Source organism: Rattus norvegicus, chromosome 14, assembly GCF_021556685.1.
Source record: "Rattus norvegicus strain SHRSP/BbbUtx chromosome 14, alternate assembly SHRSP_T2T, whole genome shotgun sequence".
In the NCBI taxonomy this organism is placed as follows: Eukaryota; Metazoa; Chordata; class Mammalia; order Rodentia; family Muridae; genus Rattus; species Rattus norvegicus.
In genome coordinates this window covers 72930838-73002926 of record NC_141547.1, presented here as the reverse complement: position 1 = coordinate 73002926, position 72089 = coordinate 72930838, and the positions used below count along the sequence as shown (strand labels likewise).

The 72089-nt window shown below is 37.5% G+C and overlaps 1 long non-coding RNA gene across 1 annotated transcript; it reads right to left on the bottom strand.

Annotated features, from left to right (window-relative positions):
• Nucleotides 1-18542: 18542 nt before the first annotated feature.
• LOC134481762 (uncharacterized) lies at nucleotides 18543-43563 on the bottom strand. Its single transcript, XR_015637064.1, has 3 exons — nucleotides 43149-43563; nucleotides 19418-20849; nucleotides 18543-19106 (listed from the first exon to the last, which is right to left on the bottom strand). It is a non-coding gene; the product is annotated as an uncharacterized LOC134481762 (long non-coding RNA).
• Between the last annotated feature and the right edge of the window lie 28526 nt (nucleotides 43564-72089).

Here is a 72089-nt window from a genome sequence, read left to right as displayed (position 1 = left end):
ATAGCCAATTCCAAGCTACTATCAAAGAGTGGCAGGATAAGAGAAGAGCATTTGACTGCTAGTCTGTGTTGCTTTGAGTTTATTTCAGCACAGAGGCCTGGACTGGTCTCGTTTTCCTATTGTTTGTTTCTTTGATTAATATTCAGACAGAACTGAACTCTTCCAATTCCTTTTCAGACCTTCACTTAGCTGAAGCAGCTAGTTTCCATCCTTCGTTGATAACACTGTTTGGAATGTTCAGGGTTGTCCTGTTTTAGCCACAGCAAGACATCATGAAATGACAGCAAAGACAGTCAGAACAAACGTTAAAGTCAGAGAGGGAAAGAAACCTTAACACATTAGTCATGTGGGTGGACGCGAAAGAGGGAAGAATTTAGGTTTTATTATTCTTAGGTGACTTTGGATTTATGAATTTGAAGCAAAAAGGAGAGTATGGTAATTGTGGAAAGGACACTGGATGCCACAATGGCTTAAGCAGAGACACTTCCAGCCCAGTGACATTGTAGGCATGAGGAGGAAACAAGGGAGAAGAGAGGGCAGAAGCTGTAGCTGGAAAATCTAGAAGCTCTCATGTCATTCAACTGACCCTTCTTTATAAGACTCGGCACTTCACGAACTATCTTACTTTTTTGATTGGTCCTACCCATCATATATTAAGAACTACCTTCCTTAAGGAAATGTGTGGTGGGAGACTTTCCTAGGCTCCAGACTTTAGTTCTTATTTACTACAGGGTTGCCAACAAACATATCAGTTTTATCACACCGGAAATCCAATTGATCACACACATCACTTGCTGTATAATTGCCCACTTACGAATTTTGTAAAACAAACACATTTATCGAAAATTATCTCATCTCCTATATTTTGATTGCATTCTTTTCTTCCACCACTCTTTCCTTAGATTTTTGAGAGGATTTTAAAAAAAAGTTTATTCTATGGACATTGGTGCCTACGTGCCTGTCTGTGTGCAGGTGTCAGATTTTCTGGAACTGGAGTTACAGACAGTTATGGACTATCATGAGGGGTTGGGAATAGAACTTGGGTCCTTTGAGAGCATAAACCGTGGTCTTAACCACTGAGCCATCTCTCCAGCCCCAAGAGGATACTTTTAACTAACACATTTCCCTGCCAGGAAACTGCATTTGAAAAGTGAATAATGGGGCTGGGTATTTGGCATAAGCCTTTATGCAAATATTCAGGCGTCAAAGGCAGGTGACTCTCTATCGACCAGAGAGCAACCTGACCTATGTAGTAAGATTTAGGACAGACAGAGTTACATAGTGAGACCATGTCTGAAAAAAATGTGGTAAATAATTATGGAAAAAAATCCAACAGGCACTTATATAATTTTGCCATTTTCTTATAAGTCTGTTCCTCTATATACCTTTTTTCCTACTATATCATTTGATCCAAGTAAGGGCTGAGAATAGTGTAATCTGTTTTCATTTCTTATCCTCTTTATAAAAACAGCCCTACTGAGTAGTTACTGGTGAGAAAAATAAATAATTAGCATACCCCCTTCTTGCTTCCTCTGTCCTCAACTCTGTCAATTAAGGACTTGAATGCATGTTAGTGCAAGATGTCAGAATATTTAATTCCTTAATTTGAGCTCATGAGAAGGTATGTGGGTTGGAGAGCTCTCTGGGAAATGAGAGCAGACCTTTTTGTTTGTTTAATAACTGGATGATGTGGAGTTACCTCATTAGGCCCATGCAGGTTTAATGATGCTTTACAAAGGCTGCATTTGAAGGTCCCCGCAGAGGGCAAAAAAATTATTTTCCTTGAAATTTCTGAGGCATTTGTAACTTTTCCATAATTGCCTCAGTTGCCTTTTGCTTTTGTCTAAATGTGGAAGAATTTCCTTATGCCTTTGCAAGTTTTTTTTTTTTTTATTCTTTCCAACAATCTGCAGTGAATTCTTACTCCAGGGCCATGACCAGTTCTTCCTGAACTTACTGAATGAGTCATGAGAATATTATGATTTTACCCCTTGAAACATCTATTACAGAGGCTGATATGGCATTTAGCATACTAAGGACTTAGGGATCGCTCTGGTTTGTTCTAAAGCATTAGCATTGTACATTGTCTCACTAACGGGAAGGAAGTAGCAGCCCATTCTATTCAGTGTGAACAACGAGGAGAATCCTGAGTTCTCCAACACTGCTGATTAATAAGACTATTTTATCATTATGACACTCTTTTATTTCTCATTTTAAATTAATTCTTTGAGAATTTTATAAAGTATGTTTTGATCAAATTCATTCACCTTCTTCAATTCCTCTTGAATCAGCCCCCACTTCCCTATGCCCAACTACATGACCTCTTTTTATTTTTACTGTTTCTAAACCTACCAACTTCAGTGTATACTGCCCACTTATTCTTGGATATGTGAGCTATTCTTAAATTCCTGTAATAAGCTGTGCTTAGTTGTACTGCATTGTCTAAAGATCTCCTGCTCAATTCAATATTGCAAATAGGGTCTGCTCATCTCCACCCACTTCTTTTCCTCACTACGCACCACATTACGTCTGTAGTTTGGAAACAAAGAAAGATGGATACTGGTGCTCAATTCACCTTACTTTCTTCTTTTGCACCAGGATCTCAATGTACTGGATAATGTCATCCATGTCAGGGAGAATCTTATTTCCCCCAGTTAGTCTTTTCTGAACTACTCTCAGAGGGATAATTCCATGGTGACTGTAAATCTAGTTAAATCAATAATCTGAATTAACCATCACAACTACCATTCTTGTCTTCTGTTAACAGGCTATACATTCTCTTCTCAATATGTTTATCCAAGAGGATCCATTAGATGAGCTCAGTGTCTTGTCCTGGAATGCAATCCAACACAGGGAACTCTATACATCCATTTCTTGTAGAGTGTTCTAGATGACTGCCTTGATTACTGTTTTATTTCAGAAAAGATACTGTGATCTAGACAGCTCATAAAAAAGCATTTGATCTGGAGCTTGACTACAGATTCAGAGAGTTACTCTATTAGTTAGCATCATGGTAGAGAGTACAGTAGCTCTCCAGCAGGCATGTTGTTAGAGAAGTAGCTGAGAGCTTTATATATTGATCCACAGACAGTAGGCAGAGAAAGAAAGAAAGGAAGAGGGGTGGAGGGGCAGAGGGGGAGGGGGAGGGAGAGAGAGAGACAGAGAGAGAGAGAGAGAGAGAGAGAGAGAGAGAGAGAGAGAGAGAGATTGAATGATTGATTGATTCTGGTCCTGGTGCCTGGTGTGAGCTTTTGAAATCCAAAGTCCCACACCCACAGCCACATCTACAACAGTGCCACACCTCCTCGAAATCTCATTTAGAAATCTCTGAATCGCTCATGTTTTCTATAGCTCCTAATCTTTCCAAATAATTCATCAACTGGGGACTAAACATAAAACTATATGAGCATATCTTGGAGAAAGCTCTCATTCAAAGCGCCACAGTGACATTCCTAGTTTTGACTTAGAAAACAAGAATAAGAACAAGAACAACAACAACACAACAACAGCAACAACAAACTGGACTTCTGTCTCCACTGTTCACAGTCCTTTATATGGGCTTCATTCTCTTCCTAAATATTGCTATTGGACAGTGTATCAGATATTGGCGTGTCAACATATCATTTTTATAGTCTATATGGCTCAAATGGTCATATCTAAGAGGAAGGGTACTTCCAATCACATTTCTATCAAAAAGCACAAACAAAAAATTATTTTTCAGTGATCAAGTGAGATCTTCAGACTTCCTCCTCCAGTTCTATGTGCTGACAGCAACCAGGCATGCTGTTAACATAGCAAGACTGGAATGAATCGAGATAGAAAATGACTGTGATGCTGTCTTCATGCACAAATGAACCTGTTTGCAGATAACTGTACATCAGATTCCCTTTGAAATGAGATAGGCATACTCTGTAAGGAAGCCATCCCCACCCCTAATATTCTACTCTTTTATCAATAAAAAATACAAGAAATCATTAGTGCAAACTGTATGTCAGGGTGAATAGAGTGGGTTGAGGAACAGAGGGTTATTGTTGATAATTCAGTGTGTTACAATTTCTCTTCATCTGAACCTCCTGATATTCACAGTCAGTTAAGAGTAAATGTAGACTTTAAAATGTAGTTCTACTGTTCTACCTTCTACCCAGGACTTCAGTGTCTGTCCCATATAACCCTACCATGAGTTTGAAGAATGCTTAGCTGAACTGAGTTGAATGAAAAGTTTCAATGCAAGGGGAGATTTGAACCTTCATTTTCAATAACGATAATTTCCCTACGCTCATATTCTCAACATTCTGGTTCTGTCTGAGTTCATTTGTTAGAAGACTTGATTTGAGCTTGTTTTAGCAGATCAGCTAAGTTAATATTTATTTTGAGAAAGAAGGATTAGTGAATATAGGGTCAGAATAAATTATACATCCTGTGAGCAATTGAAGGTCGTTAAGAAAACATGAAAGAGTCAGAGATTTCTAAATGAGTTTTACATTGTGAGACCTAAGGGCAATTTCCAAGTGTTATGCTTTCGGCATATTGGAGTCACTTGGAACAGATAGAATGGGACAATTAAGCTACCAATACAAATAAGAGGGAGAAAGGGGAAGGAGTAGGGAAGGAGGGAAAAAGTAAGGAGGGAAGGAGACAAGGAGGGAAGAAAAAAGATCTGAAATTATGTAATTATAAGGTTGGCAAACAGTGGGTGTAGGCAATGCAGAAGAGAGAATTAAAAGATTTGAGTATTTTGTTGTGTCCGTGTGAGTATGTGATAGGACAAGGAGGCACAGTGTATTCTTACTGAGGCCATTTTACGTTTAACCAGAATTTAACCACCTTGATAGGAATGTGAGGTCAAGATGCTCCAGATAACTTATCTTAGCTTCTATTAAACTGCTGTTTCCGGTCAAGTGCTACACAAGAATGCAGCTTTGCTTTAAAAACCACTTTATATATAAACACTTGGTGCTACACCCGACCACCTGCGGTGATTTGAATGAACATGAATGAACGTGGTCCCCATAGGAGCAAGGGAATTGGCATTGTTTGAAAGGATTAAGATCTGTGGCCTTGTTGAAGTAGATACAGACTTGGTGGAAGTGAGTCACTGAGGAGGGGAGTGAAGCTCAAGACAGGCCCAGTAGCAATCTCTCTCTCTCTCTCTCTCTCTCTCTCTCTCTCTCTCTCTCTTTCTCTGTCTCTCTCTCTTTCTCTCTCTCTCTCTCTGTGTCTCTCTGTGTCTCTCTCTGTCTGTCTCTGTCTCTGTCTCTGTCTCTGTCTCTCTCTCTCTCTCTCACACACACACACACACACACACACACACACACACACACACACACACACACCACATATTCTCTTCCTGCTACCCATGGTTCAGATGTAAATCTCTCAGCCATCTGTCCAGCATCATGTTTGCCTGTGTGCTACCATAATTCCTGTCATGATGGCAATGAACTAAACCTCTGAACTACAAGCTAGCCCCAATTGAATGCTTTTCTTCATGAGAGTTGTTGTGGTCATGGTTTCTCTTTACAGCAATACAAACCCTAAAACAGTCCTGAATACCTGAGTGTAGCCCTACCTGGCTGGAATAAAGATTTCAAATTGCTATATACTGTATCTCGATGGACTTCCTATAACAAAAAACAAACCAGAGAGAGGGTGACAAACCAGCCTGTTTTAATTTTAGACATGGATACCATCTTATAGAAAAGAAAAAGTAGATTTAATCCTGTTTATGAATAAATATGTTTTCCAAGGATTTTGGACTATGTCCCACCTATAACCTAACTACAGATCATTCTGTATTGCCTATTCTAAATAAAAGCAACTATACCTTTGTTTGAAAAGGTAGAGTTATCTGTTATGACCACCTTCTTATGACTACCTTTTTATGACCACCTTGCAGCCATGTCTCTATTTCAGAAGGTTATTTTGACCAATTTGTTGTCTGAAGCTCTGCTTCTAGAATCTTGCCTATTTGCCTGCCCAATCTGTCATTTCAAAACTTCATGTTCGTGATCTATAAAACCCAATTGTGCCCTTGTTCAATGCTGATATCTTGAACCCTACCTTTAAATAAAAAAGAAAAATAAATATGCTTTAATTAGTTGCTCACTTTAATTGATTTGAGCATGATCTGGGTCCATGGTCTTTCTCCTTGCATCTGTTGGAGCAGAAACAAAGCAAAACATGTCAACTAGCCAAACAGAGCAGGCATGGTAGACATTTGAATGTAGAGTTCAAAAATATATGCAACTTGGAAATCATTTAGAAGAGTACAGAACTCCGAAATTTTCTTTCTAGAGAAGCCAATCTGTTCTCATAGAGTAAAATGAAAATGGTGTCTGAGCAAGGCGAATAGCTCTGAGATCACCACTGCTCATTCTCATGCCCTGCTTTGCAAGCATTGTGTGAAGCACTTTGCATGAATTAACATATTAAAATTTCACAGCAGCTCCATGTGTTAGATAAAATCATGCACAATTTACAGATGGTAGAATATCCTAAAAGTTTGATTGTTTTGCTGAAATTTATGCACACAATGTAGAAGGCTAAAATACTAGTTCAGACCTCTCTGCTGTCAACAGCTCCGGTGGTTATCATGTCTGAGAATACTTCACAGCATGTGTTAAATGGGGCTGTATGATGCAGAGCCAGAGGGGGCTCCATGAGTGCCCTTTGGAGTCTCACACAGGAGAGATGGACATGAAACACTAAAATTTGGGGAGTAGGGGATGGCTCATGGGATTTTAGAGTCTTTTTTTTAATAGCTTAGAGAAAATGTCATCTTCTAGAGAAAAAAGTCCATCTCTCATCAGAGAAAACCTTTTCATTGAGAATCTGGTAATTAAGATAGACAGACTCAGAAATTGAATAAAAGTGGAGGAAGGTTGGCCAGTTATTCCAATATGAGGAAGGCTGTAAAGAAAGACAAGAGAATAAAGGTTCATTGAGATCAAGCAGGAAGTAAAGATAGTTGCTATTCAGCCTCAGAACCTGAGTTTGATTCCCAGGACCAACATGTTGGATATTAACGTCTCCCATAAGTTGTTCTTTGACCTTCACCCTTGTACCATGGCATGGGTGTGCCTGATACAGCACCCCTAACTCTGGCCCTGACAACAAGTAGATACATGAAATGCAATTTTACAGGTAAGAGAATGAATGTTTTGGCTGGTAAACATTACCCATTCAACTGTTTTTGAGTGCTTACTGTTGGCCAGTCAATGTCCTAGACACTAAAGCACAGGATAGACAACCAGCAAAGAGGGCAAACAAAGACAATAAGCCTAGAGCATCGTGATAGGCTTTTTCTAGCCTTGAAACTAAGTAGCTTCATGGCCCAGGCCATACTGTTTACCACCTCTGAGTCTCAGCTTCTTTACCTAATATGAATTCTAAGCATCCCTGAAGGAGCAGGTAAGGGAGTATTTAGAAGATGTCTGAATCATAGAAAATGCCCACTTACATAGCAATGTGATTTGTATTTAACATTACAAATTGAATTCCTCTCAAAAGTCACTGGCATCCTTAAAGGTTAATAAGTAGAACTGGATTTCCAGGGCATTAAATTTACATTTCTTGCATCTACCCATCCTATTTCTTACATGGTATGGTAGGTGTCCTCATTAATTCTGTGTCCACCTGACTGGTCACAGGGTTCTCAGATATTCATTCACATATCAATGTGTGTGTTTCTGTGGGAAAGCTTCATTAGGAATTTGATATTTGTTTCAGTAGGCTGGATAACCCAGATGGTTCTTGTGCCTTGGCCTCATCCAGTCAGTAGACCCTCAGCATGAAAGAAGCATCTTGATACTCCTGAAACTAAGAGAGGGTGTTGATCTGTCTTTTCTTCCCGTTACATTTGAAGGGAAGCAATGACAGTTCCTGAGTCTGGAGTCGGACATTCAGGATCAGACTTACACAGTTGGCTCTTCTAAGTCTACCACATACTCAATGCTATCATGGGACATATCAGCCTTTAAGAAATGGATGAGCCAGGGTTGGGGATTTAGCTCAGTGGTAGAGCACTTGCCTAGCAAGCGCAAGGCCCTGGGTTCAGTCCCCAGCTCCGGAAGAAAAGAGAAAAAAAAGAAAGAAAGAAATGGATGAGCCAATTCTTTGATGTGCTCTCCCTCCCTCCCTCTTTCTTTCTCTCTCTCTTCCCTCTTCCTCTACCTCAATTCTGTTCTCTAGAGAAAACAAACACAGTTGGTAACATTTAAATCAAGAGATGAGACTGTTCTAGTATCTAGAGAGAGAAAAGTACTCCCGCTATATAATTCCTCTCCTCTTGCTTGTACTATAACACTTTCTGCTGAGATTGAAGCATTCTGTCCTGCAAGAAGCTTCTTAAACAGGAAGGTTAAAAAAAACCTCAAAGGAGCTTCAGGAAGTCCCTAAATCTGACAAAATTCACTAAGTCCTTCTCAGTCAGAGTAAACAATAAAAACCTTAAGTCTCTCTCAGAACAAAGAAAACTAAGAAGCAAGGAAGACTCTCAGTCAAGCCAATCTGCAAAGAAGATTATGAGACCAGACCAGCTGATTAGAAGATGCAGAAACCAGCCAAGTTACCTGGAAGAGGTTTAGAACAGATACTTGGAAAGGAAACTCTCCAATGTGTTGAGCTGCCTGAGAGTTTTTGTGAGCCATCACACACACACACACACACACACACACACACACACACACACACACACACACACACACACACACTGGGGTAGTCTTTGGTTTCTGTGAGTCATTTCTTTTCCCGTAAGTAATGCCTCATCCATAATCCCATAAGGAACTTCAGTATAACTCATTAGTTCACAAAGTTGGAATTTGATGGAATCTGGACTGTGGTCTGTCATAGGCTTCCTATCTGGATTGAGTAAATACATGCTGTGTCTACCTAGGAGACGTTTTGTTACACAACACTGCTATATCACAGCAAGTTCATGATTACAATAAAAGAGAGAGAGAGAAAAAAAAACACAAGTCAGATAACCTTTTTACAAAGTGGGAAAAAAAAGTCTAGTTGGGAAAACATGATCCCACCAGGATAGAGAATCAGAGGCCCTACTAATACCCAAGACAAGAGCTAGCTGGCCATCTACTCAGCATATACTGTGACCAAATGTTCTCCCATAGTTACATATGTTATCACTGAATTCTAACGCCTTTAGAGAAAAAGAAGGAAGCTCAAGAAAACAGGTCAAAGACCCATAAGCAATGGGTCTAAATGTCAGAACTCCCCTTTTCATTTTCATGAGAGATTCTACATGTTGATTATCTTATTCTTAAAAACAGGCCAAGGGAAGCAAATATTGCACTACAATGTCACTCTCTGAGGCCCTAGTAAGAGAGAGCCTGAGGGCCCTGAGGTTGAGTGAGACAACTAAGTGTCCTTGGATCCTAATTCCCACCACCACCTCTCCAGTGGTCTGTCTTTCTTTATCACAATCTCCATATGCCTGGGTAGTGCACATGAATCTGGGGAGATGCCAGGCCTGGCAGGTAATGCTTGTTTTACAGCCAAGCACACCTGCTTCCTAGAGCCTGCCAACTCCTTTAGCTGCTGACTGTTGGCAGGATCACCATCTGGCTTCAGACCCCTTGTCTGAATCCTACATTCCCTTTCCATTAAAGAACATTCTCTTGTTCTTCTCTTCCCCCTATTTCTGTCTCCCTCTCCCTTCTGCTGAAGAAAACTTCTGTATTTCTCTCACATAGCTTTCCTTTTAGTGTACATGTAGGGCTTACAGTACAAAGAGTAAGAAAGCAAAAGTAAGGCCTGTTTATAATGCTTCTTGTAGAAGCCAACATGCAAGGCTGCTGTTAGTCAGCTCTTTCCCTCTGTTCCTATTTCTTCATGCAGAGTCTTCACCAAGTCCCTTACATCAATGTTTGCTCTGATGTTCTGATGTTTGCCATGCAAACAGGATTTCCCTAGAACATGATTATAATTTGAAGAAGGTGCTAGGACTTTGTCATGCAAGCAAGTTCCCTCTGCCATAACACCTTTCAGTCAACCTTAGCAACTTCTCATATTGCCATAGTTACCTTAACTGCTTAATCAGGTTATCTCAGGAGTTGGGAGATATTAAGCCACCTTTGGTTATAGTCATTTCGTTAGTTTTCTATAACTTTTATACAAACAATTTTAAGTGAAAATTTAGAATAATTTTTGAGATTATAACATACTTACATTGTTTTCTTCTTTCCTCCCTTCCCCGAAACCCCTTCATGTAAATGTAACCCTCGTTGCTCTCTTTCAGATTCATGGCATTATTTCTTGCTAATTGTTAATAGTCTCTCTCTCTCTCTCTCTCTCTCTCTCTCTCTCTCTTTCTCTCACACACACACACACACACACACATACACACACACATTTTAAGCATATAAATGTAGATATATTTTCAAAATACATAAATGCAACCATGCTCAATACATATTATTTTTATGTATATATTTTCAAAGCTGATGATTTGGTATTATATAACTGATTGGTGTGCTCTTCCCTGAGTAAGATGATTTCACTGGATCTCAGCTTCCTTAGTTGCCTATTGATTTTTGTCTGGGGTTGAGGTCTTGTGAGCTCCTACCATCCATATTAGCTTGCCTACAGGTGATATTCTCATTCAGGTCCCATTTAGGAAGCCATGTTACTGAGATATCATGGGTGTAACTTCTGACATTCCTATGAAACACAATAGTACAACAAATTCCCTCTTCCTCTGGTATCTTTCCATTCTCCTTCTTAAATAGAGGTGTTGTCTGATGCTGCCTCTCTCACAAGCCATAGACTGTCTAATAGAAACCCCATCACCAGACATTAGAAACCATCTTTTGAGTTATTGGTCAATGTGTGTGTGAGTGTGAGTGTGTGTGTGTGTGTGTGTGTGTGTGTGTGTGTGTGTGTGTGCTGTATCCATAAAGTGCTTAGTTTCTGATACGTTTCCTATGCTTACCAACATATCAATAAAAATGGCAAGGCTTTGCTAGAATGCTATGTGTCTGGGTAGAAAGATGATTGAACTCAGAGGTGGAGACCACGAGCATGCGGTGTTGAGCCAGAGATGCAAGAAAAATAGAGGTTCACTTTGAAGATATAAGTAATTCCGAGGAATCTGGAGAGAAGCCTCATGAACTCAGATAATTAATACTGAATCAAGGCCAATTAAAATGAGACCATGAAAATGAGGACATGATTTGGGAGCAGAGATTTTGAGACAACGTACGATAAATAAAAGTAAGGATCATAGAACGTTCCCCTTGCCTTCTGCTTAATTGGAATTACATTTGTATTCATGAACTGTTTCATAGAATGCACAAATCTGGGCTGAGTAAACACCATTGTTTTGGAGATGGGAAAATATTTTTGTTATTCATGTATGAAATATAGATAAAATATCCTTCTTTTCTCAAAATTTTTAGGCAATTAAAGAAAGTTTTATTCCCAGAAGTACTTAGTAATTTGCTGAGTTTCTCAATATCACTATATTTCTGAATTAACTCCTTCTCTCTCCCAGATCTCCAAGTATTTGGGAAAAAAGTATTTTCTCTTTTACAATTGTTTTGTATTATAGTCTCTAAAGTGACTATATGAGAGGTACATTTTGAATTCCTAAACTTCATTGTACATCTAAAGAAGATTCTAATATGGCCAGGGTGGAGACCAATGGCACAAAAATATTCATGTGGTAAGTGACCTACTTTATGCTCAATTGTTTGTTAGTAATCTTTTTATTATATATGCTTTTTAAAGAAGTGGTCTAGCAATTATAGCATTATATATAATGATATATATATGCATATATATGTATGTATATATATATATATATAGAGAGAGAGAGAGAGAAGCATGCCTCATTTAATTAACAGTTATGACAGGGATTGCTTTCATTATGTATTTGAAGCAAGAGAGATATGAGTATTTGAAATTAGAGATAAAAAGGAAAAAAATCAGAAATCAGATAGTCAGGAAAAATGGATTATTTCTCAGGGCTAATGTGATGTCAACCTTTGTGGACATGACTCCTCCTGGGATTAATGCAGAGGAGAATGCAACTGAGAGGGTGATCATATGTACGTTGAGAATCCCTTACTCCAAATCCCTAATCTAAAATGCCCCAATTAGAAGCATTTGGAGCAGGGATAGAACACAGGACAAAAATACCAAATCTGATCCCACATTAAAACTGAGTCTTAGCTACAACACTACAAATATTGTCCAAAATTACTTCAGGCTCTGCGAATAATCTGTGCTTAAAGTATATATATATATATATATATATATATATATATATATATATATATATATATGTGTGTGTGTGTGTGTGTGTGTGTGTGTGTGTTTAAACATGGATCATAAACTATCTCACTATAAATAAAAATATTCCAAAATCTGAAAAGAAGCCCGAAATACAAATGTTTCTTCTCAAAAGCCCTTCAGGTAAAGTTTGCTTAAACTACTATAGATTAGATCACACAAAGGAACACTCAGTTCAAAATTACCAAAACTCACCAGAATCCTTACACTTGCTAGTCCTCAGGTGTACACCATCCCAGGAAGCATGCATGTTATCCATTTAAGCAGTTGCTGCTTCTCAGCTGAGACAGTTCCTAGAGGAACTGAAAGGTAAGCCTTTGGGGGGGGGGATACCCAAACACCTTATTAGGAAATGAACCCCATCAGGAGTTCCACTGTAGAATGAATTCCTACCTGATGCAGTATTGAGACAGAACTCCTAGATGCTGTAATAAATATCAGACTGTACATTTAAAGCTACTGTAACATCATACACATCTATGCCAATGTTGTTACCATATGCTAACAATGCCATGGAAGATTCAAGCTACAGTGGATGCAGATTGGAAGGAAGTTAGGACGATAATGATGGAATAAAGAAGAAATATAAAATCCTAATATACATATTCTTTCTAAGCATCAAATATTTTTTAAATGTTCTGGTTTTACACAGAAAAATAAAAAGCAAACCATGTTTGCCCAGATTCCATATATAGGAGGCAACAGAGGCAGGGTATTGAAAACCTTCCGACTCTGAATCCTGGGTTATCCTGATACATCAAATGTCCAGCCCCAGAGAATGACACTCATCAGAAGAGGACATTATTTCTGGGGCTCAGGGAGTATTGCAGTGTCAGCACTTAGGAATACAGACCAAGGTTCTTCTTTCCTACTAAATGCATGCCATTGTGTGTGCTGGTTACAGGCAGCAGTGAAAAGTCAAGGGACTGGCTTGATATAATTATGAAAGCTTTGGTCTAGTTCTCTTTGGCTCTGCTAATTTCATTGATAATTGGATCAGTCTCCAGTTAGAAGAGAAAATAAAGACAACTGTCCGAGTAGAGCTGTCTTATGTTCTGTTGCTAAATATAAATGTGAACAAAAGAAAACCATTTCCTTTCATCTGGGGAATCGGGGCTAGCACACAAAAGGCTTTAATTCAAATCAAAAGAGAATTATATTTATACTTAAATAGAATGTTCACACAAGGAAGGCATGATAATTGTGTTAGTGTTGAATTCAATTTTCTGGAAATTTCTGACCCTTTTCTTTTTGGCCACAGAATAGAACTTCTGATGTCTTGAGACAGAGGTGAAACTGTGTAATTTCAGTATCTCAGATAATTATTATAGTGACACAAAGTTCACACTCCATATTTACTATTGACAACTTCATATATTACTCAGTATTCCTAAAGGAATATTATGTGTGCTCTCTTTCCCTGTCCCTGTCCCTGTCCCCTCCCCCTCCCCCTCCTCTCTCTCTCTCTCTCTCTCTCTCTCTCTCTCTCTCTCTCTCTCTCTCTCTCTCTCTGAAATGAATGGCATTACTAGTTTGGCTTATAGGATCTAATTAAGATAGTCCAGTAATAACTGTCTAACACTGGAGATGCAGAAAACAAAGTTCTTTCTCAGTCCCCAGGGATAGATGACTTAATTGATTCAATCAGCCTGACATTGAAGGCTGAAAGGGTTTCCTAGGATCTTCTGGTCTTTAGACTATATGGAAGTTGTTTTTAATCATTAGGGAAGGATTGTCAGAGTAACTGAAATAACACACAGCACTATTTCCTTATTCCATATTCTTTTATCTTCTCTGCCACCAAGAAGGTTCCATTTAGGGAGGATCTTCCTGTTTCAAATAATATGATTGAGGATATCACTTACAGGAGTGCCCAGAAGCTTGAGTTTTAGTTGACTCCAGGAACAACTGAGTTGACACCTAAAATTAGTCATCATAACCCATGAAAATATAAAGCCAGATAATTCAAAACCCTTGTAGAACCACCTCTTCTCTCTCTTCTAATATAATTTTCCCAAATTGTGTGTGTTGCTTATCAGAAACCAGTCATGCACATATCTTAATTTGTCTATCACTCAAATATATTCTTAATTTATTTATTCATCTGGACAAAAACCCTTAAAGGTCTGTGTACCTGTGATATATATTCAATAATACTAACTTTTCCCCTAATGTAGAAGAAAAGCATAAATATCACAATAGATATGTTATAACATACATGTAATATTGTGCTTTATCGTTATATGTTTATATCATGTTCTCTTGCTTCTATTTCTATTTATATCTTTCTTGTTAATTAATAAATGATGTGTACTTTATTTTATATGTGATATCTCATATCTGGCTCATGTTATGATGAAATATTCAGCATATTCATGAGTGTACATCCTGAGAAAGGTTTTTGCTAGTGTGAGTTAATTCACTCAAGCTATTCTGACAAGTGAATAAAAAATTCTGATACTGAAAATAAATGGACCCAGAAAATTGCAGAATGTACAAGATTCTGCCCACACTAGAAGGATTTCTGCTTGCATTGATAATCTCTGACTTTTATTAAGAACCAAAGAAACTCATTTATTGTACTCTGAAAAGTATCTAAAAATATGACTGAAAAAAGTTCCATCATAATATGTAGAAGTCATTCACTCTATCTTACTTTCTATTCTGCATTATCTCTTTGGCTGCAGTTGTCTACAGGGCATTGCAAAATATTTCATGCTCCAGCGTGCACTGATTATATTACACTATCCGGTTCACCATGATCCATCCTCAGCTCCTCCAAATGAGGTTCTGAAAAGGCGCATAGCTTGGTGACAATGGACCATACCGTGATGGAAAGTCCAAGAATTGGGAACACCAGGACACACAGCCATAAAGCTTATTCAGTGTTACATACAGGAAATAATATGAAATAATATGTGACTGAAGGCATACAATGCTCAGAATGTTGGAGACTGACTGAATTCTACCAATGGGTCTTCAAATCAACAAAGAAGCATCATCAATTCTTTGTTTTGGTGACAGGTGAGCCTCTTAGATCTTAAGCAAAGGGAAGAAAAGAAAGAAAGAAAGAAAGAAAGAAAGAAAGAAAGAAAGAAAGAAAGAAAGGAAAGACAGCACCATTTTAAAATTTTGTTATCTATATCTATAATCCATATTTAATTTTAAATGATGCACTTTATTCATACTCATTCAATTCAAAGCTTCATTAAATTCCCCTATTATATGTTAATTTCTCTTACCACAAAAAAGAAAGAGCACAAACGTAGTAGTCAAAATAGAGAGACAGAGGATTCTTTTCCCACCCTCAAGGACAGAGTGGATTAGGTCTAAGAAATATAATCAAAGTTCATTTTACATACTAATTTTCAGGTTATTGAATGTGGGAAGCACATCACACTATTTCATTCCCTGATGTAACTCTCTAGAAACATATAGTGCACACCAAGTATCCTAACAGTATATGGATCCTTGTTTTTACTTGTGTCATTGGCCACCTTGACTGCAGATGTCATTGTTCATTTTAGTAAGAAAAACAACATATTTTAATGTGGAGCTATTATTTGAGTACTAAAGTATTTTTAAGGAAAATGGGAGATTAGGACAATTATTTTTTAAACACATTATTATAAATTAAGCCATCTAATACATAAAACGAGTTGGTGTTTGACCCTCTTATGCGATAGATAATATATTATATTTTTATTTGTCCCGATCATGTTTTTTTTCCTTTCCAACATCTATTAACCCCCTCTTTTCCAATTCCTCTCTCTACTGATTTCATGCAGCTTGGAGTTTAGAATAATATATATGAAGTCATTATTTACAAATATTTGATTTTGTATTGTAAAATATTTGTTACAAGCCAGACATAAGGGTGCATGCCTATATTTTCAGAATTTTGCATAGACAGAAGTGGGTAATTACAATTCAAATCAGTCTGATCTACATAATGAGATCCAGTCCAATCAGGGCTACTCAGCAAGATCCCACCTGAAAGAAACAATCAGCATTACTACTATTTATGAAAATGTGACGCTCAAAAGTGACACTTTTAAAACATAATCAAATACAAATAATTGAGCTTTGTCTTCTGTTATATTAAGATAGGTTCAAAACTCACATGACATGAAAAAGATAAACCATTATCTATATGAAGTACAAGAAAATCTTGTATCTATCATTTAAATGTCATATTTTGTTCTATTATTATGACAGAAGACATTTTAAAGAATATGATAGAAAACTCAGAAGGAATTAATGATTTAACTTCACGTGCAATAGCCTGGAATTTTCTTATCAACACTAACTAGAAGAGATTTACTTTTTTATTTCTTTGGATAACATAATATTTTTTTATTTACTTTAAAATTTAAATACTGATGTGCAATTTTATAATGTTCAAATAATTATCTATCTTAAAATTTTTTCTCAACACGCACACACACACACACACACACACACACAATAGCCTCTACCCACATTTATTTATTACTTTCCTCCATTTCTTGGTTCTCCAATTATCTGGTTACCAAATTCCAGTAGAAACTGAACAGAAGAATTTATCCAATATCTGACACTGCAGACCATGTCAGGACTTCCATTTTTATTAGAGTGGAGCAATTCACTTCTCTTGTCACAGTCTTCCTTTGCCTCTCCTCATTCCTCTTTATCCTCTCATGAGAACTCTGAATAAATATTTCCTGCTTATCTCACTTAGGTTGAAACTACAGAGCAGATAGGTATGCCACCTATTGTCTAATGGTTTGATTGACTTTATTGTTTCTATTCTGCAATGTTAAAATATAGTTGTTTAGATTTTTGACTTGCAGAACCCCTAACAATGGCCATTAAAATGGTTGTGAACCCAGAAAATGGATAGAACGTTTTACCTTGAGTCAAGTTTTGAGGACACTAAAGACACACACAGACACACACACGCACACACACACACACACACACACACACACACACACACAGAGAGAGAGAGAGAGAGAGAGAGAGAGAGAGAGAGAGAGAGAGAGAGAGAAACAGATAAAGAGAGGGACACAGTGAAAGAGAAAGAATATTTTCCAAAAATAGTAATTTCTATTGTAAAAAACATATGGGCATTCGGAGAACAATTATTTTCCTATTTGTAGGTGATGATTATGCTATTTTAGAAAGTCAATGTAATTGCTTAACAGGGACATTTATAATTTGATATTATAAAGTTTGATAAATCGTTTCCATGATCTTGAAATTTCTTTAAACTTTCACAGCAGGTCTGAGAGCCTATTGGAATTTAATACCTGCTCTGGTAAAAAGAATGTTCTCTTTTGAGGATATTCTCACTGGTTGGTTTTTCATGCTCTAGTGGAAAGCATGGACCATATGGATGGTCCCTCACCTATTCACATGTAAGGTATGTAATCAGAATTCATGTGTTTCCAAAAAAGGAAACAAAAAAACAAAATCAAAAACAAAAAAAAAACTGAAAGAAAAAAAGAAGTACATAAAATTGATATGGCAAGAAAGATATGGTTGATATTATCATATTTTATTATATGTATAAAATTCTCAATAATGCCGAAAATTATAATAAGAAAAATATTAAACCCGACATTCTGCATTTGCTATACTTTTCAGTACCAGGGACAGCAACACAGACTCCCTCCTCACAGGGCATTTAGCAGAGAACTGAGCTAATTTGTCTCTCTTGTCCCACTCTCATCAATAAGAGCTCAAATTAGTAGAAGAGGAGATCTCTCGTGAGAGACACAGCCAGAATACAACAAATACATAGGCGAATGCCAGCAGCAAACTACTGAACTGAGAACGGGACCCCTGTTGAAGGAATCAGAGAAAGGACTGGAAGAGCTTTAAGGGGCTTGAGACCCCATAAGAACAACAATGCCAACCAACCAGAGCTTCCAGGGACTAAGCCACTACCCAAAGACTATACATGGACTGACGCTGGGCTCCAACCTCATAGGTAGAAATGCATAGCCTAGTAAGAGCACCAGTGGAAGGGGAAGCCCTTGGTCCTGCCAAGACTGAACCCCCAGTGAACGTGATTGTTGGGGGGAGGATGGGGAGGGGAACACCCATATAGAAGAGAAGGGGGAAGGGTTGGGGGATGTTGGCCCGGAAACCGGGAAAGGGAATAACAATCGAAATGTAAATAAGAAATACTAAAGTTAATAAAGATTTAAAAAAAAAAAGAAATGTAAATAAGAAAAACTCAAGTTAATAAAGATGAAAAAATGTTTATCATTCCATTTGTTTACATCTCAAATGATATCTCACTCCCGGTTACCCCTCCACAAAGCTCCCCTCCCACATCTGCCCTCTCTGCCCTCTCCTCCCTTCCCTTTTCCTCTTTGAGGGTGTTCCCCACCCACCCACCCTCTCCAGCTCCACTGCTCCAGCATCTCCTTACGCTGGGACATCAAACCTCCACAGGACCAACAGCCATGTATCTGGAGCCATGGATTCCTCCTTGTACGCTCCTTGGTTGGTGGCCTCTTCCTATGGGGTTGCAATCCACCTCTGCTCCTCCAGTCCTTCCTCCAGCTCCCCAACCAGGGTCCCTGAGCTCAGTCTGATGGTTTGCTCCAAGCATCCATATCTGCATTGGTCAGTTGCTGGCTGAACTTCCCAAGGAACAGCCATACCAGGTTCCTGTCAGCAAGTGCCTCTTGGCAACAGCAACAGTGTCAGGTTTGGTGTCTGCAAACAGGATGGATCCTCAGGTAGGGAAGATCCAAGATGGCACTTCTTTCAGTCTCTGTTCCATTTTTTTGTTTCTGTTCTTCCTTTGGACAGGAAAATTTCAGAGGAGTAATTATACAGTGTGTATCAGAAAAGACACATGACAGCAACCATAGGTTAGAGGTTAGGTAACTAACACCAGTACAAACTTAGTATGAGTGTTTTTTGAATTTTCCATTTCGGTACTTCAACATGCCTCATTCTAGTCTCAACTCTGGTGGCAGCAATTCTTGTTTTTCTATATTGGCACATTGCTACAAGTTAGCAGTTATAGTAATAACAATAAAGAAGAAAATATGAGGAGGGAAAAGTAGAATATGCAATCTGGTAACATCTTATTTACAGAAAAGCTTACTGATTATTACAGCTTTCCATTGTGGCACTTAGTCATTTCCCCTTCATTTTTGTCATTGTCAGGGACTGAATTTCTTCCTATTGGTGACTCATATATCCATTGTTGTGTTTTTAATTTTTTTTCTTTGACCAAGATACCTGGTAAGAGAGCATTAAGTTACATCAATAACTTAACTGGATTCCAATTAGATTCTTCCTTTTTCCTACCTGCTAAAATCTACTATTTTTCTTTATAAAAAAAATCTAGCCCTTTAACTTAGGTATTTTCTCTGTGTATGTTAGCTATATGAGAAGCTAAAATAATCAGAGAACTTTTAAATGTCAGTAGAAATAAGTACAATTGTTTAAAAACTTTCCCTTTTTTAAAGGGATATGATCGTGTATTAAAATGTTCTCTAAAAATTAGTTAGCAACAAAAACACATGAAAGTAGAATGGATACTAGTCTTGAAGAAGAAAAGAGCTCAGTAGTAGTAGAAGAAAAATAGGAGAGGGTATTGGGCTAAATATTGTTACTGTCCATTTTAAAGATGAATAAGATTATCAAAAATAAGAATGATAAATTCCATAATTGTCTATGGAATATGATAGTGAGGCTATCTCCTATCTATATTACTTATACCCATGGGATATGATCTTAAGGAAAATGACACTACTTGATGATTATTGACTTAAATCACGTATATCATATAATATAGCATTTATACTTGTGGGAGATTGTTTCTAGGTAATGCAATAAGATTTAAATAGTAGCCTTGGCTTCAGGGAAGGAAACTATGCATGAACTGTATAATCCAATTAGGCCAAATCCTTATGGATGAAAAATTAGATCGACAAGATAAGAAAATTGCATGAATAAAGGCCTCGTTTTTACTTAATTTGCGACTTAATGGGTTTCTTGTTTAAAAAAGAGATGCTACATGGGATAATGATTTGGGGCCTTGAGAAGGAATCAGGTGTAGATGAGGTCATGATCATGAGGATGTTATGATGTAATCAGAGCGCCCACACATTAGGAGAGGGCTTGCTTCCTATGCCCTGTGAGGATCTGAGAAGACAGCCATCTGGGAACCAATAAGCAGGCTTTCACAAGATACTTCGATCTAATGACACCTGACAGGCTGCTCCTTAAATTCTGTCCTCTAAAGCTATGGGATAGTCACAATGATTGTGGCTACTAGGTGACTGTCTAGTAATGTCAGGAAATAGTGTTGTATCTGATGTTGATTATAGAGTCTATTGTTGCTTAAATGAACACTTAGCTATTCTGTTGCAGCAACTCGATGAGGCTTCGTAATAATAAACTTGTTTTTGTGACCACAAGTGGGCTTCTTTTATGTCGTCAAAGCTACAGAATGCATTTTGAAAACGAGGCTGGCATTCACAGCATGGATCATCTCATAATGCTGAACTTCTGTCCAGAGAGGGTGTCATCTGTGGACAATTCCAAAGGTCACACAGTTAGTACAAAGGTTTGTGTGGGTGAAAGGCCAAGTAAGCTGGTTATTTTACTATCTAAGGTAGTTTTTATTCATAATTCACCTTATGCTCACATGGACTAAGTTATTCATGTTCTGCTGTTCCTATCAGAACCTTTACCATCCAACACTTTACTGAATACTTATAGCAAATGATTTACAAAGGGATAGCCTGGGCAATCCCATTATGACTATTCACACATCTTCTACGGAAGCTGAAAGTTTAGCTCAGTGCCTACAGAACAGGACAGGACATGGCAATGAGAATAGAGTGAGTATATGAATGAATAAAAGACAGCGGAGGATCATGGAGGCTGATACCAACCAAAGCAGTGACAGACCATTGGCTCTATTCCAGTTTAAAAACTGAGGTTGTCCACAGACACATAACCAATTAATTGAAAGATAATAGCATGATAAATCTATTGTAAATATCTTTTTGATTATTTCATGAGAGCACTTTTAATGGCCAGCAATTCTATTGAGGGAATAATTAGATTTTTAATAATATTGAGCCCACAGTTTACACAGTACTTGTGCTAACAAAACCCAGATGTGTTCTTATGGTTCTCTAGTTAGATTGGTAGCATAGGAAAGCCTGGTAAAAATGTGCTTAAGCCTACATCCACTTTCTAATGTCTTTAATGGTCCTGAATAATGGAAATGTAGTCTGTAGCTGTGCGGTTGTTTCCTGAGGTGATGAGGACCACTTCTGTTTGACAGGATCCATGCATCAGTTTTCTTTCTTGGGAATGATCATTCTAAGGTGTAGATACAAGTCTTAATATTAGTTCAGCTGATGGAAAAGGTATAAATGGTATATGACTGTATGATTAGAAACAAGGAACTGTAAAGACGGGATGTGTGAATAAATAATATTTCAATCCCATAGTAACATGTATTTGAGAGAAATTATTTTGGAAGAGATTCTGAGCAAGATGAAACAATAGTTTGTTCACTTGTAATTTGAAGAAAAGCTTAACCTATGTTATAAATCAAATTCTTTGGAATCTCTTAAGACTTTAAAACTTTTTGTGTTGTTTGGTGGTGACTATGTCTTATCTGATCTGAACCTGACTATTTTTAGTGCATTGTTTATTTAAGTATAGTATTTACTTTATTTTGACAATGTTATAATATGTCTAATATTATCATGCCTTTATGTCTATGGTTATATTCTAAACAAATTCTATAGTCTGTTCTACTTTTATTCTCTTGAATTGTTTGTTTCATAAAAGATTTGAATTATTATTTGCTTCCTTGGGGGTAAATAGTCTTCACAGATATTAATGCATAAGCCAGTTTGGGCTTTCAGGTCTAGTGAACTTCATTGCATCTCTGATATTTTGTTCTATATCTTCCTAAGTTTATTTTTCTTTTTTATGTCGGTATATTTGTTTTTTGTTTTTGTTTTTGTTTTTTGTTTTTTGGATGACTATCAGAGTTGACTGGGAACAAAAAGGTTATTATTACAATCCAATATACTTAATTATGGAAATATGATAGTAGCTAATGTGATTTTCAGTTTGTACTTATAATTGAAGACTGACATGGTTGTAGTACTTCATCTAAAATGGGCAGATTAAACCCAGAGACTCCAAACCAAGTAAGGTTTTTCATTCGTAGCAGTTTGGACAGAGACTTTGAACTTGTGCTTATATTCTTAGTGCTTTTGCTTCTGAGCCATGTTGGCTGAGAACACATTCAGGAATTGACAGTTGGCTGAGGTTTTTATCAGTACCCTGCAGAGTTCTAAGAAACTTGAATCAATACCAATAACCAACTGTTCACAGTAATCAAATTCCACCCAGAATGATTGTAAAGTAAAATTCAATGTGAATTCTTAGAGCAAGGGAACATTTTCAGATTTTTATCTTTGGATTACCTATTGAAGTGGGAGTGAATGTATGTTTGTACACATGTCCATCCAGACTTACAGAAAATTAACAATTTTCAGTCACTGACCAACACAATGTGCCAGATTTGGTCCCTCAAGTGTCAAAGTGAAATGTTCCTTACTTGTGATTTTTTTAAATAAGGAAGAAAGTAATCATAGCCATGCAAACAACAAAAACCAATTCACTTCTTTAGTAGGTTAGGGAGTTTGGGATCAAGAATTCCTGAGCTCACCCAAGTCTTCAACTGTTTCAGCCAATGACCTGATTCTAGATTCAATATGGCACTCACATTAAAATGTTATCTGGAGTCTCATAGGTCAGGAAAGATCAGTTGTTTCCAGATGTGAATTTATGTATAAGAAAAGTTAGCTCTGAGTTAAAACTCCATAATGAGAAAGAAGTCTGTGTATTCTGGTTCTCAAAAACTGGACCAGAATTCTTCCAATCTGTCATCTTGCCTCAAGATATTAATTAAAAGAAAACACAATTTTCAGTCTTACAGTCAGTAAATGGCTGTTCTTTAGATGAGACACTCAGCACCTCCTTCATTTCATTAAAGGGACTGCAGACCAAGTGAAGTTTCTTTCTTCTGGCCCTTGGGTTTATATATAGCCCATGATCTTACTTTACCTCCAACAAATGGTCCGTGGGGCAATGGATAGTGCCATCAGACAGAAAACGTGGTAAGGTCTAACAGATTTCGGGAACCCTGGTAATTCTCATAATTTTGAAGAGTAGGCATTTAAATCTATCCCTGACCAGGTTCCTGTCCTGAAACCCGTGAATACAACACCCCATTTAAAAGACTGTGACAATCAATCACATAAGGACAATATCCGAAGTCCTTCCACATGCAGATGAGGCATCCCTAACATCTTAGACCAAGCCAATCAAAAGCATCTGCATTTAGATCCCAACCAACTCCAAAATGTTTATAAGGTCCTATCCATGAAGAATAAAGTGCGTGAGTAATCTCACTAAAGAATATCTGAGAGTGCCTGTCTTATCGAGCTGTAAAACTCCATGGAAGAGGACTCTGTGAGGAAACTTTCTTCGCTGGAACGCTACCTGGCAAAACCACCTGGTGGTCGAGCCTACCACAGCCACTTCCTGCTTGGTGTCCTCCACCTTTGCTTACTGAGACCTTCAGCCTGCCACCAACTCAGCAGCTGTGGAAGAAGCCTGGCCACCTGCTTGTTCCAGCATCTCCTCAGAGAGCGGCAATTCTTTGACTTCTCAGGCTAAGCCAGATCTCTGTGGATCCCCACAAATAGCACCTGGTATGCAGACCTGTAATGCTCCACATAGAAAATCATCTAAAAATCCAGTTAGCACATTCAGGGTCTTGTTTCCTGACTCCTCTTACTCTGCTGCTGGGCCTCTTTTTTTTTTTTTTTTTTTTTTTTTTTTGGATAGGTATTTTTAATTTTGTATTGGATATTTTTTATTTACATTTCATATGTTATATATGTTATTCCCTTTCCTGGTTTCTGATCCATAAGCCCCCAACCCATCCTCCTCTCCCTTCTTCTATTAGGGAGGGTGTTCCACCTCCCCACCCTATTGGACCTCTTAAATCCTCTTCACGGCATTCCAGTTTTTAGCTCACTTTTCTATTGTTACCATTTTCTTCTAGACCACCATCAGATGCTGAACGTTGCCCAGTCAGCCTCTCCTGTTTTTGTTTTCTTTACACAAAACATTACAAAAGCTATTTTCATCTTAGATAGCAAATCTACCCCTTTTGACTCTCATATTACAGGACTTCTTACTTGCTATTGCCCAACTACCTTGCATAGTCCTTTAACTTCTAGTTTGTATATTCTGCTTTTGTTTTGATCATTTGGCCCCTTTGTTTCCTCCACGGATTTGAGTGACATCATAGGCGATTCCATCCTTCACTGGGGTTTTCCAGGTTCGCTCTCCCCGAGCATAGTCCTCTCCCCAGGCTAAGCTAGAAACTGTTTTCTAAGTGGACATTGTTTCCCATTCGGTAAATGTGCTAAAATTTCACATTGCAAACACACACACACACACACACACACACACACACACAGAGAGAGAGAGAGAGAGAGAGAGAGACAGAGACAGAGACAGAGACAGAGACACAGACAGAGACAGAGAGACAGAGAGACAGAGAGAGAGACAGAGAGACAGAGAGACAGACAGAGAGAGAGAGAGAGAGAGAGAGAGAGAGAGAGAGAGTTGTATTTTATGTACCTGTAAGGCAGAGATAGAGCCTGCTTTCTTTACTATTGTATTCCCTGCAAAGTTTATGCATGTTCTCTAAATTAACTGGGTACTTTTTCTATAAAGGTCCTAGATGGTAAAATCTGTGTTTTATGTCAGCATGTCTTCCTCAATTTTTTTTCCACCTCATAGTTTTTGGTTGGAAATACTTCTCTCACTGTACCTGGAGACCTCCGCTATGGCTAATCTGGCAGGCAATTGATCCCTTAGTGTCTTACTTTCTCTCCCCCAACCAGGTTCCTTGGTTGCAGGCATATATCATCAAATGAATTCAGGAGATCTGCACTCAGGTCCTCATGTTTTTGAAACAAGCATTTTACATTATCTACTGGCAATTTCCTTAGTTCAGGGCCTCTCTTATATATTTGTTGTTGCTGTGCCATTTATTTCTGAGTGTTCAGCCTAGACAAGGAATTACAGAATGGGTATACTGAGTTATATATGGAATAAAGTGTCTTGGACCCTATTTTCAAGTTGGAAAAGAGGCTAGCCTTTTTTATAGATAAGACTGAATTCCATATACCTAATAGTATAGATTTCCTATCTCTCTGTTTCTTACCTATTTCTTCTAAAATAAATCATTTATATTAACAATTACCAAAAACCATGGATATGTACAATTTTGTTGAACTTACTGTCTCATCATGAGTTATTATCACCAGGTCTCAATGACACTTTACATATTTATCAGAGACTTTGTTGCTCGATCTTTTTAGACAGCAATTATATTCAGCCTTTAGCAGTTCCCTAAGCACAAATTCCCCTTTACACTTATTCTGTTATTATCTCACCTACTCATTCATGAGAAGTATAAAGCACCTAGGCTAAAAATACAGATTATACCTTCAGACCGCATGGTTTTCCTTCCAGCCAGCTACTTATCACTGTATGAACTTGAGAAAAATTCCTTTACTTGTCTTTGTTTCCATTGTTCTTCTGGTGTCTGTTCAACAGTAACGATTAGTAAGTACTCACTAGCAATGGATTCGTTAACTCATTATATAGTCAGTATAGATGATGACGATTATTCCACCAACATAGTTACTCATTCAAGTGTTTTAACCTGTCCATTGCTGATTGTACATCAACTAACTTATACGGAACTAGACTGTATGATGAGCATTTCATAGATGAGGCCTGTGCTTGGCTTATAGTTCAATGAAAGTGATAGACACGGTGATCATTTAAACCTTGTGAGCAGAAACTACAGCTCAATGGTAAAGTGCTTACCATATATTCGACTCCGGATTGGATCCTTATTGCCACAAAAGTAAGTTTGACCTATAATTAAATACTTCATTAAAATTTTTTGAATATATTATTTTCTCTGAAAAATGTCAGTTTCTGGAGGGAGGGGCTACTTTAGGCTATGCACAGATAGATTAGGATCTCTGATGGTTATGGCATTTAAGTCAAAAGCAAAGCATGGGAAAGCACTCCTGTGAAGACAATGACCAGAACAGCCTGAATAAAGATACCAGATTGTGTTAAGGACAAAGACTATAAAGGATATAAGCATGGTGGAAAACTACTAAAAGTACAAAGAAGGTTAGGTAAGAAATGGAGAAGGAAGGGTGTTTTTGTAAATGACCTTCATTTCCCCCATGGTGAATCCCTCTCTTTACCATTTTTCTCTCACTCCCATAGTAATTCTGTATACGGTCCCAAACAGGAAAAGAGATCAAGAATCACCTTAAAATAACGAATACAATGCTCTTCATCTAAATGAGCATAATCCCCTATTAATTTGTTTCACAGATACCATAACATCTTTTCAATTCAATTCACAATTATTGATGCACTGAAAATTATTTTTTACTGGCCATTGGACTTTTCAGAATCCTATTGAGTCTTTTGCATCTACTGACTCTGAGTGTGGAGGTGTTTTATGAGAGACAGGGTACCTTTTTGAAAAGCACTTAGCAATACCTAAACCTTCTAGACAACAATGTTCATGTTCCATCCCCATTGCATTGTGTGGTTGAAGAATGTATTAATTTACTTGTTTAGGTTTCAGAATCCTCTTTTAGTTGAATAGATGGTGAAAAAAATGTTCTCTTTTTTTCTTCATCACTGTCTGATTTTATGGAAATTTAACTTTGCTATTATTAGGCAAAATATGCTCCCATGTCACAAAGGAACAGCTGCTATTCTCTTCTCCATCACCAATCTAGACAAATGAATCTTCAGCATCTGGGTCCTCACATCTATTGGACACAATGGAGACAACTGGACACACTCTACTGTCTACATTATTTCACAGTCTAGTGCTAGCTTCTCACTAGATTCATGGTTCAGTGACATTTAAAAATGTCAGGTTAGATTCTTGAAGTATTTTGGATACATTTTTAATATCTCAACAGTTTCAGGGCTCTAGACTTCTGCGTTAGCATATTAATTTTCTTTACACTTAGTGCCCTTTAATCGTGGGCAAGCTGTTCAAGGTGCAGTAAAGCAGAAGATGAGGAGAGTCTTCTTCTCCCTACTTGCAAGAAGCTTCATATCCTGAAGTTGTGAAGTCTGATAATAAACTATTCATAACATAGCACTAATAATGCCCTTTAAGTCTTATTCTGTGAAGTGCTGAGGGAAAGGTTATGAAGGTAAGATTGGAGCATATCCTAATTCTGGAATACACAAAGACCTTGTAATAAGTGGGCTAGGTAAAATGGGGGGAGGGAGGGCCACATTGATAGCAAGAATGCTTTATAGTTAGCCCTCGCTGTGGGACTTGGCCAAAATGAGTCATCAAGCCTAAAGAAAGCTCTGAAAAAAACCAAATTTATTCATCCACTTCCCTCTTTAGAGCGCAGAACTAATTGAGACACATGAATGGGAGTCAAATGGGATCAGAATACTGGCATTGTTGTTGATTAGGATGCATTAGAGAAAGTGGCTGGGGTCTGAAGTATAAGTCTTATGTTCTGTTCCTTTTCTCTAGGACTCAGATTTCCAGGCCACATGCAGAGAGAGCAGAGTATGAAAACTAGATGTTTGCCTAGCTTGACCTACAGAGCTTTTAGTCTGGCCATATTTGTGAGCCCAGCCAGGCTGAGGAAGGGTATAGGAAATGGTCTACTCTTCCTGGAGGCCACACCATCCTTAATCCTAAACCAAGTGGAAAGTTAAGATCTGTCAGTACCCTAAGTAAAAGGATAATCCAGAAGCAACATCCTCAGTTAGTCTATGTATGCACTTCAATGCAATCCTGGCAGTAAGAGAGACCACGCTTGCTGCCATATCCAATATCATTCAATGAAATAAAGGAAGTATATTCTACTTGATTCTTGAATGAAAAATCATTAGTAATCACACGAGGAAAGGTAAGAAGTATGTACCTAAATTAAGAATGTCACTTAAGAGTCATTCATCACCTCTGTTCACATGTTCATTTTAATTTTCTAATTGCCAAAAGAACTATTTAAATTCTGAAATACTGTAATATTAGCTTTTTAAATAATTTCTTTTATTTTTGAGATATTCTATATTAAACCATTTCCATTTTCTTCCTCAAACTCTCCCATGTACCTCCTTGACCTTTTAATTGTTTATATGCAATATATTATGATATATGCCTATAATTATAACCTGCTTAGTCTGTATAACACTGCTTGTATTTATATCTTCAAGGTGATCATTAGTTGATAATTAGTTGTAATTATCAACTTTAGACGACCTAGACTCTGTTGGAAAATGAATCTCAATAAGAAACTAACTATATCAAGTTGGTCTGTGAGTGTGCCTATGGTAGACTATCTTGGCTACAAACACTGAAACGCGAAAATCCAGCCCACTGAGGGCAGCACCATTCCCTGGGCTTTGTTTCTGAGTTACATGAGAGTAGAGAAGCCAAGCTGAGCAGTAAGCATGTGAGCATTAATTTTCTGTCATTGACTGTGGATGTGACATTGACAGTTGCTTCCCGTTAGTGCCTTGACTCCTCTGCAGTGGAAGAGAATAAAACTTGGAATAGTGACCTCGGAGTATACCTATCTCTTCCTAGTTTTTTTCCCCATTTCTCTTTTCTTGCAGCACTAGAAATGAAACTAAAACAAACCCACATCCCTCTTATAGGCTTTAGAGATATAAAGATGAATAAGATGAAGTTTGTGCTCAAGACTTACAATTTGATTAAAGAAGAGATATAGATAACGTTTATCACGATTTTAGAAGATATTCAACGGTGGGTCCTCCTAGTTCTTCACTCAAAAATAATGTAGAAGGGATAAACATGAACTCTTGACTCTGAAGTTAACTTTGCTTACTATAAACAGCGTAAGTCCCTTGTGGGCTTCTGTGTCAGACTGAGCTCAAATTCTAACATTGCCTTGTCTACTTAGGGTGCAATGTTTTTCTTTCCAATGTGTTCATCAAATAACATACAATACATAAAGCCTTTGATTTGGTATGTATAAAACCTGTATAACATGTAATCAATGCAAGTGAGATTGAATTTTTTTTGAAATAACTTAAAGAAAAGAGTCTCAGAAAGCCATCCTGTTTACCTTCTTAGGAAATGAGCCACAGAAAACAGATACTTGACTTTAATACTTCCAGTTTTCTTGTACTTTCCAGTTTCATGGCATCCTGCCTGTTTCCTGGAATCATGTGTGTAAACACAGATGTTAAGGGACTTGCATTTAAGGTCAGTAATGTAGGTGAGAGCTGAGATGTAGCAATTATCTGCAGTGATGTTGGAGGAAGGTTGACAGTCAAAATCCACACCAAAGGTATACATGAAGGCTGAAGGTCTCTAACTTCAATCAGTAACTGTATCTTGTTAGGTAGGATGGACATGCATTGACTTTAGGTGACTGGATCAGACAGTCAATTTAGTGAGAATTTTAATTTTAGATTTTGCTGTTTTGATTAATAATCTAGTCTTTTTTACATTAAGAGTTTGCATCGAAATAATCTATAATTTCATGGTATTTCTGGCAAAATTATGTCTACTCACATTTGCTATCTCTAGGGCTAAACAGATCTATCTTGGAATGCTTTGTTTCTGTTCTTTACAGAGTGCTTTTTAGAATGCTCAATTTTCTCCTTTCTAATTCTGTCATATTCTCAAAGTATACTCATTCTAAATGATTTAAAAGATTAAAGCATAAAACATAAATTAATTTGCTTTATAAAGCTTTAATATATGTTCATATAAATGTAAATTAGAGCATTATAATAAATGAATAAAATTATTTGTTTTAAAAATTAATTCTGAAACCCTTAAATTTGTTGAGATTAAAATAGAATTTCAATTATAATTACTTTAATTATAACAAGATATTAACAACTAAATCAAAATTCTTATATATATATATATGAACTATTTTATTTGATTTCTTTGCAGATCTATGCAAACCTAACTCAAGTTTCTAACTTTTTAATAAGCACTAACATTTCCTATTCTGTCACATAATGTCTAATGTAAAACATGACTATGTTTCATATCTGGCCATTTATAGCACAAGCCATATGAAGAGTTTGGTATAGGAAAATGTTTCTTAGGTATTCAATGCAACCAATGTAAACACCTCATGAATCCCGCAATTGTGAGCAGAAAGATGAAAATACACAAGTAAAGACATTTCCCTCACACTGTGATGCACAAGTCTTGAAGTTCTCCTGCAGAAAAGACAGAGAAGAAAGGTCACACACATAAATTTGTCTTTTTACCTGCTGCAGGCTCTACTGCTACAATGCCTTAGCATTTGTCTCAAACATTGGCAGTGAGACACCTGCAAGACTTTATGGCATTCAGATGCACTGACCTTTTCATTGCAGCAGCACAGAGCAAAACACGTGCAAAAGTATTTCCCTGAGGCTTGAACACAGAGTGATGCAATCTCAGTCTCACGGTATGCCACAGCTGAGTTCTGGATATCAAAGAGTAGAGATGGTTGCGTATTTTTTAATCAGTGCATTTTTATAATGCACATGAGCCAAGGTGTTCACTCTTGTTGCCTAGTCCTAAAGCTAGGTGCACTGGGACAGCTCAGGGATTAAGGCAAGCTCAGTGCAAAATTGGTAAGGAGCCCTTGTAATAAGCAGGTGGGCAACAAAACCTGTGGGAATTCAACCTGTTCTAATATTTGACAAAAATGATAAAAATCCAAAGTGTCTGGTTAAAATAATGCCATAATACACACACACACACACACACACACACACACACAGAGAGAGAGAGAGAGAGAGAGAGAGAGAGAGAGAGAGAGAGAGCATATAAACAGGAGAGTCACTACCCTGACTTGCCTGTGAATGAATTATACTCTGCCACATGAAAAAGGAAAAATATACATCTTTTCTTGCTCCCTGACCTAAGTGGAGCGTAAAAGTGCCTGCAGAAGACCCATCTTAAACTAATCAGTAATAACATCCCTCCAGAGGCTGCTGGAGTCAGCAGTTCCTCAGAATCACTGTGTTATAGAGGCATTCAAAATTTCACCATGATATACTGGGTCATTAAGGTAAAACTTAAATTGCTAAACAATGCAGATTACTTGCCCTCTGCCTCTGTGAATGACCCTGATAGATTTTCCAGCACGGTTTTAGAGAAGACACAAGTCAGGCAGACAAGAGCTCTGAGCACGTGAGTACTTCACTGAGGATTACAGGCATTAAAAAGTTCCACTACAGGGGTCCACTTCACTCACGTGGGTTTCAGTCACTTAGAAGAAATCCTGTCCAAACAATATCCATTGCTCATGGAACAAATATTTACCATATTTCTATTATGTGACTAACATAATTCTTGCCTAAGACAGTGACAACTTAATCAAAGTTTTACCCTCATGGAGCATATATTTGTCAAGGTGGTAGACATTGGACAATGTTCAGCTTAAATACACAACACTTGAGATGATACAATAAGGAAGGCTAGAGAGATGGCTTAAAAGAGTGGGTAAAAGCACTTGCTGCTCTTGTAGGGTTCAGTTCCCAACTCTTATATGATATCTCACAAATGCTTGTCAATTTAGTTCCAGAGGATTCAATACCCTTTTCTGAGCTGCATAGGCTCTCGCACACAAGTGGTGGACAGACATACACTAAGGCACACATATGCATATTATGTAAATATATAAAAAGAAATAAAAAGAAAAATCAAGTAGGACCAGGGTGATAGGACAAACTTAGAAGGCATTCAATATTTAGGTTAGTTGGTCAGAGTTGGTCTCAGAGCTAACATAGAGAACTAAACAGAATGAAGGTGTATGTCATGAATTACCTGGGTATAAATAAGGACATATCCAATAAAAGAAATATTTGATAATACATAGATCAAACACAAGTTATGACAGAGACCAGGTCAGGGCATGAGGTAAGGCTAGGTACTGTTGACTGAGGTCAGGGAAGTGAGGATGTCCAGGGCAGTATTAATACTGTCCTCATTCTGAATGAGATGCCAGTCTATCTCAGGGTTTCTGGCAAGCAGTGAAGTTATTTTATGTATTTACTGAAGTTATAGAGCTAGATTCCTTGGGTAAAGATTAGGGAGGAAGAGTAGATGTAGAGAAGGAGGCTGAAGGCCGTTACAAAGACCATGAGAAGAAATGGTAAATATAGGTGTTGGTCCATACTTATCCACTCATTAGGGTCTAAACTCTCTTCAAAGTACATTGCATGTTCAACTTTATAAGTATAAGTCTTTGTGAAACATGCATTTAATATTCTGCCTATTATGCAGATGAGAAAATTTAGGCAAATGATTTCAGCAAATGAATGACTCAGGGTAATACAAGGAATGAAGGTTTATATCAGATCAGTGACCTTGGAGGTGGTTGGCCGAAGGCTTACAGGCACCATAAAAAATGCTGATGAAATATTTTTAATTCCTCACTAACCATAGCCACTTATTATTTGTTTTTACAAACTCAGGCTGAAGTCTACATAGATCATTGTATGCAAATTTCAGAACTACTCTATAAATGAGCTACATATATTCCTTCTATTTTACAGTTGGGTTCAAGAAAATTCAGACAACGTAGATGATTTGTCCATGACTGCAGCTGGTTAGTATCAACCTCTGCTGAATCTGTAGCCCAGGAGTTTAGTCACTGTACTTTTGTACCTTTCTGTTCGTTTCTTTATCCATGTCTATATTATATTGGATCTTTTGACAACACTACCAAGTTTCTGATTCCATATTTTTCCTTGGAAGTGGAGAGCACACTTGATTTTAGTTAATTCCTATAAGAACCTTTATCTGGTCTTTTTCTCTTTTCATCCTCAGTAATTATCTTCTTCTTTAAAAAATTCATTGTTTGCATTTATTGTGCGTGATATATTTTTGCATTGTGTCTATTAACAGTACATAATGTTATATAATTTGAGGATACTTTCACACAAGTATACACTGTATTCTGACCATATCATTTCATGGTATATATAGCTACATGTGTTAATGGGGAAATTCAGCACCTCCCAAACTCATGCTGAATGTCTAATGTCTGAGTGTCACTCAATGTTATTGTGTTTGAAGATAACACCTTTATAGGAGAAATATAAAAGGCCCACAGACTTTGGATTTGTTTATTCTCCCTTCTCCTTTTCTCCTTCCTTCCCATTTTTTTCTCCACCTCTCAAAGATCTCTTCCATTTGCTCAAAGAACATGTAGCTGGCACTCTGGTTGATCTTAGCTGTCTAGCCACCATAATAAACATCTGCTATTTAACCAAGTTGCCTCTCTGCTTTTATAGCAGCCTAAGAAAACTAAATGAATACTTTTCATATGCTACCTTATGATTTATATAATATTGTATTTCATTATAGACATTGTACTTATATTATTCCTTGCTTTATTATCTCAATTTCCAAGTTTGTTTTCATGATTTATGTCTGCCCCATTTATCACATATTTGAAAACACATATTTTCAACACACAGTAGATATATAATAATATTTAGTATGCATGTACACATTAATGAATAATTCCAGCCAACCTGAAAATTTATAATTGTTAATTGATGGATTCCCTAATCCAGTTACAGACTACTTGATCAATATCTATTGTGAGCCTCTTATGTGAGGCATTAGCTATGTAGTCTAACTGTTCTTCTGAAATGACCTTGGTTTTGAACAACAGCTCTTGGGAAACCTTGGACAGGTCACCTCTCTTCTTTATACTCGTGTTGGCTCATCAATATGGATAACACTTTGGGCTCCAGCACCTCTAATAGAAAAAAATTCCAAAGATCATCAACTATCATGAAGATTAAAAGAGAAAGATGCATCAGGAATCTTTCCAGTTCAGTAATTCATCTAAGAATAAAGGAGCCATTCTCAGCTTTGGCTATGGAGACAGAGAAGTCACCAATTGCCTCCATATGCCCCTCACTAGATCTGGGAAACTTCTCTGGGCATGTACTGTGCTTTTAGACTACTTTCAACAGGCTGTACATGAATAGAAGCATTGCACATCACGTTATGGTGGTAGTATGCTTAGAGCCTTTACACAAGGTCAAACACCAGTTCTAAAGGTGGAAGGAAATGAATTGGTTGACTTGTACCAGCTACTTCCAGAAGGACGAAACTGAGAAGATAGCTTGGACAATTTTTTACACTGCTTCAGTCATTTTCCCCTACTTTATTTGCTGTTTTAAGTCTATGGACTGTGCATGTACAGGCTTCCTGTTTGGAAATATTAAACAGTCCCCATAAGTAGTGGATAACTTGACAGGTTCCCATTTGTACCTGGACTGCTAGGAGCTATGTTATAACTCCTGTTTTTGCATGTTTACAGTTATGAATCTGTGGTTCATTAGTTCATTTATTCACTCAATTCAGCCAGCTGTGACTGATTTTCTCCTATGTGCTTTCACTGCAAGAAAAATGAGCAAACATACTGCTGTGCTGAAGATGCTCTCAGCACACGAGAGCAGTCAAACGTAAGATGCAGTGGAGACACAGTGGACAGCATGTTTCCATGAAGGAGGAGCAGAATCCTCTGCGTAAAACTGTAGTCCTCCTTGCTTGGGCTGGGCGTCCAAATTATCACAACAGATCTGCCTCTCAGATTTGATTTCCACTCTTATTATCTTGAAACACTCAATATTCAAATAGACTAGTTACTAAATATCTCGATAATTCTATTGTTCAAAGTGATTTGATTGGACTAGGTCTTCAAAGATGTCCTTGAATCCCTACAATACTCATCTTGGAGTGTAGGCTGTATATGTTTGAGAAATATCAGAATTGCTAGAAAAATTTGAAGTTAGAGAGAGAGACTGGACTAAGGGTTCCCACTCCACTCCTTATTTTCTCTATTTCCCTGGAAAATATCATTTAAAACTCAATGATCCTAAATTTTCTTTCTCAGAAATAGTATTTATCATGGCAGTTTATTGTTAGAGTGCCTGGTAAATGATATTTAATTTAAAAACATCATAATTTGAGTAAATATTACAAACTGTTGAGAATGTATACATTTGTTAAGAGATTAATGGTTAATGTATACTATCTAGTAGGTGGAAATATATCAATACTTTGTAGCCATGAATGGCTTTGCATTACAGGGACCATGGGTAAAAAAACATCAAGAGGAATCTTTGGCTTCTGTAATTTGAGGAGGAGTAGGGCACTGGTGGGATGTTTCGTGGAATCTTCTAACATAGAGAAGAGCTATCAGAACAAAACCCATCCACCTAAAATGCTTTTAGAGTTGAGGTTGAGAAGCCCTGCTTTGGGTAAAGGCATCAGTTTATGGTGACACGAGATATAGTTGGTAGATACTTAATTCTTGACTCCAAACTTTGTCAATCTTCTTCTCCGTCTTTTTCTTGTTCTCCTCCTCCTCCTCCTCCTCCTCCTCCTCCTCCTCCTCCTTCTACTGGAAACTGAGTATGTCTTCTAGACCCCTCACCCTAACTGAGGAACAGATCTTCTGTTTGTCTGAGAAGTGATATCTTGTAAACCAGGCATGGAGATGAAGTCTCAATGTGACAATTTTGCACTATTTCAAGGAAAACAATTCAGACCCAATTCATAGTAAAGAGATCTGTAGAAGAATGGAAAAGCCATGATTGTATATGAAAAGTAGAGAGAATGGGTCATATATTACTGTTGTCACCATGATATAGATAGGGGTTTTATGCCAACCATAGCTAATATAGTAAATCTCCACTCAACTGTTCAGTTTATACAATGTTATGTGTGTGTATGCTTTTACGATGACTGCTTAGTACTAGGAAACCAACTGGGGTTATTCCCTAATGAAAGCCACCTCTTCCACTCCCAATATTCCTCAAGTGTCTATAGTTCTTTAGATAGAGTTGAAGCCTCATGGACTTTTCCCCATTCAATTTAGAATTTCTCTTGGTCTCATCCATTTTAGGCTCACATTTGGACAGTCATTTTGGTAAGACATTACCCACATGGCTTCTAACATTACCAGAATATACAGTCTCTCAATAATTGAATCTTTGGCTTTTCCAATATTTTCTATTCCTTTCCACAACATTCCCTCAGGATGATGAAGAACCTGTAAGATTAATCGGAATAAGGTAGAGTGTTTTGAAGTTATATCCACTAGGACTGAGCTTCACAAGCTGAGCATTGATTGGGTGTGGTTTTCTGTAATGGTCTCTATTGTTATACAGAGTTTTCTTGATGAAAAGTGAGGGCTACACTTATTTGTGTATATAAGGACAAATGTTTATAGGTTGTTAGAGATTATGCTAGTTTAGTAAAGTGAAGCAATTTTTAAGATGTCAGTTCTACACATTTTTCCTAGTCTTAGTGAAGAATATTTTTAACTTCATCTCTGCACTGTTAGGCTCTGGATCTACAACCTGAATACTATTAACAGTGAGTATCCTGGCCTTCCTCTCTCTTTTTATGTTGTCTGCCACTTGAGGTCAAGGTACTTGTTTCAAGGCATCTGTTGTGCATCTAATGAGATAAGCACTTGGTCTCTGTTTATTCCTATGGTAAATTATAGTTCTTGATTTGTGTGTGTTCAACAGTTCTCCCACCTTTGAGTTGAAGATTAATAGGAATAAGGTAGAGAGGAACATGAAGATGGAGAACCTGGTAGGAGATGGAATGAGTGAAATTGGAAACCTAGACAGGGGCTCAGCTATGATAATCCATACAGATAGAACCAAATATTATGAAGATTTATACTTACTTGTTTTGAAAAATCTATGTAAGCATATTCGAAAAACAAATTACCATATAGACCTTTGAGCTCATGACCTTGTCATTCTGGACAAGAACTCCTGTGCCTTTGGGGAACAGGGCTCATTGCTGTGCAATTAAGCCACCGCACTTTGCATTCTTTTAAGAAATTTAGTACTGAGGAAAAAACGCAGAAAAGTGTCATATCCATATCAGAATCAGTGTTGAAGCATGAACCCAGTTGCCATTACTATGTAACAATGTAAATATTCTCTTCAGCTCTAGACAAGCTGGAGTTCAGTTGTGGCACTTAAACTTTGTTCATTTTGACTAGAGACGTTTGAAAGAAACTGGTGTGGGCTTCAGTTCATCCAGGCACTATGGAAAAAGAGAGAAAATCGCACTTGCACATAGCATACTTCAACATGAAGTTTGTAAGAAGCGTACACATAAATACTTTCTTGCAGTAAAATCCTATGACTCCACTGAAAACTATACACAGTGAACTATACACACTGGAGACTATATAAAGAAATATTGGTGATGATTATAATAAAAAGTTACCTCCTAATACTTGGTAGAAATAATCAAGGCATGCATTGCATTGCAGACAACAAATACGGGAAGCACTTGGGAGGATAAAAATGAACCTTGATTACATATCCAAAAAAAAAAAGTCTGCCATCTTGGTTGCCTTCCTAGATATACCTCAATTTTTAAATAAATATTATTTTCATCTTCTGGATCAGTGAGTCACAGAGAAACGGTTAAAGAGCAGAGGAGGTAGACCCATCAACCTCAGGTTCATACTTATTATTTCTAACTCCAGTACAGCACTGAAAAAGGAAAAATTTTAAAGGTTCCCCATGTTTTCTGCCATGTTTTAATTAAAACAAGGAAAAAGGAGAACTGAATAACTGAAAGATAACATTAAGAAAAGGACTAAATATTTAGACGTTTGGCTACAGTAGAAACATTGAGAATTAAGCTTGGGTGTTTTGGAATTATTTTTATTGTTTAGTGTTTTGTTTTGTTTTAATGAAGTGCATGCGTCTGTGTGTTGGTATGTATGCATGAGGACAGATACTGATGGCGCTTGGAGCCTGTGCTGTTAACAGATATGCAGCTGCAGTGCTTAACGCTGGATGCAAGATATAGTTCATTCATTATTAGTGAATTCTGCCTACAATTAGTTGTGGAGACTTTATTGCTAACGTGACTGAGACATCCTCAACCTCCATTTCTGCTCTGATAATAAATATGAACAGGTGAGTATCACCACCAAAGTCCGAGCTCTCCCTCCATCCTATTCTTAGTCTGTCCAGTTGTCTTAGAAGGAAAAGTTGACATCAATCAGAGGCCAGTTCTGGTTTTCCAGAGATCAGATGCATGTTTAGTGCTGGGGTTTCCAAACTTTCTTTTAATATTCTTGAACTTGACTACTTGTCAAGAAATACTGCTGGATTTAAGCCCCACCATGATCAAGATGAGAAGCTAGAAGTGCAAATCGTAACTCTCCAGAGCTTCTGAGCACTGTGCTTCTGAGGATTTTCCACAGTTCACAGAAAGCCAGTGATGGGATTTCTCTGTGGCAGCAGCTTCTTTCATTATTGGGGGATTTGCATTAATAACAAGACTGCCCAGCTGTTGAGGAATAGTATACTCTCCCCTGTTCCTTTTCAGTGCCCTTGGGCCAACTCTAGAACTAAGCCCTTCACTCCCAAGGTGCCACATTGCACACGCTCTATCACTCTCAGCACTGCACTGTTGCCTGGCAACAGCAATCCTGGTTTCCCTTGTAAGAAGGGAAAGAGACAAATGGATAACCAGGAAAACCCTCAGCCTTGTAATTCCTCATACCATTTGTAGAAAGGCAAACTGTGAGCCTCTACATCAATACTATCTCACAATTGCAGCCTGGAGGTATTTTGGTTACACAAAAGGACTTTTAGTGTCAGTCACAGTTAAAGTCAGGGGTCACATTAGTTCCCAATGCTTCAGTAGTTCAGATAGTAAATCTGTATTTAGTAACCTGGCTACACTGCTGAAAACTAGGAATATTAATAGCAGATAGTCTGAGAGTTAAAGTATAGGGAAGTTGATATAAGTAAATCAAATTACTCACTTGATATTCATTGAGGACCTTTTAGGAGTAGTAATAGCTACCATTTTGTAAATACTTTTTACATGTGCAACTTCATGGCTAATGCTCGTATGTATCACTGTGTTTAATGGTCATGGGACTCTTGTGAGACAGGATCTTTATTTGTGCCTTAGAGGTAAGAAAATTACTACTCAAACGCATTGAATAAATGGTTCATTTTTATACAGTGTCAGATGTGAACCTAGGGCTGTTTGACTCTGAGTCTCTTAACCTGTTAAATCATCTTTCTTCACTACCTGAAGATCACTTCTCCTTTGTTGGGCTTTTAGTCATTTCACAAATCCCAGTTACTCTTTAGATTTTCATGATTTAGTAGAATAGAAAAAGGTTGACCAATTAGGGCTGCCTGACTGATTAATTCTAACCATGTCCTTTAACTTCTTTGTATATTATATTAAATCTAAGATTCAAACATTGGCTCTAGCTCTAACAAGCTTGTGGTAATACTATTGAATCAATTTGTATGTTCATAATTATTAATCTGTAGTGATTATGCCAGTTGCATCTGTTAAGGAGAATGAAGGTTCCGGGAGGTTTCTTTTGGAAGCAGGGTTCCTTTTGCTAGGCAGCATGTTAGCTTGTGACAAGAATATGTCTGCAAGATATATGAGAATTCTGGCTCAGAGGCATAGACTTTGTCAATGTCAGCCCTGCAGGTAATAGGAGCCTTACACTCACATGAGTTTACCTTAACCCAGGAAGCTTCTGTGTTTAAGCTGGGGCTACATTGCACCTAAGGATAGAAAGATTTCCCAATATTTGAATCAAGAGTAAATATTTATTACACTATTCATGGAAAAATGCTTTCTCTGCTTTGAAGGGAGGTAATAACTCTACTTTCTTAGGCAAAGTACAAAACGAAAATTTAAAAATAAATCAGAAGAATGGCTGCTTCAAAATACATAGGCATCCATGCAGGATACACAGAAATTATTTCTCAACAGTATTATTTTAAAGTTTCATGAAAACATTTCCCTGTGTTCTGTCTGCCATAGAGGTAAATATTGATTCATGTTTCATGAGTGAAAGAGCAAAATAATAAGTATATGCATGAATGAAAGTTGATACTAGGATGCTAAGAGTGGACTTAAAGACGTAAAGATATAAAAAAAATTATTTGAGACCCAAATGTACTTGATTCATATTTGACTCCACAGTAATTAACGCTGGGACCTTATAGATGGAATAAAGTCCTTGTGACTCTGATTTTTATCTGTAAAATGGAAGCATAACATATTTATTCAGAGGTACAGTGTTATTGAGTGATATGCTATCTTAATTATATGTATACACATGCATATAATAAATATTACATGTATATCTACATAATATTACAGTACTATAGACTATAATAGACATGAATACACAATAACTTATGCAAACAAAATAGTGATTACATGCATGTTTTATAGAGCTTAGGTTAAAAAGCAGCTTCAAGATGTTATAAAAAATGGGAAAGAGGGACTTCATAGCCCAGGGGATGCTTCTGTTTATTACTTTTATTCTTATAAACTTTTTACTAGTATACCCAACTCCTACTTTTCTTTTTTTTCTCTAGACCAGTGATTCTCAACCTTCCTAATGTTGAGACGCTTTAATATAGTTCCCCATATTGTTACCACTAGCCACGAGAAAATTTTGTTGCTACTTGACAGCTGTAATTTTTATACTGTTATGAACTGTATTGTAAATATCTGATATGCAGGATATCTTGTATGCACACACTGTGAAAGACTTACCATTTCTATTTGGTTCTAGCTCTAGTTACCTAGAGGAAAAGGGACACTTGGTTCTTTAAGGAGAATATTTTCATCATAGATGACGCTACTCTGGACTGGAGATACAAATGGGAATGATTTAAAAGAAGTTGTTTTAGTAGAATGTCCCATAAGAAAGGGAGGCTTTAAGATTCTTAGGGAACACACACAAGGAGTAGCCCTAGTATAATGCCATTATTATTATTATTATTATTATTATTATTATTATTATTATTATTTAGATTGGTGGCTTTTAATATTTATAATCAGAGACTTGAGTAGCTCATATTGTCAAGGAAAGGAAGATTGAGATATGCATGATGTGTCAGAAAGATGAGATTATATGAAAAGTGTCATAGCGAGGAAGAGTGTAGCTTCCTTTCCTAATATGAAATGAACTATAAAGTGAATAAAAGTCTGAAGCTATAAATGTGTTCTTACTGTTAGCCGATCACTGTTGTTTTTCTGATACAGCATGAAGAGCAGAAAGTGGATGAGAATTAAGTGTAGGTGGGTAGGGTAGTGGAAGCTATGGGAACTAAGGTGGGAGAAACAAACAGGATCTAGGTCCTACCATGTATCATCCAAACACAGAAACAAGACACCATTGAGTAGCATATGAAGATTAAAATGCCATAATCACAAAAAGACTGGGGCATTATGGAGTAGGGTAGACCAGGGTAAATAGGACATAGGAAAGGCAGTTAGAAGTCACTGTAGGAGAGAAGAATTTATATGCTCTCATAACATGGAAATCAATGTTAGATTGTCATAGTTTCAGTGTCACAGCCTACAATGGTGGTCTAACAGATTATTGCTTGTAAATAAAAAGGTGTCATCTATGAAAATAGTATGACACACCACCGTGCTCGCTTCACAGCCAAGAGAATTTCACATACCAGGAGCATGCTTCGGAGTTCCAGCCATGTTAAAAACATTAAAAACAAATACATATATCTGTATGCACATTCATCTGAAATTCAATTTCTCTCCAGTAGCTTAAGAAACAGGTGCATTTTAAATACATCATTTGTTAATTATTTGAAAGTTTTATATATGTATGCAGTGTGTCTTGATCATGTTCACCACGCTCCTGCTAGTTCTTCTCCCCATTCTCCTACCGCTCTCAACTTTATACCAAGTTTTTCTTTCTTTTATCTTTACAGTCCACTGATTTCAATTGTGTTCTTCATATGTTCATGGGCATGGGCCCTCACAGGGCTGTCATCAACCTACCAGAGACTTTCTCTTACAGCAGAAAATGAATTTCTCTGTTGGGGCAACATGATTTTTATGAAAATGCACTGGGGTAAAGAACGAGACAGAAAATATAAGCACAGCTATGCCATTCAATAGTTTTTCCATTTTTATTTCTGAGTTTGGTATTTACTCATTTTTTTTCCAGAAAAAAAAGAAAAAGAAAACAAAGTAACTAGACTGCAGATTCATATGTTTGTAGAGACAAGCTTTGGGATGTAATTGATTTGTTATTTTCTTATTTGTATAGTCTGGGGCAAGCCATCCAAGAGTGTACTTTTATTTGCCTTTTAAAACAAGATGTTAATATGTCCTATCCTTTTTCATTGTGTACATAGAGAATTATCAGGCCTGGATTAATGGCTCCATAAATGTTAACATTCCTTTTGAACATTATCGCCTATCCATTGTAAATGGATAAATAGAACTTTAGAGCATTGATAACATACTTTTTTCAAAGAGCGAAGTTAATAGTTAATTCCAGAAGAAAGTTAATTCCATACCAGTTAGAAGCCAGATTAGGAACACAGACAGTCTCTTCCAAGAATTAAACCATGAATACATAGGAACAGTTCACAGTAGGCAATGGATTTTCAGGGGCTTTCCATATTAGTTCCTGTGCCTATCGGCTTTCCTGGAACTTCTATCTGATAGTCACCAAATCCGAGAACAATATAATTTAAACCAATAGCTGTTACAAAATCAATTCAGAGACACTGCGGTGGTAAGAATTTTAACAGGAGATATAAAGTCAAAGGAGCTTGAGTACTAGCATAGTCTTGCACACTTGAGGGACACAAAACAAATTGAGGATTACCTGATGCAGAGTTCATTTGGCGAGAACATCTGAACTGTTGTTTGCATCAAGTAGAACAGTTGAAGCTGGACATCTTGTCTGATGGTGATGAGCGCCTGTGATTTGCTTTTAAAGGGCAAGCCTTGAGATAAATTGTGGCCTGTTCAGGGTGGTGGCTAAAACATCCCATTCCGTTTAGGTAACCATTTAAAGAGTTTTAACTGAAAGGATAAAATTGAGTTTTCTCCTTAAAATGCTCTCCATCCAGCTTTGACTTCTAGAGAAGTTGCAGGGTTGAAGTTTATCTTCCTTACTGATTCCTAAACATTTAACCCCAGATTTCTTCCCCTTTATTATCTTCATTAAAAGTCTGTCTATGGATATATTAGTTGAAACAGTTTTCTATTGTAGCTTTCCCTTTTATCTGAAGAATCTTAAAAGAGATTGTCATATTTGCTCTATTATTTGCTTCTTTTTCACTATTGTGACATCATTCTTGGTAGAGAGCTGACAATTTAACTACTTACTGGGCCAAGAATAACAAGACATGGGAAGTATTTTGGCCTAACCACTATTAATTTAAAAAGTTTGTAAGGAAATAGGAATATCATGGAAGCAATAAATCCTATGATCCATTCAGTCTCACAAATATAAATGCAGTCTTTATTGTTGGTGTGGTTTACCTCTTGGGCAAGTTGGTTCATTACAGTTAATCTGTGCATTGTTGGGTGTTGAACAATATCACTAGTTTCAGTGTTAATACCCCCAACTTATTGTGATAATCAAGCAGACTTAGACAAAGTTGTTGATAACCACTAATCTGAGATGATAAATGAAGCCAACAGAAAGTAAAATCTTAGCCTATGGCAAGGTAAATTGCTTTTGTATACTGAAACCATTTCCCTTCATCTATTTTATGAATAGAATCCCTTAATAGTTTTTATAATAATCGTTTTAATACAATTTCTTACACTATGAGCATGAAGGAGTTTGTTAGTGCCGAATTTTAATAGAAATACAGAAACTTGCTTTGACTGATACAAAAGGGGAGGACTTTATTATAAAGGCTATTTAAGTAGGGCAAAATTTGCTGTGAATGTTGGAGAGCCAGGGACAGAAAAAAAAAAACAGAATAAAACAAACAAAATGCAACAAGAACAAGACAAATGAAATCTAGGCTGTCGGTCAGGACACTGGCAAAGATCATTCTTAATGTGTGTTTGGTAGGCATTGCTGCTATGCATTGTCTTGTGCCACGTGTGGTTTCCTTGATCATCTTCCGTCCCACCCACCAAGAATCTTGACAACGCTGCCTCTGCAGCCACTAAACTTACCTAAATTCATCTAAAGCACTCCTCTCTTGCATCTTTCCCTGCTGTGAGCATTTGGTTATCTGATATTTAGGAATATGATGAGTCTCAAAAGTCAAGACTATTCAAGTACACATATGGCTGTTTGGCTTCTAAGGTGGAGGCAGGTTCTACCTTTCACTAGGACCACATCCTGAAGGATTTGCTAAACACTAGATAACAGTATAAATTCCAAAAAATCGTAAAGCAATATGCTCTAACCAAGACAAACCACAGCAATAACCAATGGTACTCAAGGTAGAAACAAGCTATCTGTAGATAGCCTTCCTGTTGAATGAGTAAACATTGTATGGGTTGACTGATATTTACCCCTCATTCTCAAGAGAAGTTTGGAAGTTTTGTCTTTTGTAGGAGTAGGCATCCACAGACTAATCTGAGACCCTTGGCTGCATCAGCAGCAGATACAGTGAGAGAGAAGAACTCTGCCATTGTTGGAAGGCCCATATCCTCTGGCTCTATTTTCAATGTGCCTAGAATGACTCCTAAAACAAGGAGAGATGTAAGATTCTCTGACCATCAAATTTCAATAGCATTTGCTGGGTTTCCAGAATGCAATACGTTTCATTGTGGCAACCCCGTCCTCTGTGAGCTAGTCTGCATAACAAGCAGTCAGCGCCTTCATGGATAATTCAAGCTCCAGCAATTTCTCAGCTCAGATGGGACAGGACCAGCTTTGCTAGAGTGGAAAACAGATTATAAACTGCAAACTCATTAATTCTACAAATGTTTGCTATACTTAGGAAAAGCCCTTTCCCATCATTTTCTTCATCTCCTTCTAGAATCAAGTTGGCTCTGTTTGAACACTTCCTAGTAAGACCGCTCCAGTGACTAGGCAAACTGGAGAGCACAAAAGAATTGTGCTTCGAGTGTGTGAGCAGAGAGGAGGACTAACTTTTCTAAGCCCCATTCTTCCTTTTGAATACACTCACTGTAGTTTATTCTGGAGTTGCCAAGTTGTGCCAATGTGTAAAATTACCCTTAAGTCCTCATGACAACACAAAGTTGCGTTTCGTGAACAGATTAAGTCTGTCATCTTTTCCCAATGGAGTTTGCTCTGTATAATTTACTGTCACAGGTGTGTACAGGGTATCATATAAGTACAGAAGAATGGTACTTAGTCTATATTGAATAGGGACAAAGAGGCATTCTGAACCATGTAAAGCCTCATGGATGGAGAAATTAGCTATAATTACCAAACTTTAATTAAGCACAGCTGTCAATATGAAAAAGTACAGGTGTATGAAGAATATTATTGTTGCTTATTATAAAGTCAAAGATATCAAAAGACAAAGAAAAAAGAAACTAGAAAGAATCAAGCTACTAGAAAGGCTAGACATTTGGAAGTATGGGCTTTAATCTAATAGGAAAGGAGTTTAAAGGAGTCTATCTCAGAGTATAAGATATCCAAATTTATTTCTGGAAGCCAACTTGGCTTTCATGTGGGAAATACATTTATTGACATGGGACCTGAGGACAAGGAGACTAACAAGGGCTGAATATCCAGAGTCCAAGATAGGGAATGAGAAAAATGAGAAGAATGGAGGGAAACAGGACAAACAAAATATTTGCAATTATAAGTGACAGAGCAAGTTTATGATTGACAGGATGAAGGAGACAAGAAAGTTAGGTTAGAAACCCTTGTTTCTTCAGATTGATGTCAATCTGACTTTCAGATAACAAGAAAAATAACCTTAAAGAATACGTGATTTGATTTCTATCCAATTGAACTTAAGACTTCAGTAACATTGAGCAGATAATTTGGTTAAAAGTCTATAACTCCAAAGAAAAGTCTAGAAATAAATATAGTCACAGGAGTATCATTATGTGAGTGACAGACCAAACCCTTAATGTAAATGAAATCATCAACAGTAACTTAAAGACTGAAGTGTGCAGCCCACATGTGAAGCTTCAATGTCCTTTCTTATGTGCAAAAGAGAAGATGGCATAAGCCATTGAGTAGGCTGAGAAGGAGCCATCAAAAAGAACAAGGGTTTTAATGGGCCAGGGTCATCAAAGAATTAGAAAACTTAAACAAAATGATTCATCTGAGGGTGCAAGGTACAGAGCAGTCTGGGAAATTAAAAGTGGAAACATATCTACTAGATTTAATCATGAATGTGTCACTTAGAATCTCAGTTTGTGTCCATCACAGTGGACCTATTTGTTGAATATTCATTGGATATTTTTTCACTTACTATCCTGCACTGAGCCGAGCACTGAGAATCAGGGTGAATCAAACAGGTGTAGACAGTGGAAAACCTGGACTCTAGTGCGTGACAAGGACATAGTAAACAACCCCATGTGGAATAAAAGCAATTACTTTGCTGATGTGTTATGAAGATAGGTTTTAAAAAATAAATTAGAAGAGTCAATAGAATATACTTTTGAGACTTTATCATCAAGGACTCTTTTGAAACCGACTTAAACTAATATTCAGAGTACAGCCTTAATTCGAGGGAACTTTTGCAGTGAGATGTATGAAAAACATTGTGAAGGTTCACACTGGTAATTATGTAAGAAGAATGAGGAATAATTGATAAGGCAAGGGCGGTGGGACACAAAGAAGCCCAGCGATTTCTATCAAGAATTGGATTTTCGTCAGGAAAAAAAACTTCTCTGGAAGAAAGTCTAAAAGACTGAAAAGACCAGGGGGAAACTTGATGAGCTTGATATTCTTACTCAAGTAGGAACTGAGTCTGTTTGCTAAGGACAAGGAAGGTGACATTTAATTAGAAAGCTTGTAGAAGGAAAATAATTTGTTTCCTTAATGAATAGCTTCCAAATGCCTATAAACTAATGTAATCTCTTCAGAGGCAAGGTCACATATGCCTGACCCTCAGAACTTTGGCAGTGTAATCTATTGTTACCACATTATGTAATTCAATGTTGGACCATGTGACTGGGCCTTGGTTAAAGGAAGCTACCTAAGAAGATGTCATAGTTATGTTCCCCACCCCCCAACCCCCAAATACACACAAGGTATCTAATGTGAATTTATAGTTCCTGGAAAAGGCAAGTTCTACATGATAGAGTTCTTAGACATCTGGAAGGAAATCATCAAGCATGGCTAAAATCAATTAAATTTATTTACCTTCACTGTAACATGAATGAGACATAAGAATTTTTTCTAACTTAAAACTCTGGGATTGTGGGGTGTATTTTTAATTAATATATGGGATGCTTAGTTAAATTGTCAACTTGCTACAATGCAGAATTATCTCAGGATGGGGTATTAATGAAGAATTGCATATATCAGGTTGGCCTGTGGGCATATCTGCGGGAGACTGTCTTGATTGTTTGAATTGAGGTAGGAAGATCTTCCCACACAGACAGCAAGGTTTGGATTTGGGCCCTGGAGTGTAGACATGCCCATAATGGGCTAAACACAAGCAGGCACATGGACATTCATTCCCTCTTTGCTCCTGAATGCGGATGTAATATAAGCAGTTGATTCAAGTTCCTGTCAACTCTCCATAATTATTGACTGTCACCTAGAGTTGTCAAGCAAACAAGCCCCTTCCCAATGAAAGTTGCATTTGTCAGGATATTTTAACATAGTAACAGATATGAATGATAATAGGACACCCTCTGACAAACGCAACTGGTATAAAGTATCGGGACATTAATTTTATGATATATTTTCATATTCATGTGCTTCTTCTGTTATTTGCTGTTTTACAATCAAGCACGGGTTTAACAAGACACAGTTATACTTACTATTTGAATTTTCTGGTTTTGTTTTTTTTTTCTTGGAACTAATATAAATGGTGTGGAGCCTATATAAGAACGTGGACAAAGGCCTTACTTCTTAAGAGCACAATTTGTTCTATTGATAAGATCCCACACTCAACTACTTGGACACATTTCCCAACCCATTTCTGTGCTTTCAGCATCAAATTGCTCCTCTCGACATGTAACTCAGAGCTAACGTCTCCACAAAGAAGCAGGTATTGATCAGCCGAGACAAAAAGAGAAAGTATCTTTTTTTCTTGCAATAATAACCATACCTTCCAATTATCTCTGAAGGAACAGAACATGTAATATAAGTCCTTTCAGAAATGTACCAGCCAAGACTACAGACCTCAGAGCCTCCTTACTTTACCTTCATTTATTTATAATGCCTTTCTTACCTCATTCTTGTCCTTTTTTTTCACAAAATCTTTAAACATTTCCACCTCTACTTTAACCACAGTTGCTTTTTTTCTGTTAGATTTGAAGGATATTAATAAAAACCTCTGCAAAACATATAGCAGCACAAGATTTTGATAATTTAATGAGAATTAAAAAAAGAAAAACTTTTTTATTAAATTTTTCTCTGTAATTTTTGAGTCAGACATTATGGTAGGTATAATCTTGACTATATAATTAGAAGAATCTTTTCTTTTCTCTTTCACAGAATAAGAATAATCTCACTTCTAATTGCAATTAGAGTAACAAGTATACCAAATATATGTAACATACTTAGTAGAGAATTTAGCACATATTGCTAAAAATTAATTTTAACTAATCAAAATTATAATTATATATGGAAATATAGTATATGATAGATATTATTAATAGATCATCTCTAATTCTAATTGTCATGCTGGCAGGTAGGAATTTCTGTGATGATAAGAACCATTTTTGTATTTATTATCTTTCATAGATGTAACAACATTCCAGAGATAAATAACTTAGAAAGAGATTAAGTTTGTTGTTGCTGGTATTTGTTTGTTTTGAGTCTTGTTTTTCATATCACAGTTTCAGAAGTTTCTGTACATGATATCCTGACCCCAACATTTTGTGCCTGTGAGGCAGCAGAGCACGCTGGTTAGGGGTGTGTAACAGAATCAAACTTCTCATCCCAGATGATCAGTGAAATAAAGCAAAATCTGAAGGCAGAGGCTTCCAAAACACCCTTTGTGATGGTTGTTCTTGCCTGTCAATTGGACAATATCTGTAATTATTTGAAGAAATTGAGGCACAGTTGAGTGAAATAATTTACAAAAGGTTGGCACCATTTGTAGGAATGCATGTGAGGGAATATCTTCATTAGATGAACCGAGGTAGGAGGAATCTCACTAAAACTGGGCTTGGATCGTGGACTACATAAAAAGAACAAAGTTAGCTGACACCAGCATACATTATTCTCTTCTTGACCGTGGACACCCTGTGACCCACCAGCTGCTTCAGGCTCCAACCAGTGTCACTTGCCTGGCATGGTAAATTACACCTTCAAGCTGTGACGAAAATGAAATGCTTAAGTGACATTGTTAAAATGCTTAAGTTGCTTTTGTTAAAATGAAAGAAACAGAAAAAAAAAGGATTAAGATACTGTCTTAGGGTTTCTATTGCTGTGATAAAACATCATAACTAAAAAACTTGAGGAAAAAAGACCTTATTTCCCCTCACAGGAGCCATGGGGAATGCTGCTTACTGACTTGCTCTTGTGGCTTTCTCACCCTTTCTTAAAGGCCCCAACACCATCAGCACAGTAACTTATGCCCTCCCTCCTTAATCATTAACCAAAAAATGTACCACAGGCTCCTATACAGGCCAATCTGATTAGGGGCGCTTTCCCAAATGAAGTTCCGTATTCCAAAAGGACTATTTGGCATGTTGACACAACACTAGCCCATGCAAACACCTTTCAAGGGCCTGCTCCAAAAAGCCCAATTCTTCCAATTAAATACAGTCCCTTAAAATTCTGAGTACAGTCTTCAGAACATAATTTTGACAGACATTTAAGAGCTAAACCATACCAGTGTTTTGTCTATCATGTGTTGCATGATAGGTGTTATCCTTGTGTTGCTACCACACTTCAAGAGTGCCTACAGGACATAATATTATTTATCTTGAATAGTGTAATTGTAATGCTCACATATACCTAGTAACTATTGTCTTGTTGAATACAGTATACACCGTGTAGAACACCAATCAATGTGACCACCATCTTTTCTTTGTAGAGCACAAAGTAATGACAGAAATGTTAGGCAACCTGTTCAGGAATTTACATACAAATGTGTGAACTGTGACTTGGACCCAGATTTGACCTATTCCTTGTTAATATATATTGTTGCATTGAAAAAAAATCTTAAACTTTATGGAGACCTCAGTTCTTCTGTGAATGTCCCTTGAAATAGTTAAGTAGTTGCCTTAGACCATAGTCATCAAACTGAAGAAAAACTCAACAAGTTAGCTTAGTTCAACTTCCTTCTTCCTGACAAAAGACCTTCTCTTGCACATTTCCCCAAAGGTAATGCTTTATGATTTACTTTTCCACAGATGATGTCCCAACCTCCTGCCAGTGCCAGATGGTTTGAAACTTCACAGTGTCATGTTAATTGCTATCATAAACTCCTCTTTTTCCTTGCGTTACTATGCAACTTGATGTAGAGTCCTGAGGTAAATTATTAGAGTCTTATCAAGCTGTTAAAACAGTGTTTTCTCAGCTCACAAATCTCTGTCAAGCCATTGCATACAAACCTTAGTTTTGGGTACTCAGAATACTATCATGGGAATAAAGTCACGTGTGTGTGTGTGTGTGTGTGTGTGTGTGTGTGTGTGTGTGTGTAAGATGAGATGGGGCATCAGATTTGTTGGAAGGTCCATCTGGGAAATTCATGATAATGGAAGTGTTGAAACAAGGGCATTTGTCAGGATGACTCACGGACTTCCATGACTATGTTCCTGTGGTAACTAGCCAAAATTGTCATGGGACTATTTGATTATAGCATAGTACTTGAACTTTGATACTGGCAGAACCACTATCCAATTGCTCAACAGTGAGAACCGGTTCATTCTGCTTTATAAATAAAGAACCACTTGCTCTGAATTTGAAGAGAGTGACTTTCATCACAACTCTGCAAAGAGGCCTGTTGGGGAGACCAGGTGAGTCAGAGGGAAAAGTTCAAAGGAGTTTGAAGTCCCTCGGCTCTTCCAGGTTTTCCCAATCAGCAGTCATTCAGGAAGAATATCTAATTCAAACGTTTTGGACGTCTGAAATTTTAGAAGTTCATCATTGTACCTAATCACACTTGCCACATGTTTTTCCCAGTGTTAACAAGAAACCAGAAGCTCCTGAAGCTATAGAAAGTCTTCAGGTACCAGTGAACTTACAAAGTTCATCCATGCCTCCAACAGAGAGAATGATGCGTTACCTTCTTTGTAAGGGCCATACACATTTCCCAATAACCTTACTTTTTGATTTGATATTCTCTTCTCTGTCTCTTTAACATTTCATCCTCGTACACCACTCTACTTGACTTTGAACCCACTGTAGCCTCTCTACTTTGAAGCACAGACATACGTGTACAATGACAAAATATAAACACAGTTAATTATCCTTACTCCCCAGCTAGAGTATTCCTTTGTCTTCACTAAATGGTAATACTTTCAGAAGCATTACCTGAATTGGCTGTCTATAGCAGTGGGAGTTTTGCTACTCTGCTTTGGCTCCTATCAGGTCATGCTCTTCCAGCCACCCACCCAGCAGCTCTTTGGGTTTGGAAATGAAAGCCACATGAACACACGCACGCACGCACGCACGCACGCATGCATAGGCTCGCACACACACTCACTCATGCAGTCCAGTTAATTTTAATAGGTCTTGACTAGCTCCAGGCTGGCATTTCTAATCCTCTGCCTGCTATCCCAGGCCCAATCGGGGGACTGGCCAGTGGCTACTTATACAAATTCTTACATGGTTCCTTGGCGCTCTCTCTTTCCTGCAGCTCTTAATCGGATCCATCTCCACTGCATTACGGGGATTGTCTGGTTCTCTTTTCTGCATTCTAGCAGTTGGGAACACAGAGTTCCCAATGCTCTCCCTCCTTCACTCCCCTTCTCTCTCCCTCGCTCTCCTCTCCTTCCCTCCCCCCTCCCTCACTCCCTCTCTCCCTCCCTTCCTCTCTCTCTCCACCTGACCAATGACTGTGGGCTGATTGGTTGATCAAAAACCAACCGGGGACAAGGAATTTCAGCATTTGGTCATGCAGATTCCTGATTGAATCAAAACATTAGAACCAATCTCTAACATGTATTCATTATTTATTACTTCACTGGAAATGCTTTTTTCTCTTGATCTGTGTCTCATATACTTTTGTTTATCACTAATAGGTTTTTATTAAAACACTTTGTGTACTTCAATTTATATACATGTACCTATTGCTCATGGTGCAAACTGGTCTTAAATCAACATAACACACAGTATTTTTTGTGTGGGATTCCATCTTAACCTGCGACCCCAGTCAATTTCATATTATATATTCTAGTCATACGGGATTATTTATTATTTTGTGCTTTTAGTGATCACATACACACACACACACACACAAACACATTATGTACACAAACAATTTCTACTGGGTTCAAATGCTACAGATTAAACACATTTTGAACTCTTCTTTCTAAATTCAGGTAGCTAAAGTAAAACTATGATCATTTCAACACTTCATAAGGGTCCACACTTAATTTTAACCCATTTATCTAAGTTTAAATATTTGACTATCTTGTTCTTCAGTTCCCTTCCCAAGTCTACATTCAGTTAGCGAAATCTCATTCAGTGTCTTGGGTGTTGAGAACATTTTCTTCTCCTTCTTGTTTCTAAACACTTCCTATAGGCCATGGTTGATAATCCTCCTCTGGACTACAAGCACTGACAGCTTTTATTTGAACCTTTAGTTTCTCTTCCTCGCTTCAAACCAAGTCTTCCTGCAGTTTTTATAAGTTCTTTAAGACAAAAATCTATAGATGTCATTTCTTTCCATAAAATTCATCAATTTTTCCTCCCCCAGAGGCTACAAAGCAATCTTTTGAATGGTATCAAACATCACTCTGAAATTTGAATTGTTCTGATCCTTCTAAAACTGTACAATTTTATTATGTTATTTCCTGACACTGCCATGGTTTTGTTTCTATATTTTTTTAATCTACTAAAGTTTCAACTTGCATCTTTTTTCTATGTTCTTTAAGCTCTTGGCAACCAAATGCTTCTATCACAAGCAAACTCCAATTTTCTGTACCTCAGTCACCTCTGTGAAAAGGTCATTCTTAACACATAGATACTATGGAAAATCACAGATATCAGATAAGGCAAGTCTCAACGTGTAGGCAACAAATCTCAACTTGTAACTTGTCCTTTGTGCCAATGATGGCTACTTGAGGAGGTCATATAAACATCCCAAAAGTCTAAGTCAAGATAGCATTCATGGGTTCCTGGTAATGAGGCAACATGGACATATTACAACACTGATGGACTGGGAAGACTTTCACTTAGAACAGTCACTGGCTACTTATCCGGTGAAGAATTTTAAAGATGTTGGCTTTGAATGACAGCTAGGAAATAGAAAAAAAGTTGACTTTGAAGATGAAGAACCTAGGCTATCTCTAGTTCTGTGACACTTACCTCAGCCTCTCTACCTAGACTATCTCCACTGCTTTATGATTTGCTTCTGACCTTAGACCAACTTCCCACGAAGGAATCTGCAGGCAGCATGTGTGGCAAGGATTGAAAAGCACACTACTTGTGTTCTCCTCCTCCTCAATTAAAGCATCCCTGGGGCCTCTATTAGACATCCCCTGCCACATGCCTCAGTCCTCTTATCATAGTCTATTTCCATTTCTTTGGGGTGACTACCCTAGTCCTACTTTCTACAAAAGACCAACAAGCACCACATGAAATAAGGACCTAAACAGGATACCTGAACTATCCCTATATGTTACTCCATTATATTCATCCATGTCATAATCAACCTCCAGATCTTACCTAGAATTCAGATCCTGTGCCCAGTCCAATTAATTCACTGAACCTTAGGGGACCTGAACCTGCTTCCAAATTCCCAGACCTATTGTAAGTACATATACCCCTTATAGGTCCAATTGAATTGGTCTCCTCTGCACTATTACAACCCCTAGGGTTAGACAGTCCTGTTTTGTGTGTGCTAACCCAGCCTCATTTGCCCTCCTGATCATAGCTTTCCCCACAACATTAAACCTGTAGGTTGAGCCTCTGCTCAGTTCTAGTTTGATCATCTCTCCAACTTATGTATGCCCTCTTCAACTTCTAGTCCCTATCCCATATTCTAGCTGACTTACATCATATCACATATCTAGGCTTTGCCCAGATTTTATATTTTTGAGAGGATCTGCAGTAGTGAATACAAAGAATCTCACCATTCAGGGGCCTCAGGCCTTATATATAGTATATAGCCTATACACTGGCCTAGTCCAAGGCAGTCTAAAATAATACATTGGGAACATGGCTGAAGAATGAATGCTATGGTCTCATAATGATGACAATAATACTAAAGATCAAGGCAATATAGCACCCCCCAATATCTGCCAGTATTACCAAAAAATATGCCATGAGAATTATTTAGATTCTAGATGAAATACAAGACATATTATTCAATTGGGAAACTCATGCAAAAATCTTCCAATTATAATCGATGAAGTGGAAGATAGACTATTGGGACTTAAAGGCAAAATAGAGGAACTAGACTACACATACTAACAATATGGAAAACAGTTAAAAGCACATGAAAGGAATATGCAGGGAATGTGGGACAATAGACTATTGGGACTTAAAGGCAAAATAGAGGAACTAGACTACACATACTAACAATATGGAAAACAGTTAAAAGCACATGAAAGGAATATGCAGGGAATGTGGGACAGCATGAGAAAACAAAAATCTCTGAATTAAAGACATAGATGAAGGAAAAAAATCATATTAATGATGTAGGCCAGGTCTTTGACAAGACCATATTAAAAACAACATTTCCCATAGTAGCACATTAGTCATAAAAGACAGAAACTGGAAACAACCTAGATGCCCCTCATCCAAAGCAGAGATAAAGAAAATGTGGTACATTTACACAATGGAATATTACTCATCTGTTAAAGTAAATGACATCATGAACTTTGCAGGCAAATGGACTGAACTAGAAACAAAACAACAACAACAACAAAATCCTCATAAGTGAGGTAAGCTAGACACAGAAAGAAAAACATGAAATGTATTCACTTATGGGTATATATTAGCTGTTAAGTAAAAGATAATCATGTTAAAACCCATCGACTCAGAGAGGGTAAGTTATAAGGAGGTCCCAAGAGAGGCCCCATGAATCTCTCTGGGAAGGGGAAATAAAATCAGTTTTGAGGGTGGATTGGGTAAAGTTGGAGATAGAAAAAGAAAGGATCAAGGCTGTGGTGCAGTGAGTGTGGAGAGAGAGAGAGAGAGAGAGAGAGAGAGAGAGAGAGAGAGAGAGAGGAAGAAGAAGAAGGAGGAGGAGAGAGAGTAGATTGTACTGGGGGAGATGATTAGAATTGGGGGGCATTTCGGGGCTGATGTGGAAATCTATGAAGTGGAAACTCCCTGCAATCTCCTAGGATGACCCTAGTGATGAGTGTTAGTAATGGGGGATACGAACACTGGCCAACTTCTCTACGGTATATGCTGTTGCCTTGCTTTCATTCCATGGGTGTGTTCTTTATGTGTGTGAAAAGATGCTATTGTAGAGTGATTGTGGATAGTCTGTTCAGCCATCCTTCCCAAACTCTCCAAGTTGTTGTCTGATGGTTGTGAAACTTGGCCAATGGTTGACTCCTTTCTATTTCTATTTCATACATGTTGAAGGGGAAAGTACATTATGGGGCACTAGCAGACTGAAGCAAAATACTTCAAATTTAAAATATTGCACAGAGCTTAAAATGGTATTTTCTCATTACATGTTAGCAGTTAAAATGAGGAGTTATGGAGAGAGAAACATTAAAAAATGTTATTGAAACTCCATGTATAATAAGAATTAATGGTTTCAGTTTGGCCAAAGGTGATATTACACAGGACGAAAATATCCAACCTCTGCTCATGGACATGGAGAAGCTCAACACCACTCCTTGCAGGGAAGCAAGTACCAGTCAAGCCCCTGCCTTGGGGGAGGTGTTTGAATCCTCACAGTGGGAAAAACCCACAGATGCAAGAAATTCCCTGAACTATTCGTGGACCGGAAACACTGTAAGGAAAGGGAGTGCAAGTGTCCTTTTTCCATTGTCAGTAAAGAGGAAGGCACTTACTGAGAGTCGAAATAACATGGCTTGTTACTAAAGGACATACTGCCTATCCAGAGGAGTAAGAAGCTTACCCAATTGTCACTCTGTTTTATAGCTCTGCTTATGCCCACACAGTGGGCCCAGAGAGATTTTCAGGTTAAAATCTGATCACATTGTTGAGTAAATTTCTTGGTAATTTAGCTTTGAAGTTCTTAGTCTAAATTTGGCCCCGTCTTTGAATTTTCTTTGTAACACCACATAATTAAACAATTTATTACTAAGTCACAGAAAATATAATTACATACAGAAAAGTATAATTATCAAAGTATGTCTCTCTTTCCTCCATCTCTTATATCTGGTTTTCTCTATTATGACTGCACAATTACTTCTCATATGGTGGACTTCGAACACACACACACACACACACACAGAGCAAACTCCATAGAATTTTCCTTTTTTTGCTGACTCCCTTTGCCAGTCTCAGCTCTCTCAGTCTCTCCCTTTGTCCCCATCTGTAACACCAGTGAGCAGCCTAATGCACTGGACCTATTTTCTCCCGATCAAATTATGTCTGACTGCATGCACTCTGTCTCGGGAAGTATGAATTTGCAATATTTTGACTTGAATGATATCACTTCTATTTTCTATGTGACTGCTCGCTTCTCAATTCTCAGGGGCCAGGCCAATTGTTGCTTTCTAGAGATATATTTCATGATTGAAAATAAAGCTAGCCTGCCCATTTCAAATCACTGCCAATCACTCATTGTTACATTCTCTCCCATTACCGTGTTTTATCTGCATACATGATAATATCTTATTTACTGTTATTGGTTGTTCTCTCCATTAGAAAAAAAAGTGCCTTAAGGGTGACGATTGTCAGTCTTATTTATTGCTACAGCTCTATACCTTAACCACAGCTGAGTTACTTGTGTTTACTGGTTGGTTGACTGCCATGCCCACTAAACAATAAGCTTCCTTCTATCTCAGATTATGGTACAAACCCCAGCATGTGCTATGCACTTAAATATATGTTGATCAAATGTGTGATGGTGAATTATCCAAGCAAGACTAGCTATTCAATGAAAGATTAGAAGGCAAACAAATTCATGGACTGCCATTACCTGGGAGGGTATCCAGTAAAGGCTGGCTGAAAGAGAGCAAAAGAGTTAAAAGAAAATCAATTAGGATACTAAAGAAAACTCTGTACTTAGCATGAGTTCAGCATATGTTTATAACATTGATTTGAGAAAGTAAGTTTTTACTTCAACACAATTAACTTTTTATAAAGTACGTTTGAATCCTGCTCTAGTTTTACCTGCTGCTTCATTCAAGAATGTGTGTAGGGGATGGGCTTCTGTGTGACAGGTGTCCAACAACATGCTAACAGCCAAATCTATTGAAAGACCAATGTTGACTCTGAGGAAAGCTTTTCTTTGAAGCCTTACCCCACCCCCATGCCACATAAAGAATGCTATTCTCTCGAGGCATCACAATTGTAGTCCACAAATGAACCCTCATCCTTTGAGAGAGACTAACTGTAGGGGAAAAAGATAATTACTTAGTTCCTTTATCTCCAAATTATTTGTAATAAAATCTGAAATTGCACCACAAGGTCTTTCACTAGGATGTCATAAATTAAGATGCATCAGTGTATCTGGTACATCTGTTACATTCTCTGGCCCTTTGTCTTCTGCAAAGAGCACACCAACCTCAATACCCAGCAGACAGCATTTACGCAAATGATGTCGTGGTCTACAGCATTAATATTCAGTGATTGTCTGTCATAGACACCTTACTGTACATCTGTTATGCAAATGTATGTTAATTCTGACTCCCTGACAGCTGCCTAGCTTCCCTCCCTAAAATGATCTTTTCCATTTTGAAGTTTGCAATCTGTTCCCCAAAATGTTAATCCAACAATTAGCTGAAATTGCTAAACAGAAATTGTACATGTTCAGTCTAAAATAGAAGGTAGCATTTTAAAATAGATGATGAACCTTCTTCCCACATCATTTATTTTATATCTGCTTGCACACAATGTAAACATTGATCTCAGCACAGCTTGGACTGGGCTAAGTGGCAGTTTTCCTTATCCAAGCCCTTGGAGTGTGACAAGAGAGGAGACATCATTCCTAACATCCACAAGACTTTGTGGTCAGGATGATTTTAGTGATGTACTGTTTATCTCCAAGTTCAGAAAGTCTCTTTCCCCCAAAAGAGTTTTTATCAAGTACTTGTATATTAAAAATTAGCAATATGGAATTATAAAATGATGAATGACCTAAGGGAACATGCAGCATAGTAAACACTCTCTTGGTACATGGTTGATGGTTGATAAAGCATACGTTCATATTTACTAACTCTTCATGCTAAGGCATATGTGAGAGCCCTTGAGGAAGTCATATACATAAAAATTTCCAGGAGGATTATATAATTTGAACAGTAACTTATGATATAAATTATACCAAACAGTTGGAGAAAATCTACCAAAAGAGAGGAGATTCGTGTTGGCATTATGAGTTAATGTTTAATGTTCTTTGGAGGTTTGTTCCATTAGGAGTCCTATTTAAATCATGACAATGAAGGTGGGAAGTGACTTCTGAAAATGCAAAGAGTTTCCATGAATTTCTTTCAACTATCTGCTCTGAAGAAAGCACATATAGGGGAACCATAGGATGTTTGCGGTATAACAAGATTACAAGATTCTACTTTACTGGAGCTTTTAGCTTGTTCCTGATGAATGTCTGATAATTGATCTACTGGAATATTCAAAGCACACTTAAAGGATATGGATTTGGATCTATTCTTTTATCTAATTTTAGGAATTGGTACTTATTTATTTATTACCAGACCCTTATTTTTCTTGCCCTCAGAATCTACTTCTACAATGTTGGTGCTAAAACTAACGACGTATAGGGTTCTATTGTATTCTAACCTGTACTTGGTGTAACCTATTCCTACATTAGTAATAAGACAAAACATGGATAAAATATCTTAAAGATATACTTAATGTACAATAAACCTCCACTGATTTTCAATGGCCCTATAAGGATATAACCAGTAAAACTAAAATATTTATTGGCTTTTATTGATTTCAGTGATTGTATTATTTTCAGAGTGTCCAAGCTATTAAAAATAATTATAAATCTATGTGCATATCCACTTCAGCCTGAGAAAGTTGGTATTAGATTCTACAACTGGTTATTAAAAGATTGTTATTTGCATACTATTATTTCAATAAGTTGCTATAACAAAATTTTCTGGCTAAATGTGTCCATATATAATTTTTTGTGGATGCAAAAAAGTTAATATGTATGCAAAACTCACTATCAATAAATTCACTGACTCAGCAGACACCAATCAAAGATTGAAAACAGCATGCAAACACTGATATAAAAGTCCCATTGAAGAATAGATCACTAAAAGTCTCATGGTCACAAGTCACTATCTTGCTTTACTTTGGAGTAAACAATGGGAAAAGGTAAAGAGGCAAAGACATGAGGAGATGGGGAGAGGCTTCTCTTTGAGGAACTCCAAGACAGGAGTGTGGGGAAGAACCTCTATTTCCTTCATGCACAAGGAACTCTTATGGAAAACAGCATAGAAATTAAATGCATTTTGTAGGAGAACAGGGAGGATTTTGTACCACTGCCATTTCAGGCTTCTCCTAAACGCTAGACTTAGACTCTTCCTACTGAATAGGGTCATAACCAAACCTCAAAGTCTTTTTTTTTTTTTGGCTTCTGCTTTCCAGTTTTATTTGTTTTCCTCTTCCCAGATGGTGTATGTGGCTTTGGCTATCACTTTCAAGCTTCACTGACCTGGATGATGGACGAGGATTTGCTTTGGATCTCTGAGTCCAGGCTGGAGTGCAGGTGTCAGACTCAGTATGGGTTTCATACACTCCGCAATAGCTCCAAGTTGAGCTGTTCCTAGCAACTTTATGAAATGGGGGAATCATGAGTTATTCCAGTCATGAGAGGGTATTCTCGGAAACAGCTCTGGGGGGAATTTTCCTCAGCATGCAGATGATGTTCTTCCTGTGCCTTACACACACTGTAATGTTAGGCACAAGAGATTAAATGGAAAGGACCCAACAGGTGGAAGGATCCAGTACTACAAGCGCAGCTCAAAACGAGCAATGTAGTTTTTCTCATTGAGGACATGAGTTCTCTCTCTCTCTCTCCCTCTATTAGGGGATCTATTGGAGAAGGCATATTTTCACTATTTTGAATTTCAGTGCAAATTCCTCTATTTAATGCCTTTGGAACTAGTTATTAGTTGGCTAAGCAGAAAAGTCAGTTAAATTAGAAAATCACGAGAAAAAATATACGCCTTTCTTAAGCATTCTATATAATTTTCAACAGGATAATATACACCAAGTAATGTTTGGATGTCAGGGCAAGCCTTTTGTTTAATTACCAGCCCCTTGAATATACCCCATTATATCTTTTCTATAACCCTGGATCCTAATGATTTCTTCACAGGGACTGATGTCAGTTGTCTTAAAATGGGGTAGCACAGGCTGACAGTTGTGGGGTTCTCTGAGTTTAGTCTTTCCAGAATAATATGAATTTTCTATTTTCATCAGTCTTGCTTTTACAAGTCAAATATTTTTCAGTGATTTATTTTCTCTACTCCACGTGAAGCATTAAACTTTGTTTAAATAGGAACAATATTCAGTAACTTTCTGTTGATACCTATGGTGCCTCAGGTGGTTTAATATTTAATTTAAATTTGTAATTACAGAAGCCAGTACAACCAATGTAAGTATGCATGTGAACAAAATCAATCTAATATTGCTGAATCAATTTGCTTTTGAGTAAAAATACACAGAAATACTCATGTGTTGTCCACTATCTACAATTATATTGATAGTATTGACAATATTATGACCATCTGTCCATAGATTTGTAAAATTAGATAGTATACATTTATCTGAAAAATTGGTTTCCAACTGACCAATCATGTTGTACTCTATTTTCATAGGATCTTATTAATGACTCACAGTTTTTCGTTTGTTTGTTTTGTTTTTTATTGGATACATTTCTTTATTTACACTTCAAATGTTATTCCCTTTCCCAGTTTTCTGTCCATAAGCCCCTTTTCCCTCCCGCCTCCCCCACATTTGTTAAACATGTTGCAGTTATCCAGAAATTCACACCCTTAGGTCATGGAGTTTTCACAATTATCCTTCCTGGTAAAATTTTAGCCCATATTTTAGCCCATATTCACATCACAGTTGAAGAATATTTTCTCCCTTTATTTTTTCTTCTCTAATTCTATATTCTTTCACTCCCAATGCTATAAAAAATATGCTAACACTCTTGGTCTCTTTTTTATTGGCTGTTTTGACTTTCCAAACTTGACATTTCTAAGGGGCAACATACAAGTCAGCACAAAGACCTAATATGTCAGCCCAACCTGATAGACATGCCTCACGTCAGTTGTTCTGTTCATTTGTTTGATTTTAAATCTAAACTTCTGTAAAAGTCTATGGACAGATTGTCACAATACTATTAATACTATCAATTGTAACAAAATGTGGAAGAGAAGTAAGATAACAGAAGCTACACATGGAATGTATAGATAGATGCATGGTGGATGATGGATTCATCTGGGAATGTGTGGCTGTGTGTGTGTGTGTGTGTGTGTGTGTGTGTGTGTGTGTACTCATGCACATTTGCAAGTGCCTGTGTATGTGTGCATGAGCGTGAAAGCAGACTTTTATCTTGCCAACAAATACAAGCTAATATCTATAGATGGAGAGCTGACTAGATAGCCTCAGGAGGCTTCACATGGTAGATAACAATGCGTGCTTTGGGGAGTCAGTCTTGGAACTTCAGCAAAATGCAAATTTGGACTAGTGAACACAATGAGGTCACCATGTCCTACTAGGTTATATCTGTCTCACTTAGGGGACTTTAGGAAGAGGAATTGGTATCACATATTAGAAAGATCAATGGTGAGAATCTTGGCTCTGATCATAACACATAAATATATAGGCTGGGTTTTGAAGATTAATGAATTACAGGAATAAGAATTCAAAAGAAACTTCACCTACACATCTTAGGGAGAACCATAAAACCTGACAGTGATAGTCATCCTGAGCACTGAAACCTTTTCATTCCTCCTGTGCTCTCTGAAAATTGTCAGCTCCCAAAGAGATGTTAACAAGCACAAATATGATTCAGAAGGATGCTTGTTGTTATAGCACATGAGATTGTCTTGGAAGATGAATTGAGCTCAGAGATGCTTACAGCATTAACAAGTAGTATCATTAACATCTTAGAGGCTTTGTCCAAATTAATAAGGCCTCTGATTAGTCCAAGTTTCCTTTTTACAAAAGCATAGTTTGTTACAGGGTAGTCAAAATTAATATGTCTGAGAAAAATTGGACATTCTATCAAGGTTAAATTTTTTTCTACTTAATACAAACTAAGACATACCTGGAAGAGGGACTTTCAACCAAGAAGTTGCTTTCATCAGATTGTCCTGTAGGCATACTTGTTGGGCATTATCATCATTGCTAATTGTTATAGAAGTACCTAGGGCATTGTGTGTGGTGACAACCTTCAACAGGTAGGCCTGAGCTTTATAAGAAAGTTAACTAAACAAAACAGGAGCTAACTGGTAAGCATCTGTACTCCATGGTTCCTGCCTCTGCTTCTTCTTGACTCTCTCACATGATTTCCCTCAATGATGGATTATGATCCAGACTTGTAAACCAAATAAAACCTTTTGTCCTCAACTTGTTTTTGATTATGGTGTTTATCATGGTAACAGAAAAACAAAGTGGGACACATCCTCTCAATTTATCTAGTTGATGTGGTCTAGAAACAAGCGAAATAAATATCCTTAGATATCCCCATCAATCCTGTTTCTCCACTTTCTGACCCAGGGTGAAGGCTCTTGATAAATGAGCTACTATTCAAAGAGGCAGAGAATTCATTCAGCTATTGTTCTAAGCCCAAGGCACTGAGACACCTTTTCTTGTTCCAAAATCACCAATAGTTTTAAGTAGGTCACTGAAGAAACTCATAAGCCTATCATGGATTATAAACAAGAATAATTCATATATGAACACATCAGCCTTACTTTTAATCATCTCTTCCATTTTTATGTCACCTTCTCTTCACCTGAAAACCTTTAGAAACAGTAATCAGAGAGACCTCAATCTCTAGTAAGTGATTGTGAATACACAGACGCATGGCGTCTCAAAGTACTGAGAAAATGTGTTGTGTTGGATAGCTCAATGTCAACTTGATGCAAACTAAAGTCATCTGAGAGGCAGAAAGCTCAATTAATAAAATGCCCCACAAGACAGGGTTATAGGCAGTCCTGTAAGGCTTTTACCTAATTAGCTATTGATGGAGGTAGGTGCTGTCAATTGTGCATAGAACCATTCCTGGGTTGGTGGCCCTCAAATTGATAAGAAAGTAGGTTGAGCAAGCCACAAGGAGCATGCCAGTAAACAGCCTCTCCACCAACTGCCTCTAGGCCCCTGCCATGTTTGAGTTTCTGTCTTGACTTCCTCTGATGATAAACAATGAAAGGAAAGTATAAGACAAATAAATCTTCTCCTGTCCCACTTGATTTTTGATTATGCTGTTTTATTGCAGCAATAGAGAGCCTAATTAGGACATGTGTCCTATGAGTAGTGGGTAAATAAAAAGGGAACATTAGGAGATATGTATCTCTGGATTCTAGTGATCACACAGAAGACATATTAGGTGCTAACTCACAGGAGATTTTATTATGGAAAGAAAACCTTCCTGAGGTACCATTACTCTTCCTTCTTTCATGCTCTTAGTGAGGCTGAGTTGCATATTGCTAAGGGTCTAGTTTTCCCTCTTCTTTTCTAATTGTCAATTCTTGCATGGGTTGGGGCAATCTGGGCTGGTTGAACTGGAAAGGGGAAACAGGAAGTCAAAAGTTTCCTAAGCATTTGAACATTTTGGTCAAAACAGTTTTTTATTTAATATAATAAAATTACATGATGACCAATGTTAAAGAGCTCTCTAACACAAATGTCACCAACATCATTTAGCTGCAGGTTATGAACCACACATTTCATGTCAGATATACTAAGGATCAGCTATCACTTCCCTAGTGCTGCAGGTGGGTGTTCTCAGACCTAGAGGAGAAGGGACCGACCCAGATTTTTAATGCATGTTTTTGAGAGCATGTGCAGGACATCTGGGTGCCCATTTGTGTTCAGTGTAAAAATAAAATTGAGACACTGTATGCAAAACCAAGGGGTATTGCAGACTCCATATAGACCAAATAACTTATTTTGCAGAAAAAGAAATGGTGTATACAGAGAAGTATTTAATTATGTCTGGGTCAGGTCATACCACTAAACACTGGAATATGTCTTCTGACCTTGGATCTAGAGGTAGCCACATGTAATCTGACGAGATCCTTAAAGAGGTATAGTTGAATTCTGAGACAGTGTCAATGTGAATAGTAATTACAAAGCCTTCATTTTGCCAATGCCATTGAAAAGTATCAGGCTAGAAAGTCCTTGCAAGGTTTGCTTCTCTTCTAGTTGGAAATTGACTTTTATTCTGAGTCAATTGATATAATGCTTAAGACTTTTATTATGCAAGTCTTTGCTAATTGAATGAATATTATCTATTTTACCTTGAAATGACTTTATATTCTAAATGTTTTTACCCATAAAACCAATTCTGGAAAATCCAATTTGGTTGTACAGGTCAGAGTCATTGAGAATTAGGTTGTTAAGTGAGAAAAGATGTTCTAGTCTCTTCACAAGTAGTGTTGATACTGTAAGTTTTAGTATAAAGGCTTTTCATGTATACAGAGAAAGTAAAAATATTGTCTTTATTATTTTGTGTTCTCATCTCTTAATCTCACAGCCCATTTAAACACATTTGGGAGGCACAGTGAAGTGAAAACATGACATTCTGCATGATTTTGGAATCATGACATTTGTTCTTGTTTAGTTGGGATATTAATTACTGCTTTATGTGTATACACATTATGCTTTGTCAATGAGTCAAAAGTTATATAACGTTTACCTATCTACTTTTAGGATTAATAGTGAAAATTTTCATTTTATTTCTATTTTCTATTCTTCTATTCATTGAAAAGTATTAAATATCACTAGTTTCTTATGTATTTCAGTTGTCTGTTACAAACGGCAATAGAAATCTGTAGTCTCTGGAATGACAAATTATTAACACTAACATCTCTGCTGCTTAACTCTGATGAATTTGACACAAGTTAGCATCATCTGGGAATAGGAAACCTCAACTTAGAAAATGACTCCATCAAATTGGTCCATATGCAATCTGTGTGGGTTTAATCTTGATTAATGATTGCAGTAGGAGTTTAAAGTCCACTGTGGTCTGTGCTACTCATAGGCATGTAGATCTGGATTGTATAAGAAAGCAGGCTAAACAAGCCATTGGCAACAAAAAAAGGAAATTGCATCTCTCCATGAACTCTGCTTCAATTCCTAACACCAGGTTTCTCCATTGAGTTTCTGTGTTTTCTGCCCTGATTTCCCTCCATACCAGACGTTAGCTGTAGAACGGAATAAACTCTTTTCTCCCCAAGTTGATTTTGGTCAATATTCTATCATGCAAAAGGAAATAAACTACTAAGATATCATACTATTACCTGTCATTGGATTTTCTTGAAAATACATCCTAATTATCTTTTGATTTATTTAATTGAAAACTCCTTAATGACTTAAAATAGCTTAGTAATTACATTTAATATTAAAATGTTACTGGTGAGCATTTGAATAGATTTTGATCATTGCTATAAAGTGACATTTTAAAACATAATCTTATAATCTATTATTTTTAAAGTGCATGAGCAATATTCCCATAATTACAGATGATAGACTAAAGAAAGGAAGAGTGTGTATAATCTTGATTACAGCATGTAAGTATTCCTTTAGTGGACTGGACAAGCAATGTATTGATTTTTTCCCTGTAGTTTTGTCAATGTTATTTTATGAAAAAGTTAGATTTTCTTATGAGCACGGTACATGAAAACAATGCCTTGGCTTGAGACCCTTTAATAGAGATGATTAATGTTCTTTTCATTAGGTACATGGAGAACTAAGGAAGCAAATCAATAAAAGATTTCACAGACTAAATAGTATATCAGAGGTAGGTTCCTTTTCTTTCTTGAATAATTTTCTTACTAAGTGGAGTTGGAAAAATCATGCTTCTCCATGCAACAACAACAAAAAAAAATCCATTGAGGGAACAAAATCAAGAAGGAAGTATGTTGATGAAAGAGGAGCATTTGGAACTTCTAGCATTCATACTATTCATACAGAAGTTATACAATGGGTTTAAATCAGAAAAGTGCAATTTCTTGACCCTTTTCTCTTAAAGATAAAAGTATCTTTAAGAGACTTTTTACTTTTTTTCTTGAGTATCAATAAGCTTGAGTCTAAAGCTCCAAAAGGGATAATCTACCTAGTGCAGAGTGATTATTCCAAGGATATGATAGCATGCTTAGCATAAGCACAGAAGAATTGTCTGTAGGGTTACTGAAAACTGAGAGGCAGGGAGTTAACACTCCTTCCAAGGCTCAGGAAACATCTTGGAAGAAGGTACATAAAGAGTAATGGAGTGGAGGACGGGTAGATGCATAACTAAATATGTCTTCTGGACATGAAATGAACTACCTGCAACTGTAGTCACCTGCACATGACTGGTTAGATTAGGAGCAGAGGGGGAACACTGTTGAGATGGGTGTTAGTGGGAGCAGGAGGACAACAGATGGAATAGAAGGGAAAATGGCAAAAATTCATTATGGTATAAATGTGTGAGACTTTTCTTGTGGTGAGTTAAAGTTGATATTTCTTTTGTTTTATTCTTTGTTTTTTTAATTGGATATTTTATATATTTACATTTTGAATGTTATCACCTTCCCTGGTTCCACCTCTTCTATTCCCCCTCCCCCTGCTTCCATTAGGATATTCCACCTCCCACCTTCCTTCCAGCCCACTCCCACCTCAACACCCTCTCATTCCCCTACCCTGAGGAAAGGAGCCTTCAAAAGAACAAGGGCTTCTCCTCCTACTGATGCCAGACAACACCATTTTCTGCTACATATGTGACCGGAGCCCTGGGTTCCTTCATGTGTCCTCTTTGGTTCATGGTTTAGTCCTTGGGAGCTCTGGGGGGTCTGGTTGGTTGATATTGTTCTTCCTATGGGGTTGTAAACCCCTTCTCCTCATTCAGTCCTTGCTCTAACTATTCCATTGAAGTCCCCATGCTCAGTCCAATGGTTAGCTGCAAGCATCCTCATCTGTATCAGTAAGGCTCTGACAGAGCTCAGGAGACATCCATGTCAGGCTCTTGTCAGCAAGCACTTTTTGGCATGAGCAATAGTGACTGAGTTTGGTGGCTGCATATGCGATGATTCACAGACCATATGAAGCTCAAGAAGAAGGAACTACAGTGTGGATGCTTCAGTCTTTCTTAGAAGGGGAAGCAATATGCTCTTGGGAGGAAATACAGGGACAAAGAGTAAAGCAGAGACTGAAGGAAAGGCCATCCAGAGACTGCCCCACCTGGGGACTCATTCCATAGGCAGTGTGAGAGAGTTAAACAGCATATTTCTCAGAGTTAAATTGCCCACCATGTTTTAGGTCTGAAGAGACAGAAGTCTACAAATGTCTGTCAATATCTCCCCAGAAGCCAAATGTGAGGAACAATGATGACTCAGACTTAGAAAGCAATTCAACGAACCCTATCCCAGAACACTCTCTGCTTGGATTGAGGTTATTGATGCTTTAGTCCACCTATTTCGTGGAAGAAAATAAAAGCCTCTTTTCCCTTTATCACATATAACCCATCCCAATATTCTGACATTTCATCTAGAGATAGTAAGAAAAACTGTTGAATGAACAAAAATGAAGGAAAATGTAAAGGAAAAGAAGAGCTAAACAGAGATTAGAAAGAAATCTACTGGCCCAGGAGCGGCAGGACCCCTGCGCCTGACACACCGCTGGAACCTGAAGGAAACAGACCGGATAAACAGTTCTCTGCACCCAAATCCCATGGGAGGGAGAGTTAAACCTTCAGAGAGGCAGACAAGCCTGGGAAACCAGAAGAGACTGCACTCTGCACACACATCTCGGACGCCAGAGGAAAACACCAAATGCCATCTGGAACCCTGGTGCACTGAAGCTCCCGGAAACGGCAGCACAGATCTTCCTGGTTGCTGCCGCCACAGAGAGCTCGTGGGCAGCACCCCGCAAGCAAACTTGAGCCTCGGGACCACAGGTAAGACCAACTTTTCTGCTGCAAGTGACCTGCCTGGTGAACTCAAGACATAGGCCCACAGGAACAGCTGAAGACCTGTAGAGAGGAAAAACTACACGCCCGAAAGCAGAACACTCTGTCCCCATAACAGGCTGAAAGAAAACAGGAAAACAGGTCTACAGCACTCCTGACACACAGGCTTATAGGACAGTCTAGCCACTGTCAGAAATAGCAGAACAAAGTAACACTAGAGATAATCTGATGGCGAGAGGCAAGCGCAGGAACCCAAGCAACAGAAACCAAGACTACATGGCATCATCTGAGCCCAATTCTCCCACCAAAACAAACATGGAATATCCAAACACACCAGAAAAGCAAGATCTAGTTTCAAAATCATATTTGATCATGATGCTTGAGGACTTCAAGAAAGACGTGAAGAACTCCCTTAGAGAAACACAGGAAAACATTAATAAACAAGTAGAAGCCTACAGAGAGGAATCAGAAAAATCCCTGAAAGAATTCCAGGAAAAAACAATCAAACAGTTGAAGGAATTAAAAACGGAAATAGAAGCAATCAAGAAAGAACACATGGAAACAACCCTGGATATAGAAAACCAAAAGAAGAGACAAGGAGCTGTAGATACAAGCTTCACCAACAGAATACAAGAGATGGATGAGAGAATCTCAGGAGCAGAAGATTCCATAGAAATCATTGACTCAACTGTCAAAGATAATGTAAAGCTGAAAAAGCTACTGGTCCAAAACATACAGGAAATCCAGGACTCAATGAGAAGATCAAACCTAAGGATAATAGGTATAGAAGAGAGTGAAGACTCCCAGGTCAAAGGACCAGTAAATATCTTCAACAAAATCATAGAAGAAAACTTCCCTAACCTAAAAAAAGAGATACCCATAGGCATACAAGAAGCATACACAACTCCAAATAGATTGGACCAGAAAAGAAACACCTCCCCTCACATAATAGTCAAAACACCAAACTCACAAAATAAAGAAAGAATATTAAAAGCAGTAAGGGAAAAAGGTCAAGTAACATATAAAGGCAGGCCTATCAGAATCACACCAGACTTTTCGCCAGAAACTATGAAAGCCAGAAGATCCTGGACTGATGTCATACGGACCCTAAGAGAACACAAATGCCAGCCCAGGTTACTGTATCCTGCAAAAGTCTCAATTAACATAGATGGAGAAACCAAGATATTCCATGACAAAACCAAATTCACACAATATCTTTCTACAAATCCAGCACAACAAAGGATAATAAATGGTAAAGCCCAACATAAGGAGGCAAGCTATACCCTAGAAGAAGCAAGAAACTAATCGTCTTGGCAACAAAACAAAGAGAATGAAAGCACACAAACATAACCTCACATCCAAATATGAATATAACAGGAAGCAGTAATCACTATTCCTTAATATCTCTCAACATCAATGGCCTCAACTCCCCAATAAAAAGACATAGGTTAACAAACTGGATATGCAACGAGGACCCTGCATTCTGCTGCCTACAGGAAACACACCTCAGAGACAAAGACAGACACTACCTCAGAGTGAAAGGCTGGAAAACAACTTTCCAAGCAAATGGTCAGAAGACGCAAGCTGGAGTAGCCATTGTAATATCAAATAAAATCAATTTTCAACTAAAAGTCATCAAAAAAGATAAGGAAGGACACTTCATATTCATCAAAGGAAAAATCCACCAAGATGAACTCTCAATCCTAAATATCTATGCCCCAAATACAAGGGCACCTACATACGTAAAAAAAACCTTACTAAAGCTCAAAACACACATTGCACCTCACACAATAATAGTGGGAGATTTCAACACCCCACTCTCATCAATGGATAGATCATGGAAACAGAAATTAAACAGAGACGTAGACAGACTAAGAGAAGTCATGAGCCAAATGGACTTAACGGATATTTATAGAACATTCTATCCTAAAGCAAAAGGATATACCTTCTTCTCAGCTCCTCATGGTACTTTCTCCAAAATTGACCATACAATTGGTCAAAAAAAAGGCCTCAACAGGTACAGAAAGATAGAAATAATCCTATGCGTGCTATCGGACCACCACGGCCTAAAACTGGTCTTCAATAACAATAAGGGAAGAATGCCCACATATACGTGGAAATTGAACAATGCTCTACTCAATGATAACCTAGTCAAGGAAGAAATAAAGAAAGAAATTAAAAACTTTTTAGAATTTAATGAAAATGAAGGAACAACATACCCAAACTTATGGGACACAATGAAAGCTGTGCTAAGAGGAAAACTCATAGCGCTGAAAGCCTGCAGAAAGAAACAGGAAAGAGCATATGTCAGCAGCTGGACAGCAGACCTAAAAGCTCTAGAACAAAAAGAAGCAAATACACCCAGGAGGAGTAGAAGGCAGGAAATAATCAAACATAGCTGAAATTAACCAAGTAGAAACAAAAAGGACCATAGAAAGAATCAACAGAACCAAAAGTTGGTTCTTTGAGAAAATCAACAAGATAGATAAACCCTTAGCCAGACTAACGAGAGACACAGAGAGTGCGTCCAAATTAACAAAATCAGAAATGAAAAGGGAGACATAACTACAGATTCAGAGGAAATTCAAAAAATCATCAGATCTTACTATAAAAGCCTATATTCAACAACACTTGAAAATCTGCAGGAAATGGACAATTTCCTAGACAGATACCAGGTACCAAAGTTAAATCAGGAACAGATAAACCAGTTAAACAACCACATAACTCCTAAGGAAATAGAAGCAGTCATTAAAGGTCTCCCAACCAAAAAGAGCCCAGGTCCAGATGGGTTTAGTGCAGAATTCTATCAAACCTTCATAGAAGACCTCATACCAATATTATCCAAACTATTCCACAAAATTGAAACAGATGGAGCACTACCGAATTCCTTCTATAAAGCCACAATTACTCTTATACCTAAACCACACAAAGACCCAACAAAGAAAGAGAACTTCAGACCAATTTCCCTTATGAATATCAACGCAAAAATACTCAATAAAATTCTGGCAAACCGAATTCAAGAGCACATCAAAACAATCATCCACCATGATCAAGTAGGCTTCATCCCAGGCATGCAGGGATGGTTTAATATATGGAAAACCATCAACGTGATCCATTATATAAACAAACTGAAAGAACAAAACCACATGATCATTTCATTAGATGCTGAGAAAGCATTTGACAAAATTCAACACCCCTTCATGATAAAAGTCCTGGAAAGAATAGGAATTCAAGGCCCATACTTAAACATAGTAAAAGCCATATACAGC